Source organism: Mytilus californianus, unplaced genomic scaffold, assembly GCF_021869535.1.
Source record: "Mytilus californianus isolate M0D057914Y unplaced genomic scaffold, xbMytCali1.0.p SCAF_6, whole genome shotgun sequence".
In the NCBI taxonomy this organism is placed as follows: Eukaryota; Metazoa; Mollusca; class Bivalvia; order Mytilida; family Mytilidae; genus Mytilus; species Mytilus californianus.
Window position 1 is genome coordinate 54319394 of NW_026262712.1, and position 72089 is coordinate 54391482.

The window sequence follows — 72089 nt, forward strand, 5'->3', positions numbered from 1 at the left end:
TTTCGTATGATAATTGAGTTACCCTTTCGTTCGTTTGTCTTTTATCTAGTTATCTCTTTTTAGAATTAAGTTCAGTGATTGTTTTTGAATTTTATTATTAATCATCTCATACTTTAAAGTTGATTACCAATTATCGACAACTACATACATATATAACTATTCTAATCAAGCAACTTTATAGTAATGATTTTATCTAATTTAAAACTGCAAAGGATAAAGTCACAACAATGATTTTAATTTTTTAAATTTCAAAAGTGATTTGGTATTTAAATCTAACGGGATCTAAGGCTGAAATACACGATAATGAATTTGGAAGTTGCTCCCATGTCTCATAAAAAATTCAATAACTTCAGTTAAACTATCCATTTCATCAGATACTTAAAGATTACTTGCAATGCACTTAATTCCTTTAGTAGATGTACACAAATAATATGCATGACAGTAAATGTTAATTTTCATGACAAATTTCTTTTATTGACATTACTCCACGGCTCTTGTCTTTAATTCACATTTGTGGAGTGACCATCAGCTGGCAAAGTATTCAGCTCAAATCGATGCTAAAAGGCCGTCTTAAACTTGCAGTAAGGTGAGTTTGTTTGCTCCGTGTTGAAGGCCTTACTGTAAAAAGTAAAATAAAAAAAAATACTGAACTCCGAGGAAAATTCAAAACGGAAAGTTCCTAATCAAATGGCAAAATCAAATGATAAAACACATCAAACGAATGGACAACAACTTTCATATTCCTGACTTGGTACTTTGAGATGAAGAACACCAATCAAACTCTGTACCTTTGCTTTTTGTGTGTGTGTGGTTTTTTTATTTTGCTGTGCATATACCGATTTTGTGTCATAGATTGAAATCCGATATATTTTTTTCTATGATATGAAACAGTTACACCAATTAAGCGACAGGTAAGGCACATGTTTTTCATATTATAGTTATACGAACTGGCCAATTTATATGTTGAAAACAAAGGCACAAAACCCTTTCAATTGCAGGATTTTCATAGTTCTAAGGCTTCCAACAAATGTACAGATTTTGAAATAAGGTGAAAATTTCATTAGTAAAAGTTAATTTAGACTTGGTGTATTAAACCATTGTAAAGAATTGTGCATTTGTCTGTTTGAACAACAAATCTTCAGATACCAGTCTTATAATTTAGTTCTCCAGAAGCGCATTTCATAGTTAATTGCTTACCGTCAAAGCTTTATGATTCAACCTATTAGGGAAATACCTTTAGATCTTAAAATTTGATAAAAAGGGACATAGATTAAGAAGAAGTCAACATACACCACAAACTGAAGAAAGTCAGACCGGTAAAATAACACAGAGGCTCAAAACCAAAAAGAAAAAACAATATCAAATTTTCTAAAATTTATTCTAGTTAAATCAAGACCTATGAATCTTTTTTTTGTTAGTGCATGGATCGGACTATTTTGAACAAAAATTTAAAGATATTTGCAGTTGTTTACGTGCATGTTCAAACAATAATGTGTCGTATTATATGACATATCTTTTATCATAAGCTCTATCTTCGGGAGAGAAAAACATGATGAATATTAAACCAGAAAGTAATTCACAAACAAAAATCAGACTACACTAACGATCCATTATGTGACGTCACGTTGGTTAAAAATAGGTTTAGTAGCTTCCAGGATAAATGTTTTTTGTAGGCAAAATGTGTAAAAATAAGTTAAAATGGTCAACTAAGAGCAGAATGCAAAACATGAGACTTTCGGTTATATTTCCATATTATGCGCTATCTTTTTTGTGCTGTTAATAGTTTTTTAAGAATATTGGAAAAATGCTAGAATTGGCAAAAAATTATTTAAAAGACAATACTTTATAAAAATGAGAGCCAATCGATGGTAACTACTCTAATGTAGGCGCGGGCGTTTACTTGACTTTGTGAACATATAAACATGACGTCATAACAACCTTACAGTGGTGATAAATAAACTCAGCATAGATTCCAGGATTGAAATTTTATATTTACGCCAGACGCGCGTTTCGTCTACAAAAGACTCACCAGTGACGCTCGAATCAAAAAATATTAAAAAGGCCAAATAAAGTACGAAGTTGAAGAGCATTGAGGACCAAAAATTCCTAAAAGTTTTGCCAAATACAGCTAAGGTAATCTATTCCTGAGGTAGAAAAGCATTAGTATTTCAAAAATTCAAAGATTTGTTAACAGTTAATTTATAATTATGAACATATCAATGATAACTCAAGTCAACACAGAAGTGTTGACTACTGGGCTGGTGATACCCTCGGGGAAATAAATCTCCACCAGCAGTGGCATCGACCCAGTGGTTGTAAATAAACTTATCATAGATTCCAGGATTGAAATTTTATATTTACGCCAGACGCGCGTTTCGTCTACAAAAGACTCATCAGTGACGCTCGAATCAAAAAATATTAAAAAGGCCAAATAAAGTACGAAGTTGAAGAGCATTGAGGACCAAAAATTCCTAAAAGTTTTGCCAAATACAGCTAAGGTAATCTATTTTTGAGGTAGAAAAGCCTTAGTATTTCAAAAATTCAAAGTTTTGTTAACAGTTAATTTATAATTATGAACATATCAATGATAACTCAAGTCAACACAGAAGTGCTGACTACTGGGCTGGTGATACCCTCAGGGAAATAAATCTCCACCAGCAGTGGCATCGACCCAGTGGTTGTAAATAAACTTATCGTAGATTCCAGGATTGAAATTTTATATTTACGCCAGACGCGCGTTTCGTCTACAAAAGACTCACCAGTGACGCTCGAATCAAAAAATATTAAAAAGGCCAAATAAAGTACGAAGTTGAAGAGCATTGAGGACTAAAAATTCCTAAAAGTTTTGCCAAATACAGCTAAGGTAATCTATTCCTGAGGTAGAAAAGCCTTAGTATTTCAAAAATTCAAAGTTTTGTTAACAGTTAATTTATAATTATGAACATATCAATGATAACTCAAGTCAACACAGAAGTGCTGACTACTGGGCTGGTGATACCCTCAGGGAAATAAATCTCCACCAGCAGTGGCATCGACCCAGTGGTTGTAAATAAACTTATCGTAGATTCCAGGATTGAAATTTTATATTTACGCCAGACGCGCGTTTCGTCTACAAAAGACTCACCAGTGACGCTCGAATCAAAAAATATTAAAAAGGCCAAATAAAGTACGAAGTTGAAGAGCATTGAGGACCAAAAATTCCTAAAAGTTTTGCCAAATACAGCTAAGGTAATCTATTCCTGAGGTAGAAAAGCCTTAGTATTTCAAAAACTCAAAGTTTTGTTAACAGTTAATTTATAATTATGAACATATCAATGATAACTCAAGTCAACACAGAAGTGCTGACTACTGGGCTGGTGATACCCTCGGGGAAATAAATCTCCACCAGCAGTGGCATCGACCCAGTGGTTGTAAATAAACTTATCATAGATTCCAGGATTGAAATTTTATATTTACGCCAGACGCGCGTTTCGTCTACAAAAGACTCATCAGTGACGCTCGAATCAAAAAATATTAAAAAGGCCAAATAAAGTACGAAGTTGAAGAGCATTGAGGACCAAAAATTCCTAAAAGTTTTGCCAAATACAGCTAAGGTAATCTATTTTTGAGGTAGAAAAGCCTTAGTATTTCAAAAATTCAAAGTTTTGTTAACAGTTAATTTATAATTATGAACATATCAATGATAACTCAAGTCAGCACAGAAGTGCTGACTACTGGGCTGGTGATACCCTCGGGGAAATAAATCTCCACCAGCAGTGGCATCGACCCAGTGGTTGTAAATAAACTTATCATAGATTCCAGGATTGAAATTTTATATTTACGCCAGACGCGCGTTTCGACTACAAAAGACTCATCAGTGACGCTCAAATCAAAAAATATTAAAAAGGCCAAATAAAGTACGAAGTTGAAGAGCATTGAGGACCAAAAATTCCTAAAAGTTTTGCCAAATACAGCTAAGGTAATCTATTCCTGAGGTAGAAAAGCCTTAGTATTTCAAAAATTCAAAGTTTTGTTAACAGTTAATTTATAATTATGAACATATCAATGATAACTCAAGTCAACACAGAAGTGCTGACTACTGGGCTGGTGATACCCTCGGGGAAATAAATCTCCATCAGCAGTGACATCGACCCAGTGGTTGTAAATAAACTCATCATAGATTCCAGGATTGAAATTTTATATTTACGCCAGACGCGCGTTTCGTCTACAAAAGACTCATCAGTGACGCTCGAATCAAAAAATATTAAAAAGGCCAAATAAAGTACGAAGTTGAAGAGCATTGAGGACCAAAAATTCCTAAAAGTTTTGCCAAATACAGCTAAGGTAATCTATTTTTGAGGTAGAAAAGCCTTAGTATTTCAAAAATTCAAAGTTTTGTTAACAGTTAATTTATAATTATGAACATATCAATGATAACTCAAGTCAGCACAGAAGTGCTGACTACTGGGCTGGTGATACCCTCGGGGAAATAAATCTCCACCAGCAGTGGCATCGACCCAGTGGTTGTAAATAAACTTATCATAGATTCCAGGATTGAAATTTTATATTTACGCCAGACGCGCGTTTCGACTACAAAAGACTCATCAGTGACGCTCGAATCAAAAAATATTAAAAAGGCCAAATAAAGTACGAAGTTGAAGAGCATTGAGGACCAAAAATTCCTAAAAGTTTTGCCAAATACAGCTAAGGTAATCTATTTTTGAGGTAGAAAAGCCTTAGTATTTCAAAAATTCAAAGTTTTGTTAACAGTTAATTTATAATTATGAACATATCAATGATAACTCAAGTCAACACAGAAGTGCTGACTACTGGGCTGGTGATACCCTCGGGGAAATAAATCTCCATCAGCAGTGACATCGACCCAGTGGTTGTAAATAAACTCATCATAGATTCCAGGATTGAAATTTTATATTTACGCCAGACGCGCGTTTCGTCTACAAAAGACTCATCAGTGACGCTCGAATCAAAAAATATTAAAAGGCCAAATAAAGTACGAAGTTGAAGAGCATTGAGGACCAAAAATTCCTAAAAGTTTTGCCAAATACAGCTAAGGTAATCTATTTTTGAGGTAGAAAAGCCTTAGTATTTCAAAAATTCAAAGTTTTGTTAACAGTTAATTTATAATTATGAACATATCAATGATAACTCAAGTCAGCACAGAAGTGCTGACTACTGGGCTGGTGATACCCTCGGGGAAATAAATCTCCACCAGCAGTGGCATCGACCCAGTGGTTGTAAATAAACTTATCATAGATTCCAGGATTGAAATTTTATATTTACGCCAGACGCGCGTTTCGACTACAAAAGACTCATCAGTGACGCTCGAATCAAAAAATATTAAAAAGGCCAAATAAAGTACGAAGTTGAAGAGCATTGAGGACCAAAAATTCCTAAAAGTTTTGCCAAATACAGCTAAGGTAATCTATTTTTGAGGTAGAAAAGCCTTAGTATTTCAAAAATTCAAAGTTTTGTTAACAGTTAATTTATAATTATGAACATATCAATGATAACTCAAGTCAACACAGAAGTGCTGACTACTGGGCTGGTGATACCCTCGGGGAAATAAATCTCCATCAGCAGTGACATCGACCCAGTGGTTGTAAATAAACTCATCATAGATTCCAGGATTGAAATTTTATATTTACGCCAGACGCGCGTTTCGTCTACAAAAGACTCATCAGTGACGCTCGAATAAAAAAATATTAAAAGGCCAAATAAAGTACGAAGTTGAAGAGCATTGAGGACCAAAAATTCCTAAAAGTTTTGCCAAATACAGCTAAGGTAATCTATTCCTGAGGTAGAAAAGCCTTAGTATTGATATGATTGAAGTGAGCGTTTGTCTTACACATAAATTTCTGATAAAGCTAAGCTATGAAAGACACAGGGCTCCGACGAACTTCGAAATGAAATCATTGTAGAACGTAAATAAGACTAAAAAAGAACTTAAATAAAGGCAACAGTAGTATATCGCTGTTCAATAGTCATAATTTGGTTAATGTTGTTAATGTTTTTGATTAAAAAACAAATCCAGGTAACAAACTAAAACCGCGGGAAACCCATCAACTATAAGAGGAAAACAACGGAACAACAAAAACACTAATCTACAACAAAAGCAAACACCAACATACATAGAAACGAACTGTAGATAACAACTGCCATATTCCTGACTTGGTATAGGACCTTTTAAGAACAAATCTTTCGTTGTAACGAAACACCTGACTTGATAATATTCCAGTTATACATCGGTTAAGTTTTTTAAAATCAAAAACTTTATTACAGACACATGCAAAACAAACACGTTTGACAATATCCACAATATAAGAAAAGGGCAAGGAAGATAACAATACAGAATTAGTAGTAGGGAGCAAAAAACGTCTACCCTTGTTGTAAATTTTAGTATAATAATTCTCATGTGAAAATGGAATACCAAAAATCAAAAGGTACATGTACAGCTCTTGCTGTTCATATTAGATGCATTTTTAATCTGTTTTCTTGTGTAAATGTTTCCGCAAAGAAGTTGGAGATTGCTTGATTATTAAAACACAAATATCATCACGGTAACATATTATATTATATGTAATATTCCTGACTTGGTACAGGCATTTCCTTATGGAGAAAATGGTAGATTAAATCTGGTTTCATAGCTAGCTAAACCTCTCAATTGTATGACAGTCGCATAATATTCCATCATATTCACAACAATGTGTGAACAAAACAAACAGACAACGGTCTTTCCCATTCGAAACATGATTGATTAATTGATTGATTGGTTAGTTGGTTTGTTGATTGATTGTTTGATTGGTTGATTGGTTGGTTGGCTGGTCGGCTGATTAAACACATGGGATCGGTTCTCTAGAAATGGATCTTCTATTAAACACATTGGACCGAAACATGCATGCATAGTTGATTGATTGATTGATTGATTGGTTGGTTGAATTATTGATTGATTGATTGATTGACTGATTAATTGATTATAGATTTTGCATGGCACTCTCTACGCTAGGCATCGGATTTGACGTTCTCATTCCTGCCGAACGTGGGTTCGTATTTACAAATCCCGCACAGCCTAAGGAACGCCCGCGATGCCTTAATAAAAATACCTACTGCATCTTCCTTTTTTTAGATTATCTCTATTTTCTATGCAATCTCGGACTTGATGTTTGATTTATTTGTTGTGTGTGCATTTTGTTTGAATTTGTAGAAAAATTGACTTACATTTTGTCTTGTAGTTTTATTTTTTATATTCAAATGCATGTTTAGAAATTTGATTGTAGGATTTCACTTATATTTACGAACTTGGGAGAGATTTTTATGTCGTTGATTTTATATCATGCTGACTTCACTTGAATTTATAGTGCTTACGGGAATATTTTCTTCATATATTTACAGGTAAACTGATGTATAATGGCTGATCACGAGTCTTCATTCATTGCATGCGGAAAACAATGCCGTTGTCAGAGTAATTTAACAGAACGTTCATCAATTATTTTCAGAAAATACATGACTTGGAGCAGATATTCGCTGGGATAAATTTCTATTTTTCAGAAGTTTGTACATAAAACGGATAGCATTTTTACAGAAGAATATACGGGAGTGAAGGTCATTTTGATCTCAATAGAATTGTGATACCCCAAGAAAAAGAACATTGAAAAGGAAGGGGAGTGTATGCGGTGACGATGGAGGATAGACCTAGGTTGATTGATTGAGATAAGATACATGCACATCATGATAGCTGCAAAGTTTGAAGTTACAAATAGTTGATTTGACCATTTCAGGGCCATTGATAGACAATGAAATGACGCATACCATTTTGACAAAAAATTCCACAGTTGCGACATGGCTCGACTACCATTTTGGTAATTTTTTTTGTCAATATCTATAACTCTTTCGGAGTAGAAGCGAAATGAAGTAAATGTCAAAATTTAGAACATGACGTTGACCATTGACCTTGACCTCATTTTCTTTTCTTTTCTGGTAGAGTCAGCACCTCAAATCAAAAGACCCCAGGTCTTGATCAATTAAGGTTTTCCGGTTACAAATAAATATCACTTACACATGTTACATCAACTACAAAAGGGGAAATAACTCTCATATTGATTCTCCAGATAGCTTCAGTCACAATTGTTTTCGACAACCTGGGGATCTAACGAGAAATTTCTTTTACGGTTGCAAAGGAGTAGCGATCACAAGAAAAACAGTGTTTTGGTAGATAACTCATACAAAGAAAAGTGATCGGTTAACCGGTGTCAGTTTGAAAAGCGTGTTAACTGTTCGATATCATATACCAAATATCTAAGTGACATTTTGCAAAATAAATCCTCTCGCAAGAAATAAAAGTGTCGGAAGAAAAAAAAATGATAACTTGAGTTGCCATTGCAAGCAGTAGCGGATGTCATCCAGTATGATTTTGTCCAGGCTCCCCCTTTGCCAGTGTAACAGCAGAAATTATGTAAATTCCTAATTCAAAAGCACATCTACAAATGCCAGTTAACACATCTGTGAAGTTTCCTTAAGTTTGGAACATTTTGAAATTTTTGAAATTTTTGCTATTTCTATGGCAATCGTGAACATTTTGAAAATTCCAAAGATGGTTGGCACATCTACACATGACAAGAAACATAACCAAAAAGTTTCATCAAAATTGGAGCACTTTCCGTTTTTTTCACATATTTCCTGTTTCCATGGCAACTACACTTGGTGATGAATATTGTGTTATAGTTCCATCAAAATCGGTACGTTCAATTCTAAAAACTAAGCTGAACAAAAAGTGTGGAATTATAATGAAAATCGTACAACAACAATATGTCACCCGACCTACGTTCGGGTTGATATAATAATAATCAGAACAAAAATAATAGGTCTTTCCACGGAAGTGTAAAGACCTAATAAAGGAGAAATAATGTAACAGTATAATATAAATTGTATATATAATATGTGTATGTGGGTGTTTGTATCAATGTCTTATAAACGTGTGTGTGTGTGCTGGTGGGGGGGGGGGGGGGGGGTGGGGGGGTGAGGGTAAGGGCACGGAGGTTGGGTATCCATGACTCATGAACATGTAAGTGTGTAGATAATAATGATCATGTGTGTGTGTGCAGATATTAATGACTTATACTATATTTTATCTCTGAAAGTTGACTATCAGTCTCCGTCGGTATTATCAGCTCAGTGGTCAATTCTTCGGTACTGTAATTGTGAATAACACACCTTTCTTCAGTTGTCTGTTGATATATCTTTTTTAAATTGTTGAGAAACTAAAGTTTCAACTCTCTTACGCAAAGTTGAACAAAGATGGATTGGCTATTACTTTCCTGTACATCATTGGCTTTCAAATATTCGTCTTTGATTGTTCCTAATGAAGGTAAATCCAGAAAAGCGTTTTGGACGCATGAAATTTATAAAGTGTTGTTTTCATTTTTCATATACCTCGTATTGTAATGAAATAAAAAGTACTGATTGATATAACTAAGTCTTATTATCTTTCGCGATTTCTGTTTCTCTGGAACTTGTAATAGGACATTTTCTTGTACAATGTATAATGATTTCATATATACCGTCGAATTAGTAGATAACGACAGATACATTAAGACAAATCTACTTTTCATGTCGATTTAAAGTCAATTCTTGACATATGAACGACCCTCTGTCTACATGATGTAACCTTGATTTCTTTTGAAGCAGTCAGAAGTTTATGCTGGAATGTTATAAAATTTTTCGTTAAGACTTCGATTTCTTAAATCATTTATATACTACAAATCTAATTATAATTGTCAAATCAGAAGAACAAAAATATAAATAAAAACATCAGGGACTTTCCGTTTTGAATATTCCTTGGAGTTCGGTATTTTTGTTATTTTTTTTTCCTATGAAATTTCATACAGAAATGGTTCATGTACCCTGAAAAGTACAATATTTTTTTCAACGTCCGGAAGAAAATGAATCCCCAATATGTCATCTTGATGTTAACACTTTCTTTTTTGCGAGATCCTCACATGTTAGTCTGGAATCAGTGCATGTGTATTTGTTTGAAATGCCTAAATGTTTACGTAGTTTCCCCTCAGTCTACGGAAAAGGAAGAGAAAAAAAAACATCTAGTTTTCTTAACTCAATCTTCGAGATGTTAAGCTGACATATTGACGCTGGATTGAATCAAACATCTACATTATCAATCTTAAGCAAATACAAATTTCAGGTTTAAATAAAAAAAAATATGTTCTTGTCGAAAATTGTCTGTCTCTCTAAATAAAGTAACATTTTTAATTATATTTACAGAAACTTAGTTTGAGAGTCCTCTTGTCTGTGTACGTGATCAAGAATACGAGTATTCCTGGAGAAACAAAACTACAAATGAATGTTGATACGTTTTAGACATAATAGAGATGATTTGATCATTTTATACTAAGTGAACAAAGCAGCTATATATCATTTTATGAACAATGTTTGCTAATCTATTGAATAATTCATAGTCAATTTACACGTATCCTGAATCATGACGATTATGAATTAATTCTCGGAACAGCGAGGGCTTACAATTTATAAATAGCTTGAAGAACCAGTTGGAACTATATTTTTGAATCAATCCGATTGGGTCAAGTGTTTTGGTCAGACTATTATATTTTGATGTTCGAATTATCGTTTTACCCTATTTTTGTTGATATTGTTTACAAAATAAACTTTTTTATTACTTGCTAGTCATTTACAAACGAAACATTTGAGATTGGTTTGTAGTTTCACACGCATCAATAACTCTTCTTTTAATAAAAGTATAAAAGCTTCCCATATTCAGTCATGGTACATGAGCTTTCGATTTATAACTAAGCCAGTAAGATTTTCAAATACTTTGAAAACCCTGAGCTTTCTTATTAAAAAAATAAAAGTCCTTTTTAAATCCTCGAATAGGGGAGTACTTAACCCATAAATATGAAAAATGGGTTTCTTGTGAGTTCAGATTTACTTTCTTATATGTATATAGGATTTTATGATTTACTCCATGCGAGACTGTGATACTAGCAAAAATGCTATTCATATTTATGTCTACCAGAACTTGGAAGCTGATAGATTGATGTTTAGTTGAAAAGGAATATTATGGAGGATCATTTAGTGTTTTAGATCAAACGATGATAATGTAAGAACATTTTTCAAAATTCTATTAACATCCCAATTTAGTTGCATGTAATGCAGATTTCGACCAATAATGTATTCAGTGATGCCTCAGTCATACGTGTTTGGGAATCAGAAACCCACATAATATTGAAAACCTGACACTTATGTAAATGTTCAAGATAAAAGAGACTTGTCCATCGTAGAAGTCAGAGCTATGCATGGATCACAATTTTACAATGAATGTGTCACAAATATTCAGCACCATATTCATGATATTCATTGAAGTCCTCTGTCTCTCGTGTCAGCACCGTAACTTGAACTTATAATCAATGATTCTGTTAATTAATTGGGTGTTGTTTGTTTAAAAGATTTTATGTACATGCATATTCAGGATGAGAAAAATTCACAACAAATCTAACAGATAGGATTTTGCAAATATGGTCATTTGAGATGAAGGACAGGACGCTTAAGGGACATTCAAACTCATTAGTCGAAAAATAAACTGACATCGCCATGGCTAATAAAGAAAGAGACCAACAGACAAACAATAGTACACAAAATACAACATAGAAAACTAAAGACTGAGCAACACAAACCCCACCAAAAACTGGGAGTGATTTCAGGTGCTCCGGAAGGGTAAGCAGATCCTGTTCCACATGTGGCACCCGTCGTGTTACTCATGTTAGTAAAACCCTGTAATAAGTCTTAATTCGGTAGGTCGCATTCGCGAAAAGGGGGCGGGATTGTAGTTACGACATTAGGAACATATCCGCTATCATCTGTGAAATGGATATTCCGTAACGGTCAACCAACTCGTGATAGTGTCCGTAAAATTTACGAAGGTATGATTTTAACTTCAGGACTTAGAACTCTTAATCTAATAGCTGCCTTGTGATCAACAAACCCTCTTTTAAGGAAATCATGATAGGAAAAACAAGCCCTGGAGTATAGTATCAACTAAACTGCCATTTTAATTAGATGATATGGATGGAGAAGGATTGAAAGTTAGCTTTGCTATTACAGACACTCCAAATAGTTGTTGCACGGGTTCTGTATCAGCGTAACACTGTTCCACACTCCAGAAGCGGTAGTGTATTTATAAGGATGCACAGGTAAACGAACCACCCTCTAGCAGAAGTTTTACTGTCGAATATTAGAAGTCAAGAGACCATTTATAGAATCAACAAAGTTACTGACAGTATCTATCTGCAACTTCGATTGATTGTAGAATATGCCTACACTGATGACGGTTTATAAAGTCTGAGTAGCAGCTCTTGAAGACCTAATGAGTTAAGAAAAGTATACCCCATATGCAAGGGAAGTTGGTATGTTGGTGTGGTGTGGGGGAATTTTATAATTATAAAAATATAGTCATCTCGTTTGTCATAGATTTTGGTGCTTAGATGACCGCTTATGTCAAATTCGAGGTTTAAATGGTGGTATTCATTACATGTTAACAGAGATGTCTTTAAAACATGTTTAAAATGAGATTCAATATCACGCTGGAAATAACTTCAAGAGATAACCACTTAAAAGTTTACGTCATATCAGTGTTTAGAGGTAAACAGAGTGTTTTTATTTTTTTTCATTGTTTATGTTACAGACATGTGGCATAATGCCTGGACGCATTTTTCAAGATGTTAAAACCTAGTATATGATTTACCTATTAACATGTAGGCATTTGTCATCACGGCTTGGATTAAATCTAATTTTCCATAGAACGATAAACTTCAAAATAATGCATGCGTTACGACAACTACTGACAAGGTTTCTGACTAGGCACAAGCGCATATAATGGGGCGCAGTAACACTAGTTTTTTGGGATCTAAACTCTCCCCTTTAAATAAAATAAGAAATAATCAATCATATCATACAGAAAACACCTTGGTAAAAAAATAAAGCGACGAAAAAAATCCAACAATAATAGAGCATTAAACGGAAAAATACAAGAATCCCTATATATATAAAAAAAAAAAAAAAAACACAAAAAAAAAAAAAAAAAACAAAAAAAAAAACAAAAAATAAAAAACGGGGTGAACTCAGGTTCTGCGCAAAGGTCAGCCGTTTCTTTGTCTACTAGCTAGAGATTTGTCGTGTTACTGCTGTTTTGTCAAATAAATTACTGGGTCATGTAAAGTGAGTATGTATTACAACAAAAAAAGGCCAACAACATAAACGAAATTTCTCTATTCTGCTATATCTTAATGGAAGTAGTACAGTTCACAAAGAATGGCTCTTACATGCACCTTTGTGGTATCTCAGAGCACAATTTGGAGAAAATGGGAATCTTAACAATTACGATCAATTTGATCATCAGTTGTAATACGGTTTAACATCATCCGTTAAAAGCTTTGTGTCATTAATAATTATGTCATCTGTATGTGCTTTGGTTGTGACACAACCAAGGCCATTAACCTTTAAGAGCACTGAACGGAAAGTAACAGTAATTTACATAGTCAACAGTAATTTATTGCACTTAAAACATGGGCATAAAAACTAAATCATTACGTAAAAATCGAAACATTTTCTGCGTTCGGATTTGTTTTTAAGATTTTCTGTAATCGAAAATATTCAGTGTCAAATGAATACAAATCCTACGTTTAGCATACAGAAAAAAAACAATGTTGATAAATGTTGTTTTTCTAATTCTCTTAAATAGAAATGTCTAAGCAAATTTCTGAAAAAGGAAATCACTAATAGGGACGATTGGTTTTTAAAAAAAGTCACCTTCGGGTAATTAACTTGAATGCGTTCCTGTTTTTGTGTTTTTGTTTTTTTTTAGGAGGGGGGGGGGGGGGGGGAGAGGTGAGGGGCTGAAGATATTACTTTGAAGTAAAGTATACAAAAATGCATACATAAGATGTTCATTTGCAAAAGAAATAATAACAATATAAAAACGTTTGCTATAAAAGAATAGATACATTTGTATATTGTTAACCTTTTACTGCTGTTGAGTCCATATTTGGTATATATACTTCTAGCGTGGCTAGGTATTTTACATCCCGCCATTGCGTTATTGTGCTGTGGTAATTTTTGTATTCTTGTCTTTCATTTTTTCTTATGTACTTTGTTTATAGAGTGTCTATATATCATTTTTTGTTTTTATAGTGATTAAGGTTATAACACAATGTTGATTGCTGTACCACAATTTTTGACATTTTTATCTATCATGTCTGTTTGTTTTACTCACACATTGATGTCAATATAATGGAATTCTATGCGACTGTCATACAAGTGAGAGGTTCAGCTAGCTATAAAACCAGGTTTAATCCACAATTTTCTATATAAAAGAATGCCTGTACCAAGTCAGGAATATGACAGTTGTTTTCCATTCGTTTGATGTGTTTGAGCTTTTGATTTTGCCATTTGATAAGGGAGTTTCCGTTTTCAATTTTCCTTGGCGTTCGGTATTTTTGTTATTTTACTTTGTTTGTATATTCAACTGGTACTGATAAAATATAACCCACAGAAAACATTACACTAAAACTGACGGATGAATAACACTACAAAACCGCGGGTTAACACAAGTTCTCTGGAATGGCTATAATTTTTTGCTCGACCAATAGCAATTGACTTGTTCAGAAAAGGGGTTCCTTTTTGGATTATTATTTACCTTGATATGTGTGTATTGTCATATCATTGAGCAAAGATCCGTTTTACATCCAACTACGGTATTTTTGACAGTGGTGTAATATTGTATTAAAAGTGCATTATAAACGAGAGGAACACAAGAGTTTTAATAATACAAAATTTAGGTTCTTTATTTCAAATACATTGTTGAAAAATGCACATTTATATTTTGTTCCTTGCTTGTGTAGCGTTTTAATTTCTTGAAAGCGAAAATGAATTTCTTTATTTATTTAGGATGAACATTAATTTGAAAAAAATGAGATTGGTAAAGTATTACACTTAAAGAAAATAGTTTTCAGGGTCTGTCGTCTTCATGGTAATGTAAGTGGAGCATTTGATTGATGAAAATTTAATAAAAATATTTGAGTTTAATTTAAAAATTCAATAAGACGGTGAATAACATGTAACCACGAGTTGTCAACAGCACTGCTGTCTAGACTTCCACGAAAGCTTAAACATCCTTCACAATACGTAAAAGACATGTATCATTGAATACAACACGTTCAAATAGCGTTTAAAATGTAATTGTGTATTAAAAACAAATACAGAAATAAGTATGTATATCCGAATTATTCATTCTTCGATTCATCTACATATTGTATTCGTATCATTATCAATGATATTAGTGTTCTCAACGTTTAGCAAAAATTATTTCCTGTATATCCAGGAAGCGAACAAACTAATAAACAATCTATAAGCAGGATTTTGCAAGGTGGATCGGCATGCATGAAGGGCGGATAATTAAGAAAAAAGGATATCTTGACAGAAACAGAAAGTTTGCCTTTACAGTTTCTAGCCTGAAGGGAATGTTGCAAAGGATCCTTGAAGTAAAAGGAGGTTGAACTTTCCTTAAAAGAGAAATCGAATTAACGTCGCCATTCAGACAAGAAGACACTTTGCCTTTTTACAGCCCGCACTGTTAAACGGACGCTCTCTCACAACTGAAGACAAGAAATTATAAAAGGCAACATTTCTAATTCATGGTCAAAAGTTTAGATGTAAACGTAACATTATACTTTTGATAAATTTAAATGTAAAAAACAAAACAACAAAACAACAAAACAACAGCATATATATTGCACTAATAACGCAATCTATTTGAAAAAGAGAATTTCTATTTTATTCTCTTTTTTCAATGTTTTCTATTTGTGTGAACAAAAAATTCCAACAAACATTTAACTGGCATGATTGTAACAAATATATTTGATGATGGTATCAAATAACACTACACAACAAAACTTGGAGAACAATCTCAAGAAATAAACACGTTTTACTTTACATATACAAGAAACGTAGAAATTATTTGTTAACAAGTATTGGGGAAATTTCCCCATAAAGTTGATAACCAATCAGATATCAATAATTTGGGAAATTTGACCAACAACAAATCAATAGAATGGGGAAATTTCCCTAAAACGATGTTAACGAAAAAGAAATTAATAGAATGATAAAATCTCCCCAAAATGATGAAAACTAAAAAGAAATCAATAGAATGGTAAAATTTCCCCAAAAAAGACGACAACCAACAAGAAGTCAATCGAATGGGGAAATCTCCCCAAAAGATGATAACCAACAAGAAATCAATAGAATGGGGAAATTTCCCCAAAAAGACGATAACCAACAAGAAGTCAATAGAATGGGGAAATCTCCCCAAAAAGATGATAACCAACAAGAAATCAATAGAATGGGAAAATTTCCCCAAAAAGATGATAACCAACAAGAAGTCAATAGAATGGGGAAATCTCCCCAAAAAAGATGAAAACCAACAAGAAGTCAATAGAATGGGGAAATTTCCCCAAAAAGATGATAACGAAAACGAAATCACTAAAATGGGGGAATTTTCCTACAAAATTGATAACCAAAAAGAAATCAAAAGTCTGGGGAAATTTTCCAAAAAAGATGATAACGAAAACGAAATCACTAAAATTTCATATCCAAAAATAAATCAATAGAATGGGGAAATTTCCCAAAAAAGATGGGAACGATACCGAAATCAATAGAATTGGGAAATTTCCTTACACAGTTGATAACCAAAAAAAATATTTAGACTGGGGAAATTTCTTCACAAAGATTTTAACCAAATAGTTATCTATAGACTGGGGAATTATTCCCACAGAGATGATAACCAAAATAAGTTCACAGGCTTGAAGAAAATACTGATGCATTGCACAATGATTGCACATTCCGTTGTATGCAACAGCGAATAATATGTCGTCTAACAGATACTGTAAGAATAGAAAAGAGTCACTGTGGTGAAACATTCCCAGATAATACAATTGAAAGGAATCATTGGCTGGGGAAACATTCACACTGATAAATTAAACAACAAACATCAGAGATAGAGATGATACAGTATAGGAAATAGGTAATTTCCTCACAAACTCTTGTTTAACTGTAATCATGTATATCGGGGCCTTTAATTGGCGACTAAACAGTATGGTTTTTCTCATGTTGAAGGCCGTACGGTTGCCGTTAATTGTTAAAAACCACTTAAAATGATCTTTGAGGAATAGTTGTCTCATTGACAATCATACCCGATCCCCTTATTTATGAATAGCTATAAATTAACTCGTATGTTTTAATCTGTCGGGGCCTCGGTGGCCAAGTGCTCCAAGTAGTCCAATTACTGTATCACTAGCCAGTCAACGCTGAGATTATGAATTCGAATTCCGCTCGTGCAAGGTGCGCTCGACTCCAATCTTAATTGACTAGGCCCATGATTGTCAGTTTTCCTATCGAAGGTTCGTGGTTTTCTTCGGGCAATCCGGCTTCCTCCATCAATAAAAATGACCGCCACGAAATAGCACAATAGTGTTGAAAGTGGTGTTAAACACCAACAAATCAATCAATCAATCAATTTAATCTGGTGAACTTCCCAGCCCGTTTGAAAAAAATTACACCCTATGGGAGACCATGAAAAAAATTGACACATTTGAAGTGAGTTTATAATCTTGCAGAATGTGGTTTTAATTTCAACTGTTCAACATTTACAGCAAATATTATAATTCAACCCATACAGATTAAATAGAAATAAGCTCTGTCCTTTATTTGGTGTCTTTATACAGCAGTAATAGATCATGCCTTAAGTTGAAGTCTTTTTTTCCTTTCCTGTAAATATATCATGCCTTGAGTAGAAGTCTTCTTTTCCTTTCCTGTAAATATATCATGCCTTGAGTAGTAGTCTTCTCTTCCTTTCCTGTAAATGTATCATGCCTTGAGTAGAAGTCATCTTTTTCTTTCCTGTAAATAGATAAATCGTTGATACAACAGATTGCTACATGTACCAGACAGTGTGACGTTACGTTAATATTATAAGGAATCTTTCATTTTTAGGGGAGGGGGCTGGGATGAAATTTGAAAAAAAAGTCAGGACCGAATAGAGGGAAAAACAAAAAGAAAAAGGCAGGACAGAGATTACAATTTAAAAAAAAATGCAGGACAGCATTTTTCATCCTCCCCCCTTTTCTCCCTAATTGATGTCAAATGGTAGCTCCCTTACGTCTAAATAAGCTTGCTATATGTATATCGTTACAGGGTTATCTGCATTGAATACTCTCTGTTATCGTCATTCTGACATTGCTATCTATAAAATGAGAAGATTGTACCTGCATAGGACAATTTTGATATCATTTAGAAAGAGTACGAGCACCTTTACAGACATTCTGATATCTGAGTATACAACAAATTTTGAGGAGGTTTGCGCGAACTATAAGTTGAGTTATAGAATATGTATCATGAGAATCATTCTGTCAACACTGTGTTAATCAAAACAATTTCAAACTCGATATTTGATTCATAAAAATTAGGACAATACAAACATTTGTGAAAATAGATGTGAAACCCTGTCTAATTTAGAAAAGATGGAGTTACAGTCTATACAGTAACTTTCTTTCACTTGCTGTATATTTACATATTTGCCAATGTGCGTTTTTGTATTGGCAACAGAAATGTCCTTAAAAACAAGTAAGTCTATTTCCTCATCTATTGATTACGCTTGAGAATTGGCAATAGTTAGGAATATTTCACGCTCACGACTTTTTTACGACACTGTATGGTATAATAGCGTTATAGAGTATAGAAGTTGTGGTGACGTTACAGTAGAAATTAAATAAGATCACCGAATTTGTTTTTTTCCGCTAAAAAACAAACCTTTAAGAAATGCATTCTAAAAAAATAAACTAAATAAATGGGAATGGACACAGATGCTGCCCCCGCTTGCATATAATGTTATAAATGGGACACAACTCAAGAACTGTAAAAGTGACGCTACCCAAATTTGTACCTGCTCTGAGTTTTGTGGTAATTAGCATTGTGTATACGTTTAATAACATTTAGCTGAGGCAAACTTAAGTTAGACAACCGAAACAAAAAATCCAGCATTTTTTCCATTTGTAAAGGGGCATAACACTAGAACGGTAAAAAATGACGCTACCAAAGTTCAAACTTGATCTGTGTTTTGTAGAAATAAGCATTGTGTATAAGTTTTATAACATTTGGTTGAGGAAAACTAAAGTTAGAGAACGGAAACAAAAAAATAACATTTTTTCCATTTGTAAAGGGGCATAACTCTAGAACGGCAAAAGTGACGCCACCAATATTCAAACTTGGTCTGTGTTTTGTGGTAATAAACATTGTGTATAAGTTCCATCAAGTTTGGTTGAGGCAAACTGAAGTTAGAGAACGGAAACAAAACAATTAGCAAGTTTTCCATTTCTAAAGGGACATAACTCTAGAACGGTTAAAATGACGCCACCAAAATTCAACCTTGGTCTATGTTTTGCGGTAATAAGCATTGTGTATACGTTTCATAACATTTAAGTGAGGCAAACTAAAGTTAGAGAACGGAAACAAAAAATTCAGCATTTTTTCCATTTGTAAAGGAGCATAAGAATGGCAAAAGTGACGCCACCATAATTCAATCTTGATCTGTGTTTTGTAGTAATAAGCATTTTGTATAAGTTTCATAACATTTGGTTGAGGGAAACTAATGTTAGAGAACGGAAACCAATTTTGGGACGTTCTTAAGGAAGTACAGACAGACAAGGATAAAAAACTTATTGCCCCCTCCGCTACGGCGGGGGCATACAATTTGAAAATAAATCTTTATAAGTCTGTTGCCGATGAAAAAAGCAATATCTAGAAGCAATGAATTATATTTAACAAGAATGTATCCATAGTACACGGTTGCTCCATTTTCTATTTACAGTGGACCGTGAAATTGGGGTCAAAAATCTAATTTGGCATAAAAATTAGAAAGATCAAATCATAGGGAACATGTGTACGAAGTTTCAATTTGATTGGACTTCAACTTCATCGAAAACTATCTTGACCAACAACTTTAACCTGAAGCGGGACAGACGGACGGACGAACGGACGAACGAACGGACGCACAGACCAGGACACATAATGTCCCTCTACTATCGTAGGTGGGGCATAAAAATAACAAGAACAACTTTCAGTGGTGTCGTGGTAGCATGTTTGCATTGAGTGCAGGAGGTCATGGGATCGAAACCCGGCTTGGTTAAAACAAAAACTTTAAAGGTGACATTTGCTGCGACTACGCTGAGCACGCAGCATTAAGGAGTAAGAGAAAAGACTGGTCGGCTCGGAATTAGTATAAGTTGTCCGACTAGGGTGACATGTGAAGCGGCGGATTTTACCCGAATCCTCCTTATGGAGCTACTTTTATGGTTAATGAAAATGTTTTACATGTTCCACTCCAAACATAGCCTAATAATTCCCGGATCCGCATCTGATTTCTTCCTACGGACTGTTGCCTTGTGAGCGAGCAAGTTGTAAATCCATCTCAGTAAGTCGGTCTAGTACAAAGCAGGGTTTATTATGCATATCACATTAACATATGTTCCCGTCCTAAATAAAAATCAACTTTGCCGCTTGACTTTAAGCAGCAATCCATCGTCACCATCTTATACTTAATTGCACTAACACTCGTGTTCTATAATAGATAACTTATTAGCGTATCTTATAATTTGATCCTTTCTTCGTATTTTAATTATTGGTAAAATTTCTCATACATGTGTAAGACGATTTCTGTGAAAACACAGAAAAAATATAAGAATTATAAAGGTATTGAATTGCAGTGAAGAATGCAAAGATTTGATACTGATTGCGCTCATCTTTACTTCTTTATTTAAGCTTGCACACTTGGTATGTAATACTATTTATTATACTTCACGTAAAAATGCAATATTTTGATTGGTTAATACGAGGGAGACAATTTACTCTATTCTATGGTAAATACTCTATTACCCTTCACGGAGACGCTTGATCAAGTGTGCGCTTTATTAAATACGGATGGTTGTTATGTACAAGACGTCATAGTTTATTACTTTGAATTTGAAATTTAATCGACAGTAATAACAGAACATTCAGTATAATAAATTAAATAACACATATCTGAGAGGGTGATAAAGCAGACTGTTACCCCGAGAAAAGACATTGTCAACCTTGGCTTCTCCTCAGTTGACAATGTTTTCTCGGGGTAACAATCTGCTCTATCACCCTCTCAGCTATGTCTTATTTATATAGTAATACCCGCTCGACCAAGATCGTTCAAATTCGAATTAAATGTACGTATGAACGACAAGCCACTCCACTAGCAGCCATTTATCAGATATGTCTATAAATCAAAAAAAAATGCATAAGATTCATTATAATTTAATTTTTTTTTTAATATACTAGTAACCCCTAAATCGTGTGTTTTATATATAAAATGAAGCAGTCAAAGACACTATTAAATGAATTGTCGTTAAATTAATGAACACGAACTGAAATTTTGAAATTCATTTAATCAGAGTGTCTTTGACTGCTTAATTGTATCCTTAAAACAGATAATTTAGTAGTCATATATTAATAAAAACGGTTTCAAGTTAACTAAGTTTGAATCTGATGCAACTTTTGGGTATATAGTCATATCTGAAAACTGGCTGCAAGCGTAGTGGCTGCTAGCTTGATCCTGGTGTGCGAGGCATTAATACCTTAAAAATGAGATTACTAGCTTGTGTATGTTGAAATTGATCTTATTTTGTCATGTTTTCTAAAATCCTACCCATAAACTTCCAACCCATTCATGTTATACTTTTTTCATAATATTTATAGCATGCAAAATCAGATATAATATAAAGTAATGTCTACTAAATCTGCTTATAAACCATCCGTGCAACAGTTACTTGAAAGCATAATCGAGTACACACACTATCGTTTGCTATAAATACGTATTATATCCAAGTGAAAATAATGCCATGAAACAGCTGATGTTATTTCATTTTCACTAAGCGTTGGTCATTTGACTTTCCCACAAGTATTGATTACAGCACGGTGTTGTCTGTTCACTTTTAATTGTATGCATATCACATTAACATATGTTCCCGTCCTAAATAAAAATCAACTTTGCCGCTTGACTTTAAGCAGCAATCCATCGTCACCATCTTATACTTAATTGCACTAACACTCGTGTTCTATAATAGATAACTTATTAGCGTATCTTATAATTTGATCCTTTCTTCGTATTTTAATTATTGGTAAAATTTCTCATACATGTGTAAGACGATTTCTGTGAAAACACAGAAAAAATATAAGAATTATAAAGGTATTGAATTGCAGTGAAGAATGCAAAGATTTGATACTGATTGCGCTCATCTTTACTTCTTTATTTAAGCTTGCACACTTGGTATGTAATACTATTTATTATACTTCACGTAAAAATGCAATATTTTGATTGGTTAATACGAGGGAGACAATTTACTCTATTCTATGGTAAATACTCTATTACCCTTCACGGAGACGCTTGATCAAGTGTGCGCTTTATTAAATACGGATGGTTGTTATGTACAAGACGTCATAGTTTATTACTTTGAATTTGAAATTTAATCGACAGTAATAACAGAACATTCAGTATAATAAATTAAATAACACATATCTGAGAGGGTGATAAAGCAGACTGTTACCCCGAGAAAAGACATTGTCAACCTTGGCTTCTCCTCAGTTGACAATGTTTTCTCGGGGTAACAATCTGCTCTATCACCCTCTCAGCTATGTCTTATTTATATAGTAATACCCGCTCGACCAAGATCGTTCAAATTCGAATTAAATGTACGTATGAACGACAAGCCACTCCACTAGCAGCCATTTATCAGATATGTCTATAAATCAAAAAAAAAAATGCATAAGATTCATTCTAATTTAATTTTTTTTTTAATATACTAGTAACCCCTAAATCGTGTGTTTTATATATAAAATGAAGCAGTCAAAGACACTATTAAATGAATTGTCGTTAAATTAATGAACACGAACTGAAATTTTGAAATTCATTTAATCAGAGTGTCTTTGACTGCTTAATTGTATCCTTAAAACAGATAATTTAGTAGTCATATATTAATAAAAACGGTTTCAAGTTAACTAAGTTTGAATCTGATGCAACTTTTGGGTATATAGTCATATCTGAAAACTGGCTGCAAGCGTAGTGGCTGCTAGCTTGATCCTGGTGTGCGAGGCATTAATACCTTAAAAATGAGATTACTAGCTTGTGTATGTTGAAATTGATCTTATTTTGTCATGTTTTCTAAAATCCTACCCATAAAATTCCAACCCATTCAAGTTATACTTTTTTCATATTATTTATAGCATGCAAAATCAGATATAATATAAAGTAATGTCTACTAAATCTGCTTATAAACCATCCGTGCAACAGTTACTTGAAAGCATAATCGAGTACACACACTATCGTTTGCTATAAATACGTATTATATCCAAGTGAAAATAATGCCATGAAACAGCTGATGTTATTTCATTTTCACTAAGCGTTGGTCATTTGACTTTCCCACAAGTATTGATTACAGCACGGTGTTGTCTGTTCACTTTTAATTGTATGCATATCACATTAACATATGTTCCCGTCCTAAATAAAAATCAACTTTGCCGCTTGACTTTAAGCAGCAATCCATCGTCACCATCTTATACTTAATTGCACTAACACTCGTGTTCTATAATAGATAACTTATTAGCGTATCTTATAATTTGATCCTTTCTTCGTATTTTAATTATTGGTAAAATTTCTCATACATGTGTAAGACGATTTCTGTGAAAACACAGAAAAAATATAAGAATTATAAAGGTATTGAATTGCAGTGAAGAATGCAAAGATTTGATACTGATTGCGCTCATCTTTACTTCTTTATTTAAGCTTGCACACTTGGTATGTAATACTATTTATTATACTTCACGTAAAAATGCAATATTTTGATTGGTTAATACGAGGGAGACAATTTACTCTATTCTATGGTAAATACTCTATTACCCTTCACGGAGACGCTTGATCAAGTGTGCGCTTTATTAAATACGGATGGTTGTTATGTACAAGACGTCATAGTTTATTACTTTGAATTTGAAATTTAATCGACAGTAATAACAGAACATTCAGTATAATAAATTAAATAACACATATCTGAGAGGGTGATAAAGCAGACTGTTACCCCGAGAAAAGACATTGTCAACCTTGGCTTCTCCTCAGTTGACAATGTTTTCTCGGGGTAACAATCTGCTCTATCACCCTCTCAGCTATGTCTTATTTATATAGTAATACCCGCTCGACCAAGATCGTTCAAATTCGAATTAAATGTACGTATGAACGACAAGCCACTCCACTAGCAGCCATTTATCAGATATGTCTATAAATCAAAAAAAAAAATGCATAAGATTCATTCTAATTTAATTTTTTTTTTAATATACTAGTAACCCCTAAATCGTGTGTTTTATATATAAAATGAAGCAGTCAAAGACACTATTAAATGAATTGTCGTTAAATTAATGAACACGAACTGAAATTTTGAAATTCATTTAATCAGAGTGTCTTTGACTGCTTAATTGTATCCTTAAAACAGATAATTTAGTAGTCATATATTAATAAAAACGGTTTCAAGTTAACTAAGTTTGAATCTGATGCAACTTTTGGGTATATAGTCATATCTGAAAACTGGCTGCAAGCGTAGTGGCTGCTAGCTTGATCCTGGTGTGCGAGGCATTAATACCTTAAAAATGAGATTACTAGCTTGTGTATGTTGAAATTGATCTTATTTTGTCATGTTTTCTAAAATCCTACCCATAAAATTCCAACCCATTCAAGTTATACTTTTTTCATAATATTTATAGCATGCAAAATCAGATATAATATAAAGTAATGTCTACTAAATCTGCTTATAAACCATCCGTGCAACAGTTACTTGAAAGCATAATCGAGTACACACACTATCGTTTGCTATAAATACGTATTATATCCAAGTGAAAATAATGCCATGAAACAGCTGATGTTATTTCATTTTCACTAAGCGTTGGTCATTTGACTTTCCCACAAGTATTGATTACAGCACGGTGTTGTCTGTTCACTTTTAATTGTATGCATCATAATTATCTAGCAAATAACACATCTTGTTGTGATTAACAAAAGATATCGATTAAAAAGATGGTCTGAATTATTCGGGTTATTTATATATATTGTGCATAAAACAGTGAAAAATAGTAATTACATGCTTTATTTGAGAATTAACACACTTGCATTTTCACTGAAATGAGCTCGAGGTCAATTGAAAACTGTCAGACGGGCATAAGGACCTTGCAAGGTACGCACATATACCAATTAACTAGCTATTTATTAGCGAAAAATACGTCATAATTGTGTCATTTGGACAGAGGATTCGTTCTGCATATGTCTGAAATATTTGTCACTGGAAGTTAAACAAGCAGTTTTATATTTGTATGATAATATAAATTTTAATTTCTGGTAAATGATGCAATCAAACTATTTTTTCAAATTGATATGCTACAATTAAAATGTTTCAGTAGACACAAAAAGGAACTGGAATCGCAGTAAGGTATTCTCGCAGTAACTACCGGTATGCTTCTTTGAGAACATGTCGTGGTATTCATGCTAGAAATAGGAATTTTGATGATCCATATTTCAAAAATGACAACATTGTTTCATAAATGGAAAAAAGAATCTGCATGGCAGTAATTCCTCGTCTTTGAATATATATCAGTATATTGACGAAAGCTATGAATATATGTCAATATACACTTTGTTTTATCAAAAATTACTTTGAACAAAAACACATTATCTATCCAAAATTTTCTAACATTACGAGTGATAATTGCTATGAAGATGTTTCACAAGACGCAAAATTGATCGGTATGGTGCTATGCTTTATTTTTATAATCCGTATTTCAGATATGACAATATATTATACTTTGCTTTATCAAGTTTTATTCTGGACAAAAACAAATGATTTATAAATTTTCTTTCATCACGAAATCAGAATGTTAAAAATGGACGTCTGTCTGTCCAACTGTCTTTTGGTTATTTGTATCGTTGGGCTGTCTGATAACACGACTTTGAAATATATATCTATGAAAAAACTCTCTCATTGTATACCTTATTCTAAAATTTTGAATACAATTATCTTATTTCTCCTTTTTCTACTTCAACAAATGATGTCTTTGATCACCGCTTGTAAGATTTATATTTAGAAAATTTGTATAAAAGTTTCTTTTTTTTTTCTCTCTTTTTTTCCCCCAAATATTTAATAAATAAAAAATTTAGAAGATGTGGTACATGTATGATTGCCAATGAGACAACTCTCCACAAGAGACTTAAAGACGTAGAAGCTAGCAAGTATAGGTCACCGTACGGCCTTCAACATTGAGCAAAACCAATACCACATAGTCAGCTATAAAATGACAAATGTAAAACAATTCAAACAAATATGCAGATATTTGTTCATGCCAATCGCAATCCAGTTCTCATTATACATGTTATACAATAGTTATGATTTTATTTGTGAAATTGAAACTTTGACAAATAATTTTGTATTTGCTTTTTTATCCCAGTTAAAGGTCGAGCCTTTATTTATATAATTAGGTTCATTTAAGCAACATTTTTAAATATATATACAAATGATATTAATCTTCGATAATTGATAATCTGATAAATGCCGTAATGTAAATATGCATACCTACTTTGTAACACGGCTTCGTAAGTTTTTTAACTTACCGATTGAGCGCAAAATTCAATAAAAACAAATATTGTTTTCGTATGAAATGACCTTCCTAACCATTATGCAAACGGATATATATATCCTTTGCTCGGAAAATGGGGGGGGGGGGGGGGGAGGGAAGGGGCCCTTAATGTAATAATGTAATGAGTGGTAGGGATGAGCCGCTGAAATAGGTCACTATTTCATGCTCCATATGAGAAATTCAGATTACATATATCAATAGGTTGAATTTATCACTTGCTTGATTATATCATAAGTCACTGTAAGTATCTGAATCAGGTGTCAGTATCTATGTTTGATGCAGTTAAACCACAGTTATAAATGCTTCAGCTAATTGTCAAACCAATTAATCTCTATTTATTCCAATGTGGTATTTCCACTGATGCTAGTTATAGATGCTATAAATTCGACCATTTTGACATTTGCACCTAATTACCCTGTAAATGGTTTGTATATATACATGAAACATGATAACAATTATTTAAAGAAATTCCACAGTGTCCGTTTTAAGAGGGAACGGCAATGGAACTTTTTATCAGTTTTTCAATAATATAAATCTATCTCTGGGGTGTCACTACATTTATCTGATCAAACTTGTTTATTGTATATTGAAAGTTAAATTTCTTCATTCTGAAAGATATGAAAGGGCAAATAGTGGAAAGTATTTAAGATGTGACGAATTTATCGGAAAAGCAAGGTGTGATTATGACGATTGCAGGGGCGATTTCAGAAAGGGGGAGGGGTTCCCAACCCAGGATAAAAGGGGAGGGGAGTTCCAACTCAAGGACCCCCCCCCCCCCCCCCCTCAGAATCCGACACTGGATTGCGTTGCTTCTAAACATTAACGTGACGTAGTTGGAAAATGAGATCATATCACTACAAAAGTCTAAAAGTCTGAAAAGACCAGTTTTTGTCTTAATTTGCATGAACTTTTACTCGACATTCTCCAAAAGTATGACTTGTGTCTTAATTTTTCTTGACAAATTCTCATTTATATTAAATTTGTATGAAATTTACTCGACATATTCTCGACATTCTGAATATGGTCTTAAAATTTCTTGACAAATTCTTGACATTTGAATACTGTCTTGAAATTTCTCGACATATTCTCGACATTCTTATTTTTTCTCAGTATGGCTTGACATATTCTGAACATTTTGAATGGTGTCTTAAATTTACTTGACAGTTCTGAGTTTTACAAATCATGACCAATATTCATGATATAACTTTAATCTTTATTTCTCTTTATATGATATACTGTTGTTTCAAGTTACACTTCTTTACAACAAAAATAAAAGTTGGGCATGTAAAATAATTGAAAATTTGGGTATATAAATATTTTTACAAATGCAAATATGGCTATGAAATCTAAAGTATAAAATAATTCAAATGTGGGTGTGTTGATATAAAACAATTTCAATGTGGGTTTTTAAATAATTACAAATTTTGATTCCTAAATCTTATAAATTAAATGATTCAAACCAATCATACTGTAAACATATTTCATTCTACATTCATAATATTCAATGTTGATATGGTAAATAATTATTATACCAAAATGTGGTTTATATAAATAGCAAATTATGATGATATACAAATCATTCATTTAACAGAAGAAAAATTTGTGTAATGTCATCTGTTGGAATATATTAAGTATTACACATGGACAGGATGTTCCCCATAAAATTAAGGTATTCCACACCCCAGAGTACACGCAACTGTCAAATAGAAGTTATCGCTTTACCTGTAATCAGCCATACAACTTATCAGTTGACCGACCATGCCACTACAATTTAAAAAGTTTGTTGATAGATGAAAATGAAAATCATCATTTTGATGAAAAAAAATTGAATTGAAATGGATTTTCTTCATCAAAATAATGAAGTTAATTATTTTAACATAAAACAAATTGAATAATTCCCAAAGATTAAAAGAAAATTATTATCTACTCCAGGAATAATAAAAAAATGTATTTATAATGGGTCCCATCAATGATTTCTATAGAAATCATCGGTCTTATGAAATGGTTCTCAAACAGACATGCATAATATAGATCTAAACATTGTTTTCTTTTCAGGAAAAGTTATCACAAATATTTATTTTTGATAAAAAATTATAAAATTCAACACTCAAATTTGAATAAAAAATGTTTTTGGGTTGTTCTAAAAAATTAATAAGGTTTTTGAATCAAGATGGGAACAAATTTTTTGACCTAAACGAAAGCCCCCCCCCCCCCCCTCTTTTTTTAGCCAAACAAACCCAAAAGATGAATTGTGGGGTCCAAAAGAGATACAAGACACCTATTTTAGTAAAGCAAATTTGACTGGCAGTTTTGCGAACGGCAAAAATCTAAATGCTGTTTGTCAATACCTTCGACTTATATTCCAAGTGAAAACAATTACTTAAATGTTTAATAAAAATAAATCAAAATTAAACTACATGGGGGATTATTCAGGGTATTCCAACTTAGTTGCACCAAAAGGGTATCTTACTATACCAAATTAATCCTTGATTCTTCAAAGTTTAGTTTAGCCATAATAAAAAGGAGTATATAACAGCAATCGAATGTCATAAACAGTGCAGAATAAGTCTGTTCACATTTCAGGCGAAATTTATACTGTTGAGATAGTGTCAAGACATATTACAGACTGTCAAGAATGTGTCGAGACATATTCAGACATTATTTAGAATGTCAAGAATATGTCGAGACATATTCAGACATTATTAAGAATGTCAAGAATATGTCAAGACAAATCGAGACAAATTTAAGACAGTCAAGAATTGGTCGAGACTAATCCAGACTCATATCAGATGATACAGGAAGTGTCGAGAACTTTTAAGACAATGTTCATACTGTCAAGACACTTGTCAAGAAAAATCAAGAACCTTATTAGACAAATTCATACTATGTCAAGAATTTTTAAAAATTATTCAGACAAATTAAGAATGTCGAGTAAAAATTCATGCAAATTCAGACAAAAACTGGTCTTTTCAGACTTTTTGACTTTTGAAGTGTATGTTTTTATCCCGATATCGACACTCCTTTCAACCCTACGTAGCCAGCACATACAGTTAATCAGTAAAAAATATAGTCAAACGTTTGTGTATTTGTCTTCACAGCATGAACTTATCTGATGACCAGAATATTATAGATGATTATGACCAGCTGTGAACTATGGATTGTAGATACTATGTAACGCCAAGGAATTGTATACTCAACGCATAAACATAATTTATAATTTGGAACTAATCGGTGGCACACTGTACGTCTACGTATGTTAGGAGATCAAAATAGAATTTTCATAGAATAATATCATAAAAATTGTAACGAGGCTTTGTTATTAAATAGTTTATTCGTTTGTCCATATCATCATAATATTAGATATAAGAAGATGTGGTATGAGTGCCAATGAGACAACTCTCCATCCAAGTCACAATTTGTAAAAGTAAACTATTATAGGTCAAAGTACGGCCTTCAACGCGGAGTCTTGATTCACACCGAACAGCAAGCTATAAAGGGCCCCAAAATGACTAGTGTTAAACCATTCAAACAGGAAAACTAACGGTCTAATCTATATTTCTAATATGTCATTATAAAAATAAGAAGATGTGGTACGATTGCTAATGAGATAAATCTTCTCAAGAGACAAAATAACACAACTATAGGTCATCGTACGGCCTTCGACAATGAGTAAAACCCATACCGCATAGATAGCTGTTAAAAGCACTGAAATGACAAATGTAAAACAATTCAAAAAAGAAAACTAACAGCCTGATGTATGTGCAAAATAATGAACGAAAAACAAATATGATATACAGCAATAAACGACAACCACTGAATTACGGGCTCCTGATTTGGGACAAGTACATACAGAATGTGGCAGGGTAAAACAAGTTTGAAGGCACGCCAACCCTCCCCTAACCTGGGATAGTGGTGTAACAGTACAACATAAGAACGCACTATAAAAATCAGTTGAAAATGGCTAAACTCGATAGATCGAAACAAAGCAAAAATACATCTTACAAAAACGCAGAGTGGACGTGGCAGGGTACCTATACATCCCCACTACAAAAAGACACTAAGTACAGATCTGAGTGTACTCGCAATTATTGACAGCTGTTCAAAGCCAATAATAACTAATAAAATCATGCATCTAAGACTAAAATATCAAATAAGTTCACATCCAACATCTATATAAAGGATTTAGTGTAAAGATTTATTATAAATGAATGTGCCTATTTAAATTAATATTTAGTTTGGTTTTAATTTACTGAGAACCACTATACCAATGAAAACAGTACAAAAAGATCTACTTATAGCGTTGAATTGGTAACCTTTTTAGAATAAGTTTAATAAAAGGAACGATAAGTTTACCCGGGACGTATCTTAATTTCCAGGCTCGGCAAACTACATGTACATCTCCGTAAAAACTAGGGTGTGCTTTCCAATTAAAAATACAACCAAACTTCCAAACCAAATCTAAATATCTATGGAAGAGTTTAGTAAAGGTTTTAAATAATTTTTGTCATTGGAGAGTGCAGGTCTTGCTGTCAGATCTTTGAAAGGTTGTATTAGATTTATGCAATGTGTCTAGACTCTGCATGGCCTGTATACCAGTGCATGATATATAGACACATGTCTTTGTTTTTTGTCGACTATTTTGTTATGAAGTAGGTCGTTTGTTTTCTAATTAAATTGTTACATGATTTTGAGGTCGGAACATTTTATATTGCCGACTATAAAGTGCGGGTTTACTTATTGTTGAAGGCCGGACGGTGGCATATAATAATTATTGCTTACATCCTCTTCATTTAAGCTTTGGTCGATTGTTGTCTCATTGGCAATCATACCACGTACATATCTACTTATATTTATATAGTTCAAAAAAACCGGTATAATCATAATTATAATCAGTGGCGGATCCAGAGGGGGGCGTAGAAGGCGTACCCCCCCCCCCCCCCCCCCCCCCCAATCCCTTTGCTTGCACTTTTTTTTTTTTTTTTTTTGTAAAATGATTGATTAGACTAGACTCCGTGAACTTTACCATTTCCCGTGTATTTAATTTTTATGCGACAATTCTTTACTTATAAAGATATTTTTCGCTCGTATTTACTGTAATATATTATTGATTATGTGAAAGTCATGTGATTCGCAACGGTGGAGTTGTCCAGTGCGTCGAAAAAACGTCACTCAGTCATTTTGAAATTCAAATTACAGTAACACATTGCTTAGGCTGAGGGTGACAAGCCTGATACCTTCAAAGCGACAAAGGATTGAGCAAGAACGTATTGACTTCTATTTCACAATTCCACCAAACAGAAAGTAATACTCTATTACACTCTCATGAAAAAAAAAGTTCCACAGCAATATTATTTACCTACGAAAACATGTTTAACCCCACACGCCCCAGCCTATTAATAACATAGCTGAATAATAATCCCCAGTCAGTAAGCTCTAGATAGATTTAAAGTCTACGGACCATTTGATTTGAGGGGGCAGTCTGGGATATTTGAGAAAACAAATTCTGACCCTGATTTTTGCCTTAAACAAAAAAATCTGGCCGTATCTGAATTGAAAACAATAATCTTGTCCACTTTTTTGCTATTAGAAACAAATATTTCCAACTGAATTATTTAGCATTAAATGAACATGATGAATAAAAACGGGCTTAATGTTTTGGGGGCCGAGGGTTTACATGTAAATCCCGTATCTGACCGGAATGTCTGTTTCGCCGAACTGATATATTGAATAATTTTTTCAAGGCCCGACTGCAACCTGCCTGCTGGGTGTGGCATTTCAGACTCATTCGTAGCCTTTGGTTGATTTGGAACCCCTCACTTCCCTTGTTTGTTGAAACATTTCAACATTTGGATAAAAATTGCGTGTTTGTCTTTCTTAACTCGTATCGGTCGTATTGTAAATTTCATTGAACAGCCCGGCGTATATCTTGTTTACAACAAGAAATCTGTGTGAGGATATGCTAACTAAACATACAACAAACGAGAATTTTCCATGTCCATTTTTTACTGACAAGTCCCACATCAAATATATTAGTACATAGCTTTGGATCCATCCAATTATTTTATAATAGACAATTAATGGGGAGAATACGGCATCAAAAATGACCAAGTTGAACCCTTACACTTTTACCATAAATATACATGCCATGTCAGGAACCGTTAAAAAATGAATTTTACACTTATTTTATGTTTTTAAGTCAAAACAGGGCCAACAAATTTTCGCCTCGCTCCGCTCGGCAAACTTTACATACTTCGCCCCCCCTTTCCAAAATCCTGGATCCGCCCCTGATAATAGAAAATGCGAGAATACCAATTTTATTCGTATTAACAAAGAAAACCATAAAGTCCTACAAATCTCTCTGAATATAAAACAAAAACCGAAACAAACAAACGTATTCTGATGATACATAAATGACAAAAGTTTAAGTTAAAGAAATATTTTAAATCTTAAATAACAGTACCTGAACGTATCACTCCTTTTGCTCCTGCATGGTAGGTTTGTTGTCTTTACTTTTCTCGCTACTTGAGTTTACTACACAATATCCAAACACAACTTATAATTATCGTTCACAAATGTAAAATTAAGTGTCTAAATTATTCATAACGAACAACAGTACGGTTTACTGTATGCCTGTATAATCTTGATAATTTCCCACAACACTAAATGCTTGTCAATCACAGCATGATTTTACTACAGATCTCGGAAATAGTCGTCATCATCTCGTCTGCACATCTAACTTATGTACGCGAAAAATTTCACATTTACAATTTTGCTACCATATGTTCAGATGTTGTTGTGTATTTTAATGAATGTTGATGCCATCTACGACAAAAGAAGTGACAGCGAAAAAAAGAACAAAATTGGCGACAGGTATGTTTTATACATGATTAACAAATATTTATAACTGTGGCTGTACAATAAATTGACGCTTGTTGACATAAACGATGAAAAACCTAAGAACTACTTCAATGATCTTCAATCGTGTTCAAACATGCATCGATCTTAAAAGACATCGAAAAATTAGAAAAATTCAAATCCTTAAACGCTGTACGAGTATAAGACATGAAATGTTATCTTTTGTGATTAAGAACAAGTTAAAATGTATAGTCAATAATGGGTTAAGTGTACTAAATACATGTTTTTAAGTGAACACGTGATCTATTTTCACTGTTCTTTGGTCGGGTTGTTGTTGATACATTCCCCATTCCCACCCTCAATTTTAACAAAGCTTATACATATAGTGTCAATATACTGTAACAGCAACCTAATAATACACCATTAATGGCGGAGGATTATTCTTCTTTTTATGATACTAGTAATCAGGCATTCAGTAAGAATCAATTTTAATGCATATTTTCTCCGAGGAAAGGGGGTGAAATATTCTTGTTTACGTACTGATCACTGCAGTGGCGAATTTACTTGGAGTCAGAGGGGGGCACGTGTCCCTCCCCATCGCAAGGTCAAGGTCACCAGCAAACTTTGTGTTGCTATTGAATCTACCTATCCACATCTAAGATATTATTTACAGCTTGATTTGACTTATAAACTTGTCGTTAATCAAACCTAGGCTCCAGTCGCGGATCCAGAACTTTTTCTTAAGGGGAAAAAGGGGGGGGGCGGCGCTGACTGACCTAAGGGGGCGCTCCAGTCATGCTTCATTGAATCCCTATATAATCAACCAAATTGTTCCCATGAAAGAGGGGGCCGGGCCACCCAGGGCCCGTGGATCCGCCTATGGCAGCTTCAACATGCGTTATTTATGACAGCTTATCGTTGGGTGTGTAAATATTGACACCTGTCTGAAATGTCTCTTTGCAAAAGCTTTTATGTAAACTACATGTTAATTTGAACAGCACGAATATTTCTATTGGTTTTTAAAACAATATTACAGATAAAGGATGTACTTAGGTGAAATTGAAAAAATCTAGAGTTTAAAAAGTTGATACTATAAATCAGAAGGGAATTAGTAAAGGAACAAAATAAGCTAAAAATATTGATAGGTTATAGAGCTCCTTTTTGAGATATATAATCTTTAAAAAATGGCGGGAAAAGGCTGACTCTTACGTTATATTTAGTATTGGCATTATTTGGGTCTCAAATCGAAAGAAAAGAAATCTGGAATCTGCTTAATGTTTGATTAATGACGTTTTATGAGCTATTGAAGTCTTAAATGAAAAGAAAAATTGGTGTTATGGGGCAAAATATTTAACCCTGTTTCGTATAAAAAAAACGAAGGAGTCAGAACATTTGACAAGAATTCCTCATTAAGATCATTTAACAGGTGAAATCTTCTTTCAGGAAAGAAATTATATATGCCAGTTGTTTTAGTGTTTATTGGAACACCCTTCAATAAACTGTAAAAGCGGTTTCCTTAACCCTGGCTAATTACCCACCAGGTCTGGGGGCATGCACCCAATATTAGTATCCTCATGGAAGTATTATATTGACAGGAACTCCAACAAGTGGACTTCAATCGTTTATAGTGCGATGCCGCGTTAACTATCTGTTAATTAACTCGACATGTCATATGGATGCATGGGTTTCGATCTATTTTTTGGAACCTCGTGACATTGTAATTACAGAACATACCGAATTAACCGGATGTGTACTTCATTGTCAAGGAAACGACATTTACCGACCATGTCATTAATGACAAATATGTCAGTTTTTACGCAATGTTTGCCTTAAAATAAATAAATAGGAAGAAAAGAAATCCCCGCAACTATTTTCATAAAAAAAACAAAAAAAAAAACCAATAGTACCCACAAGCCATAAACATTTCAGTTTAACTTACAATCATAAAAAGTATAAATATTATTATTATAATATATTATTGTTAATTTTCCTTCTTTTTTTTTTTTTAGGACGGTGGTGTTCCTTCTGCACCATCTTACGGTGTTTATGCATCACAACTCATTCGCTATGCACGTGTCTGTTGTGACGTTTCGGATTTAAATGAACCGAATCTATTTATAACTGGTAAATTATCAAGTCAGGGATTTTGTTACCAAATTATTTAAAACCTTTAATAACTTCTTCCATAGATATTTAGATTTGGTTTGGAAGTTTGGTTGTATTTTTAATCGGAAAGCACACCCTAGTTTTTACGGAGATGTACATGTAGTTTGCCGAGCCTGGAAATTAAGATACGTCCCGTGTATTAAAACTTATCGTTCCTTTTATTAAACTTATTCTAAAAAGGTTACCAATTCAACGCTATAAGTAGATCTTTTTGTACTGTTTAGTTATTATTGGCTTTGAACAGCTGTCAATAATTGCGAGTACACTCAGATCTGTACTTAGTGTCTTTTTGTAGTGGGGATGTATATGTACCCTGCCACGTCCACTCTGCGTTTTTGTAAGATGTATTTTTGCTTTGTTTCGATCTATCGAGTTTAGCCATTTTCAACTGATTTCTATAGCTCGTTCTTAATTATGTTGTACTGTTACACCACTATCCCAGGTTAGGGGAGGGTTGGCGTGCCTTCAAACTTGTTTAACCCTGCCATATTCTATATGTACTTGTCCCAAGTCAGGAGCCCGTAATTCAGTGGTTGTCGTTTATCGCTGTATATCATATTTGTTATTCGTTCATTATTTTGCACATACATCAGGCTGTCAGTTTTATTTTTTGAATTGTTTTACATTTGTCATTTCAGTGCTTTTAACAGCTATCTATGCGGTATGGGTTTTACTCATTGTCGAAGGCCGTACGATGACCAATAGTTGTGTTATTTTGTCTCATGAGAAGATTTATCTCATTAGAAATCGTACCACATCTTCTTATTTTTATAATGACATATTATACATATAGATTAGACCGTTAGTTTTCCTGTTTAAATGGTTTAACACTAGTCATTTTTGGGGCCCTTTATAGCTTGCTGTTCGGTGTGAACCAAGGCTCCGCGTTGAAGGCCGTACTTTGACCTATAATAGTTTACTTTTACAAATTGTGACTTGGATGGAGAGTTGTCTCATTGGCACTCATACCACATCTTCTTATATCTAATATTATGATGATATGGACAAACAAATAAACTATTTAATAACAAAGCCTCGTCTCAATTTTTATGATATTATTCTATGAAAATTATATTTTGATCTCCTTACATACGTAGACGTACAGTGTGCCACCGATTAGTTCCAAATTATAAATTATGTTTATGCGTTGAGTATACAAGTCCTCGAGTTGGAACTCCCCGCCCCTTTTATCCTGGGTTGGGAACCCCTCCCCCCTCCTTTTTGAAATCGCCCCTGCAATCGTCATAATCACACCTTGCTTTTCCGATAAATTCGTCACATCTTAAATACTTAATTCGGTGCAATTGTCAAAATGGTCGGATTTATAGCATCTAACATCAGTGGAAATACCACATTGGAATAAATAGAGATTAATTGGTTTGACAATTAGCTGAAGCATTTACAACTGTGGTTTAACTGCATCAAAAATTGATACTGACACCTGATTCAGATACTTACAGTGACTTATGATATAATCAAGCAAGTGATAAATTCAACCTATTGATATATGTAATCTTAATTTCTCATATGGAGCATGAAATAGTGGTGACCTATTTCAGCGGCTCATCCCTACCACTCATTACATTATTACATTAAGTGCCCCCCCCCCCCCCCCCCCCCCCCCCCATTTTCCGAGCAATATATCCATTTGCATAATGGTTAGGAAGGTCATTTCATACGAAAACAATATTTGTTTTTATTGAATTTTGCGCTGAATCGGAAAGTTAAAAAACTTACGAAGCCGTGTTACAAAGTAGGTATGCATATCTACATTACGGCATTTATCAGATTATCAATTATCGAAGATTAATATCATTTGTATATATATTTAAAAATGTTGCTTAAATGAACAAAGCGGTGATCAAAGACATCATTTGTTGAAGTAGTAAAAGGAGAAATAAAATAATTGTATTCAAAATTTTAGAATAAGGTATACAATGAGAGAGTTTTTTCATAGATACATATTTCAAAGTCGTGTTATCAGACAGCCCAACGACACAAATAACCAAAAGACAGTTGGACAGACAGACGTCCATTTTTAACATTCTGATTTCGTGATGAAAGAAAATTTATAAATCATTTGTTTTTGTCCAGAATAAAACTTGATAAAGCAAAGTATAATATATTGTCATTTCTGAAATACGGATTATAAAAATAAAGCATAGCACCATACCGATCAATTTTGCGTCTTGTGAAACATCTTCATAGTAATTATCATTCGTAATGTTAGAAAATTTTGGATAGATAATGTGTTTTTGTTCAGAGTAATTTTTGATAAAACAAAGTGTATATTGACATATATCCATAGCTTTCGTCAATATAATGATAATATTCAAAGACGAGGAATTACTGCCATGCCGATTCTTCTTTCCTCTTATGAAACAATGTTGTCATTTTTGAAATATGGATCATCAAAATTCCTATTTCTAGCATGAATACCACGACATGTTCTCAAAGAAGCATACCGGTAGTTACTGCGAGAATACCTTAATGCGATACCAGTTCCTTTTTGCGTCTAGTGAAACATTTTAATTGTAGCATATCAATTTGAAAAAAAATAGTTTGATTGCATCATTTACCAGAATATAAAATTTATATTATCATACAAATATAAAACTGCTTGTTTAACTTCCAGTGACAAATATTTCAGACATATGCAGAACGAATCCTCTGTCCCAATGACACAATTATGACGTATTTTTCGCTAAAAAATAGCTGGTTAATTGGTATATGTGCGTACCTTGCAAGGTCCTTATGCCCGTCTGACAGTTTTCAATTGACCTCGAGCTCATTTCATGGATCAGTGAAAATGCAAGTGTGTTAATTTTTAAACAAAGCATGTAATTACTATGTTTCACTGTTTTATGCACAATATATATAATTAACCCGAATAATTAAGACCATCTTTTTAATCGATATCTTGTGTTAATCACAACAAGATGTGTTATTTGCTAGATATTTATGATGCATACAATTAAAAGTGAACAGACAACACCTTGTTGTAATCAATACTTGTGGGAAAGTCAAATGACCAACGCTTAGTGAAAATGAAATAACAAACAACCATCAATTCTGAAATTATCTTGAACACAAAAATTCACAGCTGCAGACTCCTTCATCTCTTCTTCTACATTTGCACAACAGAAATTTTAATAGCAGATACCCGATTTGATGCCGTACGAACCGTAGCACGACATGGGAGCCGAGATTGAACGAAAATAATTGATATATACACTTAATATCAACGTACGTTTTATGAATCATAATCAACAGTATTGAAATTATTTTTAGCTGCATCATGGCATTATTTTCACTTGGATATAATACGTATTTATAGCAAACGATAATGTGTGTACTCGATTATGCTTTCAAGTAACTGTTGCACGGATGGTTTATAAGCAGATTTAGTAGATATTACTTTATATTATATCTGATTTTGCATGCTATAAATATTATGAAAAAAGTATAACATGAACAGGTTGGAATTTTATGGGTAGGATTTTAGAAAACATGACAAAATAAGATCAATTTTAACATACACAAGCTAGTAATCTCATTTTTAAGGTAATGCCTCGCACACCAGCCACTACGCTTGCAGCCAGTTTTCAGATATGGCTATAAACCCAAAAGTTGCATCAGATTCAAACTTAGTTAACTTGAAACCGTTTTTATTAATATATGACTACTAAATTGTCTGTTTTAAGAATACAATTAAGCAGTCAAAGACACTCTGATTAAATGAATTATAAATTTCATTTCGTGTTCATTAATTTAACGACAATTCATTTAATAGTGTCTTTGACTGCTTCATTTTATATATAAAACACACGGTTACTAGTATATTAATGAAAAAAAAAATAAGTTAGAATGAATCTTATGCAATTGTTTTTTTTTATATGGTTTATAGACATATCTTTAAAATGGCTGCCATCGGAGTGGCTGGTCGTTCATACGGACATTTAATTCGAATTTGAACGATCTTGGTCGAGCGGGTATTACTATATAAATAACACATAGCTGAGAGGGTGATAGAGCAGATTGTTACCCCGAGAAAACATTGTCAACTGAGCCAAAGCCAAGGTTGACAATGTCTTTTCTCGGGGTAACAATCTGCTCTATTACCCTCTCAGATATGTGTTATTTAATTTATCATACTGAATGTTCTGTTATTACTGTCGATTAAATTTCAAATTCAAAGTAATAAACTATGACGTCTTGTACATAACAACCATCCGTATTTAATAAAGCGCACACTTGATCAAGCGTCTCCGTGAAGGGTAATAGAATAATTGCCATATGATAGAGTCATATTTAATAAAGCGCACACTTGATCAAGCGTCTCCGTGAAGGGTAATTAGATTATTTGCCATATGATAGAGTCATATTTAATAAAGCGCACACTTGATCAAGCGTCTCCGTGAAGGGTAATATAGTATTTACTATAGAATAGAGTAAATTGTCTCCCTAGTATTAACCAATCAAAATATGTCATTTTGACATGATTCAGAAGTATAATAAAGTAAATTAACACCCTCGTATAAGCAAAATCAAAATATTGCATTTTTACGTGAAGTATAATAAATAGTATTACATACCTAGTGTGCAAGCTTAAATAAAAAAGTAATAAAGATGAACGTAATCAGTATCAAATCTTTGCATCTTCACTGCAATTCAATACCTTTATTATTCTTATATTTTTTCTGTGTATTCACAGAAATCGTCTTGCACATGTATGAGAAATTTTACCAATAATTAAAATACGAAAAAAGGATCAAATTGTAAGATACGCTAATAAGGTATCTATTATAGAACACGAGTGTTAGTGCAATTTAGTATAAGATGGTGACGATGGATTGCTGCTTAAAGTCAAGCGGCAAAGTTAATTTTTATTTAGGACGGGAACATATGATAATGTGATATGCATAATAAACCCTGCTTTGTACTAGACAAACTTGCTGGGATGGATTAACAACTTGCTCGCTCACAAGGCAAAAGTCCGTAGGAAGACATCAGATGCGGATCCGGGATTTTGAAAAAGGGGGTGGGACCAGGGCCCTTATTAGGCAATGTTTGGAGTGGGACATGTAAAACATTTTCATTAACCATAAAAGTAGCTCCATAAGGAGGATTTGGGTAAAATTGCCGCTTCACACGTCACCCTAGTCGGACACATTATTGTAATTTCGAGCCGACCAGTCTTTTCTCTTACTCCTTAATGCTGCGTGCTCAGCGTAGTCGCAGCAAGTGTCACTTTTAAAGTTTTTGTTTTGACCAAGCCGGGTTTCGATCCCATGACCTCCTGCACTCGATGCAAACATGCTACCACGACACCACTGAAACTTGTTCTTGTTTTTTTTATGCCCCACCTACGATAGTAGAGGGACATTATTTTTCTTGGTCTGTGCGTCTGTTCGTCCGATCGTTCGTCTGTTCGTCCGTCCGTCCGCCCGTCTGTCCCGCTTCAGGTTAAAGTTGTTGGTCAAGGTAGTTTTTGATGAAGTTGAAGTCCAATCAACTTTTTTGTCATATAGCTCTTCAACTGTTTCGGTACTTATATATCCCTCGGATTTCAAATGTTTGGCTTTGAGCGTTCCTGATGAAGGTAAATCCAGAAAAGCGCTTCGGACGCATGAAATTATTTAACGTGTTGTTTTCAATTTTTTGAAACTTCGTACACATGTTCCCTATGATTTGATCTTTCTAATTTAAATGCCAAATTAGATTTTTGACCCAAATTTCACGGTCCACTGTATATAGAAAATGATAGTGCAATGGGGCATCCGTGTACTATGGATACATTCTTGTTGAATATAATTTTTTGCTTCTAGATATTGATTTTTTCATCGGCAACAGACTTATAAAGATTTATTTTCAAATTGTATGCCCCCGCCGTAGCGGAGGCGGCAATAAGTTTTTTTATCCTTGTCTGTCTGTACTTTCTTAAGAACGTCCCAAATTGGTTTCCGTTCTCTAACATTAGTTTCCCTTAACCAAATGTTATGAAACTTATACACAATGCATATTATCACAAAACACAGATCAAGTTTGAATTATGGTGGCGTCACTTTTGCCATTCTTGAGTTATGCCCCTTTACAAATGGAAAAATTGCTTATTTTTTTGTTTCCGTTCTCTAACTTTAGTTTTCCTCAACCAAATGTTATGAAACTTATACACAATGCTTATTACTACAAAACACGGATCAAGTTTGAACTTTGGTGGCGTCATTTTTTACCATTCTAGAGTTATGCCCCTTTACAAATGGAAAAATTGCTGGATTTTTTGTTTCGGTTGTCTAACTTAAGTTTTCCTCAACTAAATGTTATGAAACGTATACACAATGCTAATTACCACAAAACTCAGAGCAAGTACAAATTTTGGTAGCGCCACTTTTACAGTTCTTGAGTTGTGTCCCTTTATAACATTATATGCAAGCGGGACAGCATCTGTGTCCATTCCCATTAATATAGTTTATTTTTTTAGAATGCATTTCTTAAAGGTTTGATTTTTAGCGGAAAAAACAAATTCGGTGACCTTATTCAATTTCTACTGTAACGTCACCACAACTACTCTATAACGCTATTATACCATACAGTGTCGTAAAAAAATCGTGAGCGTGAACTATTCCTAACTATTGCCAATTCTCAAGCGTAATCAATTGATGAGGAAATAGACTTACTAGTTTTTAAGGACATTTCTGCTGCCAATACAAAAACGCACATTGGCAAATATGTAAATATACAGCAAGTGAAAGAAAGTTACTGTATAGACTGTAACTCCATCTTTTCTAAATTGGACAGGGTTTCACATCTATTTTTAAATGTTTGTATTGTCCTAATTTTTATGAATCAAATATCGAGTTTGAAATTGTCCCGATTAACACAGTGTTGACAGAATGATTCTCATGATACATAATCTAAAACTGAACTTATAGTTTGCGCAAACCTCCTCAAAATTTGTTGTATACTCAGATATCAGAATGTCTGTAAAGGTGCTCGTACTCTTTCTAAATGATATCAAAATTGCCCTATGCAGGTACAATCTTCTCATTTTATAGATATCAACGTCAGAATGACGATAACAGAAAGTATTGAGACATTCAATGCAGTTAAACCTGTAACGATATACATATAGCAGGCTTATTTATACGTAAGGGAGCTACCATGTGACTTTAATTGGGGGGAAATGGGGCAGGATGAAAAATGTTGTCCTGCATTTTTTTATAATTGTAATCTCTGTCCTGCCTTTTTCTTTTTGTTTTTCCCTTTATTCGGTCCTGACGTTTTTTTTTCAAGTTTCATCCCAGCAAACCCCCCCCCCCCCCCCCCCTCCCCTCCCCTAAAAATGAAATGGAAGCTTCATTATAATATACACATCACGTCACACAGTCTGGTACATGTAGCAATCTTTTGTATCAACGATTTATCTATTTACAGGAAAGGAAAAGAACTTCTACCCAAGGCATAATATATTTACAGGAAAGAAAAAGATGACTTCTACTCAAGACATGATACATTTACAGGAAAGGAAAAGAAGACTTCTACTCAAGGCATGATATATTTACAGGAAAGGAAAAGAAGACTTCTACTCAAGGCATGATATATTTACAGGAAAGGAAAAGAAGACTTCAACTTAAGGCATGATCTATTACTGCTGTATAAAGACACCAAATAAAGGACAGAGCTTATTTTCTATTTAATCTGTATGGTTTGAATTATAATATTTGCTGTAAATGTTGAACAGTTGAAATTAAACCACATTCTGCAAGATTATAAACTCACTTCAAATGTGTCAATTTTTTTCATGGTCTCCCATAGGGTGTAATTTTTTATACGACCGCAAAAAAATTTTGTGGTCGTATATTGGTATGACGTTGGCGTCGTCGTCGTCGTCGTCGTCGCTGTCGTCGTCGGCGTCGTCGTCGGCGTCCGAAGACACATGGGTTTTCGCACTCTAACTTTAGTTTAAGTGAATGGATCTCTATGAAATTTTACCATAAGGTTCAAAACCACAAAAGGAAGGTTGGGATTGATTTTGGGGGTTATGGTACCAACAGTTAAGGAATTAGAGGCCAAAAAGGGGCCACAAATAAGCATTGTTGTAACTTCCAGACATAACTTGTGTGTTAGTGTATGGATCTCTCTGACATTGTACCACAAGGTTTCATATCACAAAGGGAATGCTGGGATTGATTTAGGGGATAATTGCCTCCAAATTGTAGGAATTAGGGGCCAAAAAAGGGGCAAAAACAAGCATTGTTCTAGTTTCATGACAATAACTTGTGTGTAAGTGTATTGACCTTTCTGAAATTGTACTACAAGGTTCGATATCACAAAGGGAAGGCTGGAATTGAGTTTGGAGGTAATTGCTCCAAAATTTTAGGAATTAGGGGCCAAAAAGGGGCAAAAAACAAGCATTTTTCTAGTTTCAGGACAATAACTTGTGTGTAAGTGTATGGAACTTTATGAAATTGTACTACAAGGTTCCATATCACAAAGGGAAAGCTGGGTTTGAGTTTGGGGGTAATTGCCATAAACAGTTCGGAATTTGGGGCCAAAAAGGGGCAAAAAAACAAGCATTTTTTCTAATTTCCAGACAATAACTTGTGTTCATATGTATGGATCTCTCTGCAATTGTACTGCAAGGTACCATACCACAAAGGGAAGGCTGGGATTGAGTTTGGGGGTAATGATTCATAAGGGGGTTCAAAACATTTTTTTGGGGGGGAGGATTTTTTTTCCTTTTTTTTTTCTTTAAAATTTTCCATTTTAAATTGATTATTTCTGATTTATATATAAAAGCAAATAATAATGATATGGTTTGAATAGGTAAATTAACATTTTTTATGTTCTTAGACCACATTCATTCTGTGTCAGAAACCTATGCTGTGTCAAATATTTAATTACAATCCAAATTCAGTGCTGTATCAAGCTTGAATGTTGTGTCCATACTTGCCCCAACTGTTCAGGGTTCGACCTCTGCGGTCGTATTAAGCTGCGCCCAGCAGGGAGCATTTTATTTCAAACGGGCTGGGAAATTCACAAGATTACAAGATAAATTGATTGATTGATTGATTGGTTGGTGTTTAACGCCACTTTCAACACTATTGTGCTATTTCGTGGCGGTCATTTTTTATTGATGGAGGAAGCCGGATTGCCCGAAGAAAACCACGAACCTTCGATAGGAAAACTGACAATCATGGGCCTAGTCAATTAAGATTGGAGTCGAGCGCACCTTGCACGAGCGGAATTCGAATTCATAATCTCAGCGTTGACTGGCTAGTGATACAGTAATTGGACTACTTGGAGCACTTGGCCACCGAGGCCCCGACAGATTAAAACATACGAGTTAATTTATAGCTATTCATAAATAAGGGGAAGGGTATGATTGTCAATGAGACAACTATTCCTCAAAGATCATTTTAAGTGGTTTTTAACAATTAACGGCAACCTTACGGCCTCCAACATGAGAAAAACCATACTGTTTAGTCGCCTATTAAAGGCCCCGATATACATGATTACAGTTAAACAAGAGTTTGTGAGGAAATTAGCCCATTTCCTATACTGTATCATCTCTATCTCTGATGTTTGTTGTTTAATTTATCAGTGTGAATGTTTCCCCAGCCAATGATTCCTTTCAATTGTGTTATCTGGAAATGTTTCACCACAGTGACTCTTTTCTATTCTTACAGTATCTGTTAGATGACATATTTTTCGCTGTTGCATATAACGGAATGTGCAATCATTGTGCAATGCATGAGTATTTTCTTCAAGCCTGTGAACTTATTTTGGTTATCATCTCTGTGGGATTAATTCCCCAGTCTATAGATAACTATTTGGTTAAAATTTTTGTGAAGAAATTTCCCCAGTCTAAATATTTTTTTAAGTTATCAACTGTGTAAGGAAATTTCCCCATTCTATTGATTTCGGTATCGTTCCAATCTTTTTGGGTAAATTTCCCCAGTCTATTGAATTATTTTTGGTTATGAAATTTTAGTGATTTTGTTTTCGTTATCAATTTTTTTGGGAAATTTCCCCAGACTTTTGATTTCTTTTTGGTTATCAACTTTGAAGGGAAAGTTCCCCATTTTAGTGATTTCGTTTTCGTTATCATCTTTTTGGGGGAAATTTCCTCATTCTATTGACTTCTTGTTGGTTTTCATCTTTTTGGGGAGATTTCCCCATTCTATTGATTTCTTGTTGGTTATCATCTTTTTGGGGAAATTTCCCCATTCTATTGATTTCTTGTTGGTTATCATCTTTTTGGGGAGATTTCCCCATTCTATTGACTTCTTGTTGGTTATCGTCTTTTTGGGGAAATTTCCCCATTCTATTGATTTCTTGTTGGTTATCATCTTTTTGGGGAGATTTCCCCATTCTATTGACTTCTTGTTGGTTATCGTCGTTTTTGGGGAAATTTTACCATTCTATTGATTTCTTTTTAGTTTTCATCATTTTGGGGAGATTTTATCATTCTATTGATTTCTTTTTCGTTAACATCGTTTTAGGGAAATTTCCCCATTCTATTGATTTGTTGTTGGTCATCATCTTTCCCAAATTATTGATATCTGATTGGTTATCAACTTTAAGGGGAAATTTCCCCAATACTTGTTAACAAATAATTTCTACGTTTCTTGTATATGTAAAGTAAAACGTGTTTATTTCTTGAGATTGTTCTCCAAGTTTTGTTGTGTAGTGTTATTGGATACCATCATCAAATATATTTGTTACAATCATGCCAGTTAAATGTTTGTTGGAATATTTTGTTCACACAAATAGAAAACATTGAAAAAAGAGAATAAAATAGAAATTCTCTTTTTCAAATAGATTGCGTTTAATTTAATTTATGTGGTTAGATAGCGAATTCATTGCCCAACTTTTGAAATATAGGTAACACTAGTTAACTGATGTTCAAATCTCGTGAACTTATGCATTCATATCATACAAATCAAGATAAGCAACAGAAATGGATGCAATCAAAACGAACAAAAGAGGGTGCGTCGACAGAGTAATCCTCTTCTAGCATATCCAACTATGTATTCTTCACTTTACTTCGTATGAAAACTTAAGGCTTACAGTCGGTATTTTTGTTTTACTTTTGAAAAATAGATTGGTTGCTTTCAATTTTTGATTAATCACATAAATCAAATAAGCAATAAAAAGATATGCTGAGTTACTACAAATCGGTTTGACGTATTGATTGAATTGGTAGCGATTACACAAAGAAATGTACTTCTACTTAGATCTATTAAATGTCAGTTATGACGACTAAGATGTTTTGCGGATAGGGTAATGGAATTAGGAATGTTTTCACTTTTAGTTATTGGATGATTTATCAGAAAAAAGAAACATTAGCAATTTTATACCTTATATAAACATTTCTCTAAACAAGGAAATGTTAGGGAGATAGCTTTGATTTTATTACTTTGGTCTTTGACTACACTTTGAAATAAATAAAATGGCAAAAAACAATACCCATCAAATTGACTTTCATTTAAAATAAACAATAACACATACTTTAACGCTTTTACGCGACCCACTTTGCCTTCAAGCATAGCTTTGAAATACTAGACTAAGTATATACAACTGATCAGCAGGAATGGATATTACAATTTCGAATGCAGAATTTGCATTTTTGAAGAAATATTGCAGAAGACTTGAATATGAAGGGTACTTTTCAAAAACGGAAAATCGACTTTAATACATAATATCAATCTAATGTAATGTAAATGTAGTTGCAGCAGACAAACAATTAAGCCAATCAGTAAAAAACTGAAAGAGTTAACAATCACAACTTTTACTATCTAGACTAGAGTTTCGTTGACTGTTTTCAGTTTTAATAATTCTAGTTATGAAATTGTCTCTTCTTCAAAAAGATCATGATTTACGGTCTGCTCTTTGCTTTCTACCATCGTCTAAATATTTTGTTTTACACTTTCTTGTAAATCAATTTTCAACTATACATCAAATTTAATGTTTTGCTGTAATCATAATCAGTATGTACCGCATGATGGGAAAAGCTGACTCATACGCGGAAGATTCTTGATTTTACGATGCATAATTTGGAAAAAACCTTTCTGAAAAGAGCAACGGAGACATTAAGCGCCTGTTTACTGTATAAAAGCTTAAATTATCAAACGCGGCTTCGTTTGAAATGTTACATAACTGGTTTAATGTTTGTTATTGGGAGGACGATCACCGTGTATACATTGTTTATGTTTGGAAGCGATAAATCAAATTATTATTAGAGCAAAAACATTCCTTCCAGATTACTGGGCAGTTTTGTTACAGTGCAATCCTGCAGATAAAGTATCAACGCAATGTACTTTTCTGCTTTGTGTTATCTAATTGTCAAGTGGAACATAAAAAGATAACTTTTTCATGATATTATGTCATTGCGATTATATTCTTCGTAATTAGTTTATGAATAATTCAAAAAACTAAAACTGAGCATCAAAACAAATCCCGACCGGAGGAAATTATTTTAGAACGTTGCATCCTGTGTTTTTGTATTAATCGTAATTAGAATCATTCAAAAGAGCTAGTCGCGTACCAACCAGTCAATCATAGCCAATCAGCACACAATCTGCATCTACAAAGAAAGCACTGACACTAATCATGATTGTCAGGTTTTATCTTATTATCATAATTTGTAGAAGATATTTGCCCAAGACATCATTAGTTTGCAAACATGGATAATTAAAAACAAGAACTACCCGTCTTTAATTAAACTTGTCACTATCGTATTAACATGACTACATGCTACAGTACGAGTATTAGATCCCCCTCCCCATACAGTGACCTATATTTGCATACTTCTACGTCGTTTGGTATCTAGTGGAGAGTTTTATAATTGGCAATTATATCACATCTTCTTATTTTTATATTATACATACCATTTTAGAGTTATACAAAGGACACTAAGATTATTATGATTTTGCTGGAATATGGGTTAAGCAAAAAAACTACAAATACGAGTTAACCCAATCTGGTGTCCTACAGACATAAATTAAAAACACATAATGTACTGTGATATAAATATAATACTAGTATACAGCATCGAACAACCACTGATTACAGGCTCCTGACTTGTGACAGACACATACACAATGTGGCAGGGTTAAACATGTTTGCTGGCGCCAAACCCTTCCCTAACCTATGACAGCGGATGCACTTTTTCCGTCATTTCTTATTTCCGAATCCCTAAATATGATTGTCGTAAAGTAATGCAGGCTTCATTTATTTAATTGACAGCATATCGACAAACCAGATTATCCCCCTTTTTAAAGCCTTTTTACATTGCTGATGAATGATTTTCTGCTAAATGCTTCTTGCATTATGGAAATATGCGATTTGAAAAGAGTCCAATTAATTGAAAATTTCTATGTATAAAATGCAAGAACAAACTCAAGATTTGCATTTTTGGAGGTTAAAAAACCTATAAAAGGGGATAGACAATTGCGAAGCCAATAAAATATTAGCACTAAGACAAAGAATATCCATCAGTAGAACAGAAAGAAAATTTGCCCTTTGTTGAATAAATAAGGACCGCAAATATTGCTGTGGCCACCATCTCGCCCTCTTTTCATCGATTATACATGCAAGTTGTAACACCACCGATTTTTTATTTCTATGATCAACATGTATGGTGTCATTATTTTAGCAGTCCCTGTAGGTTCTTGTTGATCAGTCTTTAGTTTTTTGTGTAGTGTTTTGTAAACTATTGATGTGTGTTGTCTTTTCGTCGTCGATTTGTTTTTTGGACATGGCATTGTTTCTATTTTTTTACTAAAGATTTTGTATTGCCTTTCCAGTATGTCCTGCTTTTTTTTTATAATATATTGTTAATTATAGTTTGCCATACAATCTCGCACTTATTCATCACTGAATCCAATATCAAGACTGCCAGGTACATGTATCTCTTTGTTTTTAATCATGTTAGTAGATTGGTGTTCACTTTAATCTACATGGAATTAAAATAATAACTAAGATAAAACCATGTATCTCTAGTTCCAATGACGTATTTAGTTAAACCAGATTAAAAAAACAATCAGATATAAAACATTTTCATAGGGTAAAAATAGCTTTTTAACGCTTTACCATAGGAACTAACTATCCTTTTTAATCATCATTTTTGCATTCCAGCTGGCATGTAAAGTTCTCTTTAAAAGAATTACATAATTTCTTCCTTTGCCTATTTGCAGTTAAGAAAAAATATATAAAGTACATTTTAATTGAAATTTTAAATCAATCAATGTCTTCTTGTACAGCTGAAATATTTTGATAAGAGCGAAAGCTTTTCAGTCTGTTTAATTCATTAATTGGTATTCTGCACAAATAATCAAATTTGAAGTATTTCTAATTTGTTTTCATGAGTATTGTATCATCTTAAGGTGACACTGATGGATCTTAAAAAATATAACAATATTAAGCATAAATGGAAAAGTATTTGGAATAGTTGAATTTGTTTTAAAATAGATGCCTAAATAAATACTTATTATTTTAAGATAAATGACAAAACTAGTTTCCTAATGCTTAAATGTATTTCTATTTGTTCTTTTGGAAAATGTATTCAAAAGAGGGACGAAAGATACTAGAGGGACAGTCAAACTCATAGATCGAAAACAAACTGACAACGCCAAGGCCAAAAATAAAAAGACAAATAGACAAATAATAGTACAGATGACACAACATAGAAAACTAAAGACTAAGCAACACGAACCCCACCAAAAACTGGGTCGTGTCGTGTATATAAATAAGTGATATATTTTTCTTCATTAAATGCGGTTACTGCGTGTTCTGAGTTTATTGACAAACGTCATAAATGCATTTTTTATTTGACAAACTAGGGTAATTGACATTTGTCATTGATACATTTGTTGGTAGACAAACCAGGTTTATTGACATCTGTCATAGGATGCATTTGTTAGTACTCAAACCAGGTGTATTTACATTTGTAAATAACAACAATGTCATCAAATATTAATTATAGAAAGACCTAGGTTAAGGATCTTTGCTACTCTGTTAGAAAATAACAAGCTTTTTAAAAGACTGCTACAAATTGATATATAAAAAATAAAACTAATATAGCAGGAAAACATGAAGGGTCCGTGTCCTTGTTTTTGAGATATAAGCCCTTGAAAATTTAGGGAGAATGATTTTCTCTAGATTTTTCATACATTTAACATTGGAACCTTTTTTCTTTAAAAGAATATGAAAAAACAATGATTTAATAAGATTTTCGAATACGGATTTTTAAACTATCTGTAATAAATTTATGAAAAGAAAAGTAGGAGTAATCGAAATTATTTTTTAAAAGGCACTACATGGATAAACCCGGAGGATTCCAAATATCTGACAAAAGTTCAGAAAGAAGGAGAAGATAAATCTCAAAATCACCAATATTTTTTTGCCAACCATTTTCATGAAATTACTCCTGGCTTTTCAATAGATAGATTGTGTTAATTCTTTATCACACGAAAACTTAAAAGCATAAATGAATTAGAGTAACAAGAGAAGAGGAAGAAATAAAAAATCATTTAACATACTTTAGTTGTCAAGATTTAACCAATTTCATACTCGGAATAGAATGAATTGTTGCATAGTTATCAAGAGATAGAAATTAAATTAATCGACCATAGAGCAGACAACAGCTGAAGGCCACCAATGGGTCTTCAATGCAGCAATACATCTTTAATATATAATTATTTAGTATCCAAAGTTGGACCTCGAGTTCAAATGTCGAGAAATAAAATATCAAAATGGGCATATGGTACATCAAATCAGCTTAAGTATCCAAACAACAACGTTTGCTCCGGTTTTCGTGCACACGAAAACATTGATTTGGACCTTAACCATTTATAATCTATTCTTAAAACTCAGTTAGTAAAAATGAAAAAAAAAAAGAAATCGCTTGGGAACATAAAATCTAGACAGACTTGAATAATAATATAGTAAACACTTTCTGAAAACAACCTTGCCTGCGGATGTCGCAACCTTGATTTGATATAATTGCGAACATCCATAATTGATAACAAAGAGTAAAAATGTATTCAAATCATCTTAGTACAGAAGCACTGGCTCCAAAAGCGATGGTACCCTTGAGGACTGATGTAATTTAGGACATTCATACTATTACAGTAGTTTGAACTAGCTTTCAGTCATTGCGAGTACTTTATGATACATTGTGTCTTTTGTCTTTTTGTTAGTTATTTTTTTGTCCCAGGTGAGGAGGAGGAGGATTGAACGCTAACAAACACGTTAAACCACATTATTTATGTGCATGTCCCAAGTCAGGAGTATAATCTTCAGTGGTTGACGCTTGTTGATGTCTGTCATTGGTTTTTTTTCGATGATTGTTTTTATCAGAAACAAGGCTGTAAGTTTTCTTTTCAATTATTTCAATTTTTCCAGATTTTGTCATGCCGGACCCTATTCTAGCTTGCTACGCGGTATTGGTTTTGGTCATTTTTGAAGGCTTCCTACATGTATGGGATTTTGACATCCTCGTTCTTTTGGTGTCTGGTAGAAGGTTGTTTCATTGAGAATAACACATCATCTCTTTATTTTTATAGTTAATGTGTCTATATACATATACCATATTTCAAGCTTGATTAAATTTAACCGATGTTATCAAAGATCTTTTTCCATTACTAAAGAACACAAACACTCAGTAATACAAAGATTGGTGAGGTTTCTAACTAAGACTTTATTAATTACATGCAATAGGAACAGAAACATCAAATCATATGTGTATATTGTAAAACAAAGCAGCATCTGAAAGTTCATACCGATATCCCGATCGCTTAAAAAGTTAATTAAAATAACTTCATTTTGATGTTAACGTGTTCATATCTTAAAGTTCTTCACTTTTTCGAACATTTGTATTTTTTGTTGATCATTGTTTTTTTTCTGTTTAAGGATGTATTCGTCTGGCGTTTCAGTCTCGTTGAAATCTGGTTCTGGAATTATTTCCAAAACATGTGATACAAGTGGAAAATATCAATGAATTTAAAAAATGTTATAATCAAAATTAACTCTGTGAAAAAATTGTGTATTTACAATAAGTAGTTTTTGAGGAATAAATGTTTCAAATTTTATTACCAATCGAGTCTGTCTTTTTAGCCAAAATTTTGATAAAATGGGTGAGGGTTACGAGAAATGATTTTACCAGAAATATGTACATCCTATATTACTTTTTTCTTTTTAAATTTCTTAGATATGTATTTTTTCAATCATTTTCAACAAAGAAGTTGAAATAATACGCATTTTGTTCTTAAAATAGTGGAAAATCTCAAATTTACAAAATTGACAACATGGTAAATTTGACACGAAAAAGCATCAAAATATGATAAAACTTTCTTATATTAACACCTACCTATAGTTTTTTTTTTTTTTAAATTAAATTTATTCAGATTGGTCCACTTCATCGTTATTGAAAGTATGAAAAACAGTTAAATTGTGGAACTGTGATTTTTTTCACGATAATAGCCCAAAAATGGGTAAAAATTGATGAAAAATGAGAAAATCATCAAAATTGAGTACTTTCAAAGGGCCGTAGCAAAAAAAAAAAGTGCACCACCATATGATTTTTTCTTCATCAATTATTTATTTACAGTCATATCAACCCAAAAATCAGGTTAAGAAAAAAATTTCAATTCTAGAAATTTTTGGCTCCTCAGAGGTGTACATCCTTAATGTATACAAAACTTTTGTTTAGACTTAAGTCGATTAAGAGTTTGACATATTATAGACACCTGTCTTTTCCTGTAGACTGCGTGTTACCATCGACATGTCTTAGTTATTTTTGTTGGTACGATTGCTTTCTCTATTTTTTGTGCTATTTTCACATTTCTTGATCGGTGTGAGAAAAATATTTCTCCTCACTAGTGAAATATTTGTTCTCGGCAAATGATTGGTCGAAATTTAATTATAACGTCAGATTTTCTTGGGTTTCTTCTGAATTTTCCATTGTGACGTCATGAAAAAAGGCGACCCAGCCTGATGACGTCACATATAAAGAACACGACTTTCTGCAAATCTTTGAAAAGGAAGAATAAAAATCATTAGAGAAAAAGATTCCATCACTATAACTCGTGTATTACGATATTTCTCCACTCTCAACAGTTACATTTTTATTATTTAAAAAGCTCGGCAAGCCTCGCGCTTTAAATATTAAAATTTAACTGTCTCGAGTGGAAATTATCGTAACACACTTGTTGCAGTGGTGAAATCTATATTTCTCATTGACGTATACCCTACGCTTCCTTTTATCAAAAATTATGTGAATCGGAATGATCGTGTCATTCACCTATTCAGATATCACTTTTAGCTTAATTTTCCAAGGGACAATCCAGTTACTATTCTGTTTATTATCTAGATTTTAAATATTTCGATCATAGCGACATTGAGGTAGGCGTTTAAAACACTTTATTTCAGAAGGAAATTATACAATGTCGTTAATGACGAAGCACCATATGGGCCGTGTTAAGAGCCTTTTATGCAATACTCCGTTAAATATCTAATATCAAATGATTAAATACATCGAAGGTTTCTACTCTGTAAATGTGAGAAGACAATAAAGATGTCAAAAGATAAATTACTTTATATTGCTACATTGTTATAATTGGAAATCGTTTGACATTAAACCTTGATCAGAATTCATTATTCAAGTAAGTACGCTGTGTGAACTTGTACAAATACATTTTTGAAATATAAACACTAATCAGAACCATTTGGAAGTTGTTTGTGGTAAATACACGTGTCTTTTATTGAAGACCGTATGTTGAACTCTTGATGCTATCTTTTTTTCTTGTTTTTATTATGGTGTAGGTTTGCTGTTCCGTTGATGTTTATTTCACACCTCCCTTAATCCATATTATATAAGTTCATGAGTAATGAGGGGCGTCCATTTGACTAAATCTAATGACTCTTGAAAAGAAATTACCTGCCATGCTCCCTGCACGTTATATAACTATTGACAAATCTCTTTGATGGGTCCGTAAGAGGTCTGTTGTGGGGTAATATATCATTGCTGTACCTATCAAATTTACCATCTTTTTCCAGCGGCAGTCAATTACCTCGTCCTTCGTCCCGGTGAACACACTTGTCAAATAAAATTGAAACTGGAAATGGGGAATGCGTCAAAGAGACAACAACCCGACCAAAGAGCAGAAAACAGCCGAAGGCCACCAACGGGTCATCAACACAGCGAGAAAATTCTGCACCCGGAGGCGGGCTTCAGCTGGCCCCTAAGCAATATTCCTAAAGTAATGAACATAGAGAAGTTCTCGCTTGGACACACACTCCATTATCTTGTATATTATAAGAGCATAAAACCGAAGCACGGGGAGGCACTCTACTGTCTCCACACTGCACTAAAGACAAACTCTGTAAAACATAAAATGAGGATGGAAATGGGGAATGCGTCAAAGAGAAAACAACCCCACCAAAGAGCAGAAAACAGCTGAAGGCCACCAATGGGTCTTCAACACAGCGACAAAAACCAGCACCCAGAGGCGGGCTTCAGATGGCCCCTAAACAATACCTGCCTTTTGAATTATATATTTTGTCTTATACCAAATGTGCAAACAACAACAATAGTTCAACAAATTAAACATAACCTAATGAACATTCTTATATAAAATAACCCCATATGCATCAACCATATATAAATAGACGCGGCTATTTAGGTTCAAGATACATACTTGTATGTCCACTGTCGGCTACGTTTTAAATTTGTTTTCTGTTTACTACTAATCGTAAGAATGAGAAATGTGAATCATTTACCAGTGATTCTTGTGGATGTACACGTATGGTTTGAATATTTATGAATAGAAAAAAATAAATAAATAGATTCAGATATTTCAGTTTCACACGAGAAAATTAAAACAAATTGTACGACAAAAGCAACTACTTTCGTTCTCTTTTGTTTAATATGTTTTTTTTTTGTTCGGTGATGTTTCTTCTTCACCTTTACGATGGTTATATTTCCAAACGTGTTGGTTTTGCCATTGTCTGTAGTGAGGTTATATATTTCAAAGAATGTTATATATGAATAATTAGTAAGTTATGTCACCACACATTACTTAAAACTTACAAACATAATTCTCTCATCTATACATCGATTTTGTTTTGAAGTTTAATTTTACTAAATACAATTCTTATTAAAAACGGGATATCGCATCCTGATTTTAATAGTAATGCGGTTTATAGATCCCGGAAATGTAGATACGGTTTATGGAAACTCATAGATTCGCTGAATAAACTTATTCTTAGAGGTTATAAATTTAACATAGTATCAAATCAACACCGTGGCTAGTTCTTTGAATTTTTTTATCGGTACCTACATTGATTTAATTTTTAGTGCTTCAAAGAACACAAATGTTACTAAACTGTTGTTAAAGACTGATGACTTTTAAATGTCATTTGGTTGCTTCCGCCTCTGTTTTTGTTATGTCTCTGAGAAAATGATTTATTTATGCATAAAGAAGAACAGGATTTTCCATCACTGTATTTGATACCTACACTACATAAGTGTACTCACAAACAACATTACATTGCTGGGTCTTCCAAGTGCTCCATTTAACCTCTTTCTAAATTATTAACCTCAAATTTATCAGCAATCAAAGCCGAACTTTAAAGTTATTGTAAAACTATCTTTTCTAGAGGTGGCGTGAATAAGATGTGGATACTAAAAAATTCCAAAAATCTTTTAGAGTACATACAATCTAAAACTCTTTGACCTTGCAATAGTATTAAAACATTTGACTTTTCTACACTTTACACAAGCAATCCCCATTCCAAACAAAAAGACAAATTGAAAGAGTTGGTCCTGCTTTGTTTCATCAAAAAGAATTGCTAATGTAGTTACAAGTATCTTGTCTAAGGGAGGGATAAATCCTACTTTGTAAAAAATCACTCTGATTCAAACAAAAAATTCTCTGAAAAGGACATTATCAAAATGCTTGATTTCTTGATTGACAACATATTTGTTAAGTTTGGAGGACGTGTTTTTCAACAAACAATCGGCATTCCCATGGAAACCAACTGTGCCACTATTCTTGCCGACTTGTTCCTTTATTCATATGAGGCTGACTTTATACAGTCATGAAGAAAGAAAAGAAGTTAGCAGTATCCTTTAACTTTACTTTCCACTCTATAGATGATTTTCTCTCACTAAATAATTTAAAATTTGGTGACTATGTTGAATGCATCTATCCCATCGAACGTGAGATTAAGGATACAAAAGATACAGTTATATCTGCCTCATATCTTGACTTACATCTAGAAATTGACAATAACGGTCAGTTGAAAACAAGACTGTACGACAAAAGAGATGATTTCAGTTTCGCTTCCCAATTGTGAACTTTCCATTTCTATGTAGCAACATTCCAGCAGCGCCTGCATACGCAGTATATATCCCCCAGTTGATACAATATTCCAGGGCTTGTATTTCCTATCATGATTTCCTTAATAGAGGATTGCTGCTCACAGGGAAGCTATTAATTCAAGAGTTCCAAGTGGTAAGTTAAAATCATCCCTACGTAAATTTTACGGACGCCATCACGAGTGGTTGACCGTTATCGAATATCCGTTTCACGGATGATAGCGGATATGTTCCAAATGTCGTAACTACATTTGTACAATCCGTTCTCTATTCCCCGAATGTGACCTACCGACTTAGACTTATTACCGGGTTTGTATTAACTTGAGCAACACGACGAGTGCCACATGTGGAGCAGCATCTGCTTGCCCTTCCGGAGCACCTGAGATCACCCCAAGTTTTTGGTAGAGTTTGTGTTGCTCAGTTTTTAGTTTTCTATGTTGCCTTTTGTGTACTGTTGTTTGACTGTCGGTCTTTTTCTTTTTTAGCTATGGCGTTGTCATTTTATTTACGACATATAAGTTTGAATGTCCCTTTTGGTATCTTTCGCCTCTCTTTTGGAATGTCTCGCGAAAGTCAATTAAAATAACGTACTCTTCATGTGCCAAATTCTGCAAAATGTATGAAATGTCTTTTTAAATGTGTTATTATATAAAATATATAATTGTTTACGTATTTTCGTTTGCAGTACAAAATGTAAAGCGTGAATACACCAATATAAAATTAACCGATACAGGAAATGATGTCAACACATTTGAAATTTTCGGGCTATATTAAGATATCTTAATTTTTTAAAGTAGGATAAATTTGGTATTATTTCTGACGAATTTGGATTTGATCTAGTGGTTGTGATACCGAAAATAACAAAGTAATATTAAGCCATTTATCGTTAGCTTCTATATTTGCCTCTCATATTTACAGATAAACAACTTTTTAGCTTCTTATTAACTTGTATGTAGAATTTTATGACGAATAGTAGGTAAAGGTACGAAACCCTTCACACAGTACTGTGCTCAGTCAATTATGTAAGACGGGAAATAAATTTCAGCATAAAGAAAATTAAAGTAAGAAGATACAAAGGCTGCAATCAACATCATAAATTGAGGAAAGATGGGCATTAGATTAAGATAAAAGACTAAACATAAAAGAGGGTCTTGATGGGGGTCCTTGATTTCTGTGGGCCATTTTCCTTTATCTTCAAAAATAATGCTTATTCTGTAAAATTGTCATGAAAATTTTTTTACTATTAACTTTCTGTAATAAGGTGATTTCTTTATTCTGTACATTGTTCATTTCTTTAATCAATATTGCATTACCTAATTCTGTTATTTTCAACAGTTATTCTTTATTCTTTTGCACACTTTTATTCTCTTTTCTTCATATTTTTTACTCATTTTTTTCTATTCATTATTTTTTGGAGGCATTGTTGTCTATTCTGTGAACCCAACCCAGACCCTCATAGACGTATGAAAAATTCATTAAAACTTATTCTTTTGTGAAATTATTGAATAAAACTATACTGTCATCCATAAACTATTGATATTCAACATAGACAAATGAATAATATAAATAAGTCTTTTGTAATGAATAAGAACAATTTATTATAACAATACGTATCAACGATTTCATAACCGTCATAAACAACAAGATATCAGACGGTTTCCAGGGCGACGACTGATTAAGTCCATGAGTTTTCGATGGAAAATTACGTGTTATGTTTTATGACACCAAAGGTTAATCAAGTGGCATATGTTATACTCGAAAACAGGATCTTATATACCAACGAATTGAATCTGTTATGTTTATTTATTGTGTGGAGTGTAGTTCAGTAACATTTGTTTTCAATTATTATTTATTAATCAGCTCACAGCTTTAACTTGAAGTCTCCCTTTATTAATGGTGAATATGTGATAAGTGGTAAATATCTAAATTCAATACAAACAACATTCTATATATAACAAATAATAAATGACACCGAATGTTAAATGACAGGTTATGGACCCGGGTCTCTATTCAAAAGTCAAGACTAAAAAGATTGCTTTATAAAAGTAAAGAAATGCGATATGATTGCCAGTTAGACAACTTTCTAACAGAGACCAAACGACGTGGATGCCAGCAAATACAGGTAGCCAAACGGCCTTCTCCGATATTCTGGAACCTTGTTTCTCAGTGTATATCGTTTGTTTGATAATTTTCATAATCAATTTATATGTGCCTAACCTAGGAGGATTATACATCTTAAACATGTGTAAAATATTTATAATCGGAATTATTGTTACCTTTTCCCTTTCTCTCACGTATTTCTTATTAAACTGCAAGATCATAACAGAATCACGGAACATTTTCGGGCAAACGTCACCTTGGACACAATTCGTGACTGACCACAGAGTGGGTTACATTGATAACATTGTATTTGATGCCATCAAACTGCTCATTATATATTTGAACTCTTTATCTGTGATATGCTTGCAATTTAACTGTTTAATATTTGCAACTTGGTTTCGCGTTCAATGTACTGTGCTATATATCCCAACTCGTTCTTTAAGCCCATGTGTGCGGTGATGTCATAGATTTTAACGAACGTAATCAATGCATCACAGGTACATTATTTAGTCAGGGATTTCGTTACCATAAATTACTTAAAACATTTACTAAATTCTTTCATAGATACAAAGATTTGATTCGTAAATTTGTCTGTACTTGTAGAAAACTTATTAAAAATGGTATTTCACATCCTAAATTTTACGGTAATATTGTACTAAAAGTACGGAAATCACTATGTGATCGACTCTTTAAACAAATTTATTAGTAAAGGTTATCTTATGAATGTTGTAATAAGATCTTTGGATATTGTTAACATTGTCACTAACATCGATGTTGTCATCAACAAATTAAAACATAACTGAATTTGTATTCTTTTCGAATGATTTTTTGGGATGTATAAATACACATCCGCGTTAATTTTCTATTTAGAGATTGCTTTATCTATATATAACATATTTATTATAAGGTTAAATCCTAACGATCCTACTGCCTGTCGATACTTTTATTTTGGCATTGTACTAGTCATGTCTTCTTTGACTGTCAATGGCGTTAATCACTAAATCCCTCATATGTGTTTTAACTGATTTTAGTCTCTGATGCATGATTTTTTTATTATTAATTGTTTTAGATTTCAACTTGTTTTCAGTAACTGCGAGTACTCTCAAATCGTACTTTCGTGTTAATTTGACCTGTTGATTCAATTTGTAATGCATTTTTGTTATTTAATATTTAATTATTTTATGTTATATCTCGTCTCACTATTTCTAATATGCACCACCTTTGATAAGTATTTAATATGACGATAAATTTTCACTTCTGTTCTCGTACTATGAACAACAAATTTATTTATATGAGTACTCCTAACTACAAAATTATTTTATTTAAATTAACCTGTGTACGTTATTTTATTTAACGCCATTTTGCCCAAGGTTATAGTTGTTAATTTGACTTTGTTTTACACCCACCCCTTTTTTTATTAATATTGTATTTATATTGTGTCATAGATCAAATTTATTCGTTCAGTGTATGTTTACTTGTTTTTGTTAATATGTTTTTGATTGAGTTAATCCATTTAATTGATATTTTATAATGTGTCTTTCTATGTTGTAATGTTACACTACTGTTCTAGATTAGGACGAAGGTTGACGCCTGTTAAAACGTCTAAACCCGCTGCATTTGTTTGATCCTGTCCTTAGCCAGGAACCTGTTGTTCAGTGGTTGTCGTTTGTTGATGTGGTTCATAAGTGTTTCTCTTTTTTTTATTATATAGATTAGAACGTTGGTTTTCCTGTTTGAAATGTTTTACTCTAGTCAATTTGGGGCTCTTTATGTGATTTAATTGATTTTAGTCTTTGAGGCTTGATTTGTTATTGTTAATTGTTTTTGGCTTTCAGTAACTGCGAGTTCTCTCAAAATCGTACTTTCAAGTTAATTTGAACTGTTGACACAATTCGTAATGCATGTCGTTATTCAATGTATACTTATTTTGTGTTAAATCTCGTCTCATTTCTAAACTCGCACTCTGAACAACAAATTTATTAGTTTTGTAAAAAAAATTTACTTCCGTACTCCTAACAACAAAATCATTATATTTAAATTTACCTGTGCACGTTGTTTTATTTAACGCCATTTTGTCTCAGGTAAGAGTTGTCTTATTGACACTCTTCCTACATTTTTTTATTACTACCTGTAACGTCTAGGTTATATAGGCACCTACGTTTTAATATTGTATTTATATTGTGTCATATATCAAACTTATTCGTTCAGTGTATGTTTACTTGTTTTTGTGTAAATGTTTTTTTGCCATTTCAATTAATATTTTATAGTGTGTCTTTTTATGTTGTTATGTTACACTACTGTTTCAGGTTAGGGTGAAGATTGACGCCTGTTTAAACGTTTAAACCCGCTGCATTTTTATGCTCCTGTCTTAAGTCAGGAGCCTGTTGTTCAGTGGTTGTCGTTTGTTGGTGTGGTTCATAGGTGTTTCTCGTTTTTTATATTGATTAAACCATTAGTTTTCCTGTTTGAATTGTTTTACACTAGTCATTTTGGGGCCTTTTATAGCTTGTTGTTCGGTGTGAGCCAAGGATCCTTGTTGAAGGCCTTACTTTGACCTATAATTGTTTACTGTTTCTACATTGTAACTTGGATGGAGAGTTGTCTCATTGGCACTCATACCACATTTTCTTATTTATATTATTCATATTTGACATATCGTACATTATAACATTAATTCAACACATTGTAAAATTGTATTTCATTTTGTATTTTCAGTTTTTTACCGTTTATTCAGATTGGTTTAGGAAAAACATATCAGCACCTGATAGTCTTGTTCTGTCTAGAACTAAACGTCGGCTATACTTAATGCTCCGGCCATTACATCCGACATGGAAAATGTGTAAGAAATCACATGAGAAAACCTATGGCCTGATTTATGCTATAAACATTTACACAAAAAAATATATGAAAAACAGAAACCAACGACAATCACTACTACGAAATCACCATCCATACATATCTAGTCTGCTTACTTCATAGACAAAAACTGTTTCACACTCTAAAAACTGAATCTTAACATCATATCCGACTTTTCTGTCACAAACAGTAACATTATATTATTATTATGCATAAATATCGTCAGGATTATCAGCAACACGGACCTTTACACAGACAATCGTTATTACCGTGTGATTAAAATTTAGATCTAGTTTCACAATCACAAATTTCGACCATCATCTTCGTTTTCATCATTACCAGCATCAACGGCCTCATGGTATCTCTTTACCGAACTAACTAATCCATTTCTTTGCATTAACTTAATATACCTACAAATAGTCCTAGTTTTAATATTACTGTAAGCCAGTGTCTCTATTATGGACGGTAATAATTTTAATATAAAACAATTTAGATTTGTTTTTATCTTATGTTTTCAATTTAAGAATAAGGTTCAAACTCATTTACATTAAAAAAAAAAAAAGAACCGAGTGACATTCGGTTTATTTGTATGCACTAGTCGAAAAACAACTATAAATAGTTAAACTAATTTATCAGCTAGACAGGAAGTTCTATATAATGGTGAGTGATGTACTTATATGCTACAAACATTACCTCGGTTCAATATTAAATGGTTTAGCAAGTACTAAGGTCGACTTAATCTGATCTCTGTGTGGTATTATGCTACAGCAAATCAAACTTAACATAACAAATTAGTTATATTTGAATGGGTATTTGCGATAAATCTTTCCGGAATGCTAAAAACTCTACGTTTAGAAGGTCGAACCTGTAAAAATGTATATGGTAGCAATCAAAACAAAATGGTATACACTCAGAAATTATCGATATTAACTTTGCGAGAAAAAGTTCATACAACAGGTTTATTAAAACTTGAAAATTTAATGATCTGAGAATTTATCCAAATTTGCATTTTGTTTAAGATGGATTTGATATAAATACAGTTATGTTTATTCCAATTATGTAGGCTCTATGTAGTCATTTGCTGTTCTGATTTCTTTATTCAAGGGTTCAGCTTTCATGGGAATTAACATAATTAATAAATGAAATTATCAAGTGTATAAAACAATAGGCCAATTCAAAGCATTTAATATCTATAATACAAAGGTAATGCATTTTTCTATAATCACTTCAAACAGCACAGAAATTTTGATGTGTGTATGGAAGTTGGGATTGTAGAAAGATATTATAACGTCCTTTGTGTGACAGGTGTACATGTGGAACTGGAACTGCTGAACTTACTTGAGCACATCAGTTCGATCCCGGTTTTTGCTGGGGTTCGTGTTGCTCAATCTGATGTATTGAATGCAATATTTTGTTATTGTTGTTTGTCTTTTTGTAGTTTGTTTTTCCGGCCATTTTTCTTTTCATGTATCTTTAAAATACAGACACAGTTTATTTTAAAAATTTTCAAATCGCTTGCTGGTCCGACTCCACTTGATTTCACGCGACTCCGACTATTGTGATTGCCCGGGGGATATGCATATGAAGATTTGCATACTACTTTTATGTAGCACCTTGTATTTATAACGGTCTGTTTTTATAGGTTGACATTATTTGATAAGTCTGAAACTAAAAACGTTACGTTTTGTTGAGTTTAAGTTATTTTTCAGTTATTGTTTTGTAAGTAAAGCTCAGTATGTTCTTGTTTTGTACAGATAAATTGCAGATATTGGACAGTCTGAACAAAGAGCTATACTGATTACAAACGAATTGTCTGAACAGTATTTTGAATTTGGATTTACCGCAGTGGATCAGTCTGAAAATGACCAGAAAGACTGAAGATGACTGGAAAATTAATTCGTCAGTCTTTTAAGAGCTATTCAGATCAACACGATTGGTTTGTTAAATACAACTGGTTCCCAGACATGATCCACTTGTTTAATGCCATAGTGACACAACTTAGAATTTTACAAGTATAAATACATTTAGATAACGGTTAAAATGAATTTTTATTAAACACTGCTATATCAACATATTTTTAAAATTAAATAGTGTACTTTCAATATCATGAAATAATTTTTGTTTATAAAACTTCATGTGAAAGTTTGAGGCGAGAAATGAGTTGCTATGGCTATTTCAACCTTTATATAACTCGAAGTTTTACTTTTTTCTCATTTCGATATCTAACCTAAACAATAAATCTGTATTTATCTATCAAGCAGGTTTTCTATTCATATCTTCTCTAGCATGATAATTTCTGAATAAAGAAAACAATGTCGTATTTTATCTATGATAACATCCTTAAAAACTATCTACATTTAAGGGAAACACATCAATCTTCATCTTTTTCAAGGTCTATCTTATCAAATAAAACATCAATCCATACTTCGACATTGTTTCAACTCGAATAAATAAATCAAAATATGATATGTCATACCGATATCACAATTATTTTTTGTAAACAAAACAGAAGTGTTCGGATCGTTTACCTTATAACTTGGATATCAATTTTAGGGAAAGAAACCAGTTGAGATTCTGGCTAGTTAAATTTGAAATATATTGACTGGTGTAGTTGTGTACAACTTTTTTTTTTCGAAAGGAAATTACATAATTTAAATAATGTAAAAGGCACTACATGCGCTTTGATAGACCTTACCATCATGCCTTATCTACACGACCTTCGGTTTCTGTTTTAAATGTCTAATATCAAATGATTAACAGCCTGAAAGGTTTCTAATCTGGAAATGTAAGAAGACAATAAAGATGATAAAAGATAAATTACTTGATGTCACATTTTCATTTGTGGTACTAGTATACAACCACTAGGTTAATAAAAACAGTTAAGAGACTCAATCTTCATGACATTTGTTAATTAGAATTAAGTCAATTGTAATAAATCTCATTTATAAACTTCTTCTTGTTTAAGTTGAATTTACGTATCGTTTATATACCCTGCCAAATTTTGAGCATTAACAAATATTAAAAACAATTAATGAAATATCGATACTATATCTTATAAAGTTATTGTAATGTTTTGGTGGAAAGGCGGAAGGATCTTCTAATATTGTTCTGATTATCATGAGTTTTTTTCTTCAGCCACTTTTGTTTAAACTAATAAACTGTAAGTCATAGAGACTCAGGATCTTTTAATACGAGGTCCACATTCAATAGGCAATGTCAAGGTCAAATATTAAGGTCAACAAATTGCTGAGCTATTTGAGATTCAACCTGTACAAGGCAATACTATTATTAAAAGTATACCGTAAAGAAAAAGGGGGAGAAAATACATACGAATGAATCAGAAAATCTAAGTCGAATTAAAAAGAAACTATACCGTTACGACGAAGACAAACAACAGTACACAAAACAATCAAAAGAAAACTAAAGACTGGGCAACATAAACCAAACCATAAAAAAACAGGAATAGCTCTGGCGCTTCGAAATTGGTTTGCAGTTATTGCACCACTAGTGACCTGGTAATAAATATGTTACCTAAGTACTGAAAGTCAATACCTTTCCGCAATATCACTTAAATAGTTGATTTAAATACTGCAATCATACCTCTAGTTAAGTAAAAAACGTGCGTCGGCAAGCCATGCATGTACCACCTGAAATGCAAATCTACCCAAATTCAAAATGTGACAATCGGGAATAAGACATTATTGGTAAAATTAGAGATCAGACAACTATTCCAGTATCAAGTCTTAAGACCTCGAAAACATGTCACTTATGAGTTGAGACAGAGACACATTGTAACGGTCACCAAATTCTTGATGGTGACCGTACAACTTTTGAAGTATCGATTTCAGTCGTTTTCCCTCTGAACTCTGTTAAGAAGGTTTTTGGAGTTCATTCGATTACATCAGTTTTTGTTTGTTACATCATGCATATTTGCTGCATACCGCACTATCATTTCAACTTCAAAAAGTACTTTTGCCTAACTACATGTATATACTGTAAATTCAGAAATTATTGCGAGATTTTTATTATTGCGAATAAGGTGTAATACCACAATTGTTTTCCCCTACATTAGTACAAGTCTTTGTTAAATTTGCACTTTTCAAAAAATTGTGCAGACTTTATATTTGTTTCAAATAAAGAAATACTTGGCATGAGTAAAGTTTTATCCTGTCCATTACTACAGACAAAATTTCACATAACATTTCATTGCACATAAGAAAATAACCATCACTGGAAGTTAACCAATCAAATTTTCACCCCTTTTTTCCTGTGAATAAGCTTTAGTAACCATGTAACCTCAAGTTTCCAAAATATTCTATAGAAACACCAAATAAAAAAAGAATGGTGCTTTGAAACACCCAAGAGATATGTTTATGACTCAGAAATTTTTTTACTGCAAAGAAATTTAGGATTAATTTCCTACAACTGTCAAATTCAAGGGAATATTTTTTTTCTACCCTTTTTCGTATGCAACCGGATGTGACGCACTATGATTTGGTGGTATTACACCATAATACGATTGGATAAGTATCGCAATAATAAGAACTCGCATTCTGAAGTCTGATCAATACACATGTATGTAAATATTTCTGAAAACGCAATAATTAATCTCGCAATTTTGTCCATTCTTGAAAAAATCGCAATAAATGCACGCAATAATTTCTGAATTAACAGTACCCCTCAAGTACATTGAAATCAAGGATGCCTTTAACATTGTTGCTTACACATTATTAAGGACATGATCTTTTTAATGTGTAATACACATTTACGCTAGACTTTATTTTTTGTAAATTTACGATGAAAATGGTATGAAGAATTTAGTTTTTTTCTTTTTTATAAGACGAGAAAGTTTGTTATTATTATGATTATTGTATATTGGTTTATTTATTGTCGGGACGATGCATCAACATATCTTTCATATGTATACATTTTAAGATCAAATAAAATTATCATATTTTATTTTCTTCCTTTGCATAAAGGATATCAATATCACAAAACAGATTATGCTTTACTTATAAATGGCGACAAACATTATCTAATAATCACTGATGTTCCTATGGACTTGATAATGAACAATGAGCAATACCCAAATCACAAAACATGGAATAATGACGTCAGAGGATTGCCTTAATGCACTTTTGGCACAACTTTTTGGAATTTTGTGTCCTCAATGCTCTTCAACTTTGTACTTGTTTGGTTTTATAACTATTTTGATCTGAGAGTCACTGATGAGTCTTATGTAGACGAAACGCGCCTCTGGCGTATTTAATTATAATCCTGTTATCTTTGATAACTATATACCACCATTACATAGCTTCCAATAAATACACGTAAGCCAATGAGGGCAAACTGATAACCGACTTGTTCATATAAAGTTTTTTACCGCTATTTTAATGCTATTCATTCACATTATATATTTTTGTATCAGGGTAGATAGTTTTTTTTTCTTTTTTTTTTTACATATGTTTTTGGGATAGGGGCTTTATATTCATATTATTTTCACTTTTGTCAACATGTTGTTTTCCATAAATTATTTAAACTTTTCATCTCAGAAAGACTCAAACAATTAAGGAATGTTATTTATGAAAACGTAAATAACAGTTTGAAATTCGTTAGATAAAATAAAAATTGGACTCAAATTATTGGAAAAGGTCTGGCAACAAAAAGTCGTAATTGTTAAAAAGTAAAAAATATATGAATGAAAAAGCTGTACAGACGTTTGTTACATGTATGACTTTGCCAACAGTTTTAAACATGAATCATTTGTTAAAACAAATATAACCAAAATACCGAACCCAAGGTAAGTTCAAAAGGGAAAAGTCCACCAAAACTGACAAAATCGAACGTTGGACTTGATCAAACGAAACGAATGGAAAACAACTGTCATAATCCTGACTTGGTACAGGCAAAGTAGTTTACATGGTTCTTCTCGAAGCTTATTTAAAGTGGTGCAAATTAAGGAAGAACTGGGAATTACATTATATTTTATGTTTTGCACAAGTGCAATCTGTCAGCGACTTGAAATGTCAATACAATTGACGAGAAAGCATACTTGAAGAGATATAACTGTCAAACTCCATCACTAATAATCACCATTTTTCCGATGTTAAAAGAACGCACACATCACATAAAAGCTATTTCAAATATCACTCACTATAATGACCAGAACTATTTTACAACCTTCATCACGAAGCAAGAGGCAATGTCGTAATATGGAACACACAAATAATTGTAATTTTATATAACATTGACATTTGGTCTTTGGCGGATAGTTTTCAATTGGCAATTATACTACATCTCCCCATTTCTGTGATTAAAAATGTGTGCTAGATTTGTACTGAGTGTAGTCCAATGGATACTACACAGGTTCATTCTTAAAAAAGTGTTAACAAGGGAAATTAATTTAGATCAGAATTCGAAATGAAAAATAGGCATCCTTCCTGATAAAATATTATGCTCAACTTAAGTCCTCCAGAACAAAATGAAATTTATTATACTGGTTTTCAGGACAGAAAACATATAGCTAATATATCGATAAAAATATCTTTAACATTATATAACACTACTATTACAAAAACATGTATTTTTGCTTTAATAAATAATATCTTAATTTAAAAAGGTTGTCGAATATGCACGTAATGTTTCCTAGACCTAACTTCGGTTGAAATCAAGACAGTCTCTTCAAAAATGATCAAATCTCTAGTTTGATAATTACAATTAAAACGTACCAACATTAAATTAGAAAGTTGTACACAATTTGCTTTATTCCACGTTCTAAATTATTTAATTTTGGAAATAATTTTAGATCATAACATTGTAATTATTTCGATTTTGATAGAGCTGTATTGACACAAGAGCGAACGCACATGCCAACAGTTAATCCGTAACAAAACAAAATAAAAAAGGACTCCATGACAAGCTAAAAATAGAAATGCAACTGTTTTTGTGTTATAAATGACACAAATCTTTACACCCATCAACTCTACTTTGGTAAGTGTAATACATTATATCTACCTCAAGAAATTAATTTTATTCCGTACTTATTTTTTCGTTTTCAATTTCCTGTCGTGTGATTTCAACTGAGTTTAGATATGCATGGGGGTTATGCGTCAAATTGAGAATGGAAATGGGGAATGTGTCAAAGAGACAACAACCCGACCACAGAACAGACAACAGCAGAAGGTCACCAACAGGTCTTCAATGCAGCGAGAAATTCCCGCACCCGGAGGCGTCCTTCAGCTGGCCCCTAAACAAATATATATACTAGTTCAGTGATAATGGGGGTTATGCGTGTATTACAGAGGACGCTTGCCCTGTTACCGAACCCGGTCTCGCTTGTTTTGAAGTGCATTCGATTCCGCAGTAATTACTTATTTTATATACTACTATTCAAAATGAATTAACATATATAAACATCTCTAAATTAATCACTATTAAAATAATTTTGACCTGAAACAGTAAGTTTGATATGAACAGCTCTTAAACGACTGAACAATAAATTATTAAGTTATTTTCAGTCTTTTGACGAATTGTCTAAACTGTACTGTGTAAAACATTCGAAATGAATTCATTATTCTTTCACTACATAAAAAGCAGTCGCCTTAAATAAAGCTCAATACTTATCTAAAATCAAATGATTAAGCTTCTCCGTGTTTTTAAAATAAGGCAGGCGAAGTTTCCCGATGATTTTCAATTCTCGTGAATCAATTAAAAAGAAACAATTCAAGGTAACAAACAAAAACTCGAAAGGAGCTAGACTTGGCGCGCCCACAGGTATGCGTCTCCTGATATGCATATCACCAAACATGCGAATCCAAATACAGCCAAAATGTCACTATCGACAATAGGAAACAATCTGTAAAATTACAGATCAGACTATATCTACAGATATAAGACTGCGAAAATATGTTAATAGTGAGTTGAGAAACAGAAAGATCGTATTGGTCAACCAATTCGTGATGGTAAAAGAGGGACGAAAGATACCAGAGGGACAGCCAAACTCGTAGATCGAAAACAAACTGACAACGCCATGGCCAAAAATAAAAAGACAAACAGACAAATAATAGTACAGATGACACAACATAGAAAACTAAAGACTAAGCAACACGAACCCCACCAAAAACTGGGGATGATCTCAGGTGCTCCGGAAGGGTAGGCAGATCCTGCTCCACATGTGGCACCCGTCGTGTTGCTTATGTTATTACAAATCCGGTAAATAGTCTAATTCGGTAAGTCACATTCGTGAAAAGGGAAGGGTATTGTAGTTACGACATAAGGAACATATCCGATATCATCTGTGAAACGGTTATTCCATAACGGTCAACCAACTCGTGATGGCGTCCGTAAAATTTACGAAGGGATGATTTCAACTTCACCATTTGGAACACTTGGCTTAATAGCGTTAACGTTAATTTTATGCAGTATCGATTTCATTCGATCTTCCTCATAACTCTGTTTGAGCTGTTATTGTGTAAGGAATACATGCCTTTTTATGAAGTATGTTTAATGTGAACTTGCACCATCATATGTATTTTGGCACAAGCCAAGAAGGAAAGGGTTAAAAAGTTTATCCGTGTGTATATACCTCAGCGGTGGTAAAATATTAATGACATCCAATTCTTAAAAGAGAATAGATAGAAAACAAAATATTAACCAATTAACCCCATGAACGTGTATAAGGTGCAATTATGTTATATGTACTTTTACTAAAAACCTACTCTGCTACACATTTATTGTCATACCAACTATTACATTTTTAATCCTTTTAGATTGTTTGGTTCTTATTGCTTTTGAAACAATGATTGATCACTAAAAGTTTCTCTTGATTCAATTCAATCCATATCAGACAGATACTCAATTGTATTATGCCATATATTCCTTTTAGAAAATACTATTAAGATATATTTCAATAGTTTACTTAAGAGAATTAATATGGTAAAATCTAAGTAAAAAAATGTAAATCGATCTTTTAGAAATTATTCGATAACGAAAACTTTAAAGACCTAAAGATCCATAATTTAATGTCAGTATGGTGCAGTTGTATAATCTGAAAGATGTCTTTTCTTTTTTTGTATCATGGATTTCCATAAACCATTGTAATAGAGTTGATCTATAATATTACCTCAACAACAAGGAAAGTGAAGCTATGATGTATCTTATATGGCATTGTTTTCAGATTTTGAGCATACCAAGATAAGACTACAAAAATAACCCATAGAAATATCACTTAGCAAAGGCACAAAGATATTATTCCATTCATTGAAATGAACACCGAAGATAAAAAGAAATAGTTCACAAACATTACATAGAAAGTTAAAGATTGAGTAAAAAAAATACTTAAAACTTAGTGTGTAATAATTTGTATGATATTGGCTTGGCTCATTGTTAAATGACGCACGATGACCTAACTGAGTTGCTAACTTCAACGATATTTATCTCTGGTCGAGTGTTGTTTCATTGGCAATCTTACCACTTCTTCCAAATTTATAGTAGGTGCATCAGAAGTGTGCAGTTATTATAAATAAGAAGATGTGGTATAAGTGCCAATGAGACAACTTTCCATCCAAGTCACAATGTATAAAAAGTTAACAATTATAGGTCAAAGTAGGGGGCCTTCAACACGGAGCCTTGGCTCACACCGAACAGCAAGCTAAAAAGGGCCTCAAAATAAATAGTGTGAAACAATTCCAACAGGAAAACCAACGGTCTAATCTATATAAAAAACGAGAAACGAGAACCACATATGAATAATAAACTCATTATAGATACCAGGATATGAACCACACCAACAAACGACAACACCTGACTTAGGACAGGTGCATAAAAATGCAGCGGGTTTAAACGTTTTAACAGGCACTAGTCGTCACCCTAGCCTGAGAAAGTAGTGTAACATTACAACATAAAAAGA